Genomic DNA, 72,089 nt, shown 5'->3' on the forward strand with positions numbered 1-72,089 from the left:
GGTTCCAGCAGTTACGAAAGTGTAATTTTTCACTCCACACCTGTATATTACTCTTGGAGACTTTTTACTTTACATTCTTCTGGGCCTCCCTGTTGCTCGAACGAGTTATGAAATTCTTCTTCAGAAATTTTGCCCCGAGAACGGTCGTGCAGTTCATAAGTTCCTGCATAACCTAAAACTGCGCCAGATGAATGTTTGAGCCTTTATGGAAAACTTTCAATTTGCAAATACATTCGTATTTAATGTTTAGAGAGAGAGAGAGCTTCAAACTATGGACCAAGCAAACGATACTTGGACATTGGTAACGAGTGTTTTATTAGATAAATATCAATGAAGAATTTGATCTTTGCATGTGCGTATTACACTAGACCTGGAATTGAGGAGATTTTGTCGCTTTGGCTTCACCGTGTATGGGTTTTAATCTGTAAATTACTCTCAACTGATTTTTCCAACCAAGATGCAGAAAAATGCAATGAATTAGAAGGAAACACTTGTGACCCTAAAATGTAGAAAGGCTTTCCATTGACAGTGAAAGTAAGTTTCCTTATTGTTCGATGGAATTGGTAAGCCTTTCTTTATCCAAAAGCAAAACAACAATGTGATATGACACATCAACTTACTTTACTAGCATTACGATTTTTAGATTTTAGTTACATCTTTCCCACAAAACGTTTAGCAAAAAATGTTGAAAAAATTGATTTTCCTACGGCACAGCTCCAAAAACAGTCAATCACAATCACAAGTTCAAGTAAAGTGTAGTAAAGTAAAATGCCTATAGTTTATTTAACTGCAACATAACATGATGTCAATCATAGTATCATAGGCTTATATTTTCAGTAAACAATTTCCATAAAATAATTAAATATAATCGCATAAATTATGAAATTATTGAACTTTAACGCATGATAAAAGTTTTAATTCGAAAGTGATTTTTGAACAAAAATATTTGTGTTTTTTGATCATAATGCAGAGCATATGCAGAGATATTAAACTTTCACACTTTTTCGGATATATTTTTAAACAGAGACGGCTTACAAATAGTACATAAATGGAAACAGATTCACTGTTACTTCCAAATAATAATATGGTCCAAGACTTTCTTTTGCTTTATAATTTTTTTTACCAAATAGATACAGATCAGATATAGATGAATGCACATTTTAGCCAGAATTGCTTTCTCAAACACATTATTGTGTGATATTGTTAGAAAAAATTATCTACAACTGAACAAAGTGAGTCATTTGAACACTTCACTAATAGGCAAATTTCACTAGTTGTTTAAGAACCATTCTACAAAAAATTTAGACCTATAATTCATAACTAATTTTTTAACATTTGAAAATCTTTGTTTTGTTGAAATTTTGTTTAGAAACTCTAGTATTTTGTATTTTTAATATTTAGAAATATTACGAATCGATTTATCTATCATCATAAGTTCCCCAACAATTTATGTGCGTGTAGCGATAAAACAGTTTTGAAGTCAATTAAAATCCAAATAATGTCTGATCTGTTGATGGAATGCATTTTATACAAAATTATGTGAACGGAGGATATTCAAACAAAATATGTAATATGAATAAGTAAGATGTTCTACGTTTCTGAGAGCAGATTTATCCCAGGAACACATCACAACATCAAAGTACACCGTTTATAGCTCAAAAACGACGCATGCGCACCGTTGCGCTGCTCCGTCTAATGTTTTCTCGGAAGACATCAATGCCTTCAGACGACGAACTGTTTGAAATCTTCACTTCGACACTATAAGCACGGGTCACACGCCAGTAGCGGTAAACAAATTGTGATCTGCCACTTCCAATTAGCCAAAAAACCGTTGAACAACCTCGTACTAGGTATGTCACTGCCAGAACACGGGGTTTTCAAAATATACCCGTGAATTCTTCCAGTGCCATTACATGTACAAGGGCAATACTGCACGCATTAAGCAACCACATTCACTGGCGCTTTGGTCTTCCACACTACTGCTCTGCTCCAGTCTGCTCCACTCACAATCAAATATTCCACCAGACTGATCGATGGGTCCAATTTCACTGCCAGTTAATGTACCACATTACTTTCCACCTTCGGCCGCGACGAGCGCGAGGCCAATAATGATGATGGCGATGATGTTAGACACGATCTAGAATAACACAAAAGATTACCGAAGACATAATCTTGACTAGCGGATCGCTTCATCAATGGCTCACGCATCCCACCGTGGCCTGCTGGGGGTCTTTGTCGGCACCGTATGCTGATGAATCACGTACCGGATCATCACGCCGGGTGAGGAACTTCCAACTGTCAAGCACAAGAATGCCGATCAAACAACGCCATACAGGAACGTTGATCAACAAAATACTTTGCGATCCCACACACTAACTTCTGACTAACTGATCACTGACTGCGGTTCAAGTTTCGGAACTGGCCGGAACACGACGGTCCACGGCAGCGCGCAGACACGTGCCGTGCGCAGCGGTTGCCATCAATGCTACGACTGAAGTGAGAGTAGTCGATCGCGCAAGGTACCAACCGAGCCGCCGAATACGCGATCCTGTCAATCTTCTTTCGAGTCTCTTCTTTCGGGCTCGCCTCTCGCTCTCATTCTTTCTCCCGTGCTGCTCACTCATTCTCACTTCCTTCTTCGGTTGTCTCTCTCCCTTCGTTGCTTTCTTCTCCACTTGCGCGCACGAGTTTTCTTCGGTAATCTTCATTTTTCGTTTCCTTTTCCTGTATCTAACTCTGGTTCTTATAATTAATCAATCTCGATCGATCGAGCGAGCTTTCGGTTGGTTCTTCTTTTTTCCTTTCGTTCGTTCTTCTTCTTTCGTGCCGGTTTTTGTATCTTCATCTTCGCTGCCTGTTCCTGCTAGTCATCCATCCATCATCAAGAAGCGCATAAACTCCAGCCCAAGCCACGGTGAGATCGGAACCAGAAAAGGGCAGTGGCACACGCATCCGACGGGGCGAGCGAGCGCGCACCAGCGAGCGCTGTAGTAGGTATTTCAGTGAATTCGCCGAGAAGCATAAATCTTAGGCTTTTTGACTTATTTCAGCAGGTTGTGTGCGCGACGCGACGCGAGACGATCGTCGTTCTGTAAGTTGGACAATCCAAAGCGGACGGGATAGTTCGATTTACCGGAACCAGTGAGGGCTCAGGGGTTCCGCGTCCACGTTGTCCGTTAATTATTTCATTCGGTTCGGTGAATTCCAATCTAGGGAGTAGAAATAACTGACCACAGTGCCAACGCAACGTGGTTGTTTGAATAATCTAAGTTTGTTCTAACCATTTTCCAATGTTCCTTGGAATGATGGTACATATAGACTTAAAGGAAAGATTACACAATATTTGAACAATAATTTATTACCTTTTCACATTATAATATCACATTAAACAAATAAGTAGCAAGAAATATTTCCTTTAGCAACTAATTTAAAAGATTTTCTGTGTGAAAAAGGACACGAAATGATAATCCAAACCATTATAAAATCATGAGAGTACCACGAATATGTACCGGCATCGAGGGCCAGGTTAAAGATGTGCAGTTTTAAGTTCATGTTGTGCACAGAGTGGGACATAACGAGCTGTTTCAACAGATCGAAAGCGTTACAATTGCTCATTTTCAAACACATTTTTGAGAATATGAATCGAGCGGTAAATAAAATATTTCAAAATGTAAAGCGATTCCTTCACATGACAATACTTGACCACATGTTACAGTTGAAACTATCTGGTAATACAGAAGTACGATCGATGATGCATGATCCAGCTGACCAGCATTCTTGTTTTTACAAAGAGGTAAAATATAGTATCGAATCGTGGAATTTGAATGAATCAGAAGTAGCTTTTTTCTGATGCGCTGACGTTCAATTTTGAATTTCTTAAGCTATAATTCCCAACTTGCAGCCTAATTTTAAAAATAAGACTGTTATTACTAGTTGTAACCAAATAATTCTAATTACCTAAAGGAATTATGCATGTTTGAATTCTGCTCATGTATGAACCGTTCAAAATGTAGTTTTTAAACTTCGATTTGGAAGACAAAATTTCTTTCAGTAAAATATCATTTAAATAGTGGTTTAGTAACTAAGACAACATAACAGGAAATGGGAACGGAATGGGAATTTTACGGTAGTATATTGTTTGTGGGTTTTATATCATATTCTCTATAAAACACAGCCAATCAATACATTAGTTCTTTAGTTGCTTCGCAGTAGAAACGAAACTTCTTCAAAACCTGATTATATGAAATAATCCTAAGGACCACTCTATTGTTTTACCTCCCTTAACGAGGAAAAGCTATTGTTTTGCTATGAAACTTTTGCCTGGGGCATATGGGGGATAAAATCAGAAATCTATTCAATTTAAAACAAAGTAACGTGATTTTGTTAGTGGATGTTACATTTGTGGATTTATAAGTAAATTGTTCCATTCGAAAGTAATGAAGTATAACATCATTGTTGGTAATTTTTCCTCTGAAACAAACTAGTCGATTCGAACATTCCCAATGCTTATTTAATAAACCAATAGTTTGCATGTTTGTAGCTCGACTGACATATTACTAGTGGTTATAAAATCGAAGGTAGGCCACCAAGTTGATCTCGATGTATGATCCTGGCGTGACAAGCCAGTCGTCGTATGTTCGACTTCGAATCTCGGCTGGGAGATGCTGTTGGAATCAATAGGATCGTAGCTACTAGCCCTGCAATTGTCCTGTATTCTAACAGCTGGCTGTGAAGTCTGTCGTATAACAAACAGAAGTTCAAGTTTCGATAACGGAATGTAGTACCCAGGCTTTGCTTTGCTATGGAATCGAAGGAGCCGGCACCGGAGGAATTATTTTATGAACTAAAAGTTGACTTACAATAGGGTACCGTTCTGATTCAAACTTCGAACACTTACGCTATGTTGCAACTTTGTCCCAAGCAAAACGCTCGAAAGTATTATCAAGCCAGGCTAAAAGTAAATTTGGGCGCCCCTTGGGGCAGGAACTAGAACCATTTGACATTACATTATTTACATATTTATGAAGAACAACTGGTGCAGTACAGTACTTGTGGAGCAGTACAGAATAGAACTTGAACGACGTAAAAAATCTTGAACAAATACCTAGAAAATCCAGAGTGTTTTGGATCAAAGTTGGCGAAAGTGCTAAAAATGTCAAAATCAACAGTGTGTATTGTTCTAAAAGATTATAAGGAGAATCTAGGTGTGGAAAGGTGGCAAAGATCTTTTAAGAAAACCGGAACTAGTGACCGAAAGCTGATGGGGAAGATGTTGAGGTGTGTTAAGACCAATCCTGGCATCTCCATCCGAGATATAGCTAAAAGGTAAGATGCCAACTATCAAACCACACGGAATATCCTCGCTTGGGAAGGCTATAGGTCTTACAGTACCAGTAAACATCCGAATCGACACTTGAAGCAGAATTTGGTAGCCAAGTAGCGTGCTAGGCGTTTGTACAAGCAATTTTTGATGAAATTAAACGGATGTATTTTAACGGACGACGAAACCTACGTGAAAATGGATTTCAAGCAACTTCGCGATCAAAAATTTTACATTGCAACTGGGCGTGGCGATGTACCAGACAAGTATAAATTGGTGTTTGCTGATAAATTCACAAAGAAGGGCATTATCTGGCAAGGAATATGTAGCTGTGGCCTAAAGAGTGAGCCTTTAATCACTTCCTCAACACTGACATCATGTTTGTACACGGAAGGTTGTTTGAATGTTTGGAAGAATCATGCCTATTCAATCGAAACTTCAACTGTGCAGGGTATGATAAGTTGTATTAAGAAAAAGTTCGAGATTTTATCAATAAAATCTGTTGAATAAAAATACTGTAATCCAGTCATTTATGGATTATTCTACGACACTCCAGTTCCAAGTTGTAGTTTACTTTTAGTCAGGCTTTAAATAAAATGAAGCAACCTCCAGCAGAAATCACCTCTATTTTGCTTTAATCGTTTCACTATTGTTTACCAACTGCAAGTTTTACCATGGATTTGTGTCATGTAAACAACAAACATTATGCCAAATGACTATGCCAATCCGTAGTGTTTATGGAAGAGTCAATGAATCGGAGGCCTTCTGTAAAGCAATTACTACATCATAACTTCCTTTCCAATTTCCCAAGCGGTAAAGATGGGCGTGACCAGCAATAATGACTATCAGGTAATGTCCAACTTTGACCGGAACAGTGTTATACCCAAACACCATTTCTTAAGCAGTAAGAGTAGGAATTGCGGGAAATATACTATGCTTATGCTGTGCTACTATGGATGCTTTAAAAATTATAAAATTTTTAAATAATGATGTCCGATGTTCGAGAAAAAAGGAAAATTTCTCATAAATTTTTTGGTACGAAAGGAGACCTCTCAATTGAGTTGGTGTACTCCTTAGCAGATCAATCAGATCAGGAGAAATACAATTAGTGACCGCCTTTTTACCGCAAGTGTATTCTTTTGCATATGAAGAGTACCGCAAGGTAGCCGGCGATTGCTTTGCCGATCGGTTTCATTTCATCAATTAAGGTCCACCAAAGTGATGATAGTATATGTCTATGGATGTTTTCAATCTACTTTGTTGTCAAAACTAGGATCTCTCTAACATTTTATACAGTTCCCGATGCTCCATATCCGGTTTTCACATCGTGTGCTAGGTACACAACGGTAATTAATGTAAAATATTATACGTAATCTGCATGATTTTTAGAAATTCATGCTTTTAAGGCCGTGCGCCGAAGCGTGGATTTCTCTTATAAAGTGTCATTATTTATAGGCAAGCCAACTAGAGCAAATAACAATAGAAATATCAGCAACTTTTATAAGCATATCGAAGGAGCTCCAATGGGAAGTCTCTTTCATAAGCGAACTCTTTATGGCAAATACAGAACAAATTCAAGAAAACCTTTTACCAGATCTTCAGATATTGTAGTGCTATATTTTGATTAACTTATCTAAGGTAATAAATACTGTTCATTATTAAACAAGAACAGGAAAAACAAAACGGTGTATCTAGAAAATTGACTAACTTTTATTTTGAGTTTCTATGCAAACTCATGACTACCAAATAGTACGAATAAAAAAGCTCGTTAGCGTTTTGTTGTATACCTGCACGATTGTCTTTCTAAAAAATTTCCTAGCATCGTCTGTTTTTGTCCACAATAACAGACGAGATCTATTAAAAGATGAGTGCTGATTACAGTATGGTATTTTCGTTCCCCTTTAGTCATAAATGGGTTAAAAACGAAATTGTATGTGATCAAGTTTCACAGGAGTCCCTTTTCGAAAGTCCTAAGACTCTAATATTTGCTTCCAATCTAGATTCTTTCATACGGCCAATAGCTTGTTAGACCAGTGTCATAGTTAGTTTCCAACTAGCAAACGCACCTCAAAGCAAATCAGCGTTGCAATTTAGTAATATCGAATTGAGTTATATCTAACCTATAATGCCACAAATCTTTTAAGAAACCCACGCAACAACTTGTTTCAAGTGTACATTAAAGGTTCATCCAGATAATTAACAATTTTAAGTTCGACTCTCAAACCCCTGGGGAATTTAAATTCAAAACAATCGACACTAAAGTGATTGTTTCCCACGTGAAACCACACATTCCCCTAAACCCTGAACTTTTCCACCCAAACACCTCATCTCTGACATGATGAATCCTCGACAGTGATTTCATCGCCCGTACACGCAACGAACCTTGGCATTGTCCGAACCACACCGCTCACGTAGGTATCATTTCAGTTCAGAGCCATTTGTTCTTTGCCAGGTAAAGCATCGAAAATCAAATGAATCATAAAACGTACCTCAGCGGTCGGTTCCACTGCTGCCGGTCGAAACAGGTTCTTCATCTGACCATAAAGTAAACATATGCTAAATTAATTGAATCCCATTCCCAACTAACAGTACCCCGTACGCACCGGTTACAGTAACTGTTCGCCTCGAAAGAAAGATGAATTTGCATAAAAGTCACGCCCACCAGACATCTGTCACTTACTCTGATCCTCTCTTCCGTTCCGTGGTTGGTTGCACTTTGCCCGCTGTGCTGCTCTGCTCTGCGTTACGTTGCGGTTGTGTTGTCTGCTGAACTGAAGTTATTGATTAGCCCCGTTCACTCGATCAGCGTCGGTTCGATCCGATCCGGGAGCACTGGGCGACACAATCACGTCAGGATCCGTTTGTCCGTACACAGTGCTTGCAAGCAAACCGTCTAGTAGCGCGAGACTCACTGCGCGGATTATGACGCGATGTTACACCACCACATCACTCACCCGGAATCAATAATGACATTCCAAGTGGTGCTTCTGTCCTGTTAGCCGTGTACTACCGTTGTGCTACCGAACGAAACGAGCAGCCGCAGTCAGCCAGCCGCGCACGTACACGTCAACACCAACGTTCGCGTTCGCGTATTGCGCGAAAAGCAAAAATCGAGACAGTCGACGCGTCAATCACACACGCACGCGTGCGCGCGGGAGAGTGATCAATTAAAGCGATAAATAATCATTACTTCATTCGTGATTCGCGATGGGTTCCGAGGAGGCGGTAAAGCCGGAATTGTTCACCAACACCACACCGTACGATACTTGAGAGAGTGGTGCACACTTAGCACATGAAGAAGCGATGACTGGGCAGCTGATGATGACGAATTTTTTACTCGGCTGTTGCGCCACGCTGCTCGGAACAACAGCGTCAGGTCCCGTTTTGTTGATACACAGTAGGTACAGCAAAATGCCACAGAGGACAAAAAAAATACACACTCAGTTGTTCTGTTCTGACGACGGAGATACCTGCCAAACCACGTCTGTTCGGTTCGCGAGCACGATCGCGACTGATCGAATCGTAGCGGGGGAACTTCGGTGCTAACCTCCCGACACGATGGAATGATTCAGTTGGTTGTTTTTGCCTTTTGTACCATTTTCTGAACGGGTGTAAAGGTGTTTATAATGTTGTTGTTAGTGTTTGTTTGTTACATTTGTAATTGATGGAGAAAGGCTGATCGGAAGAGGAAAAGTGGCGACTGTGGAGCTCCAATGGGAAAGATGTGGGAGAGTGGGTTTTATGGCCGCAGCACCAGAGAACCAAACCAACCACCACACCACACCAGACGCGAGGCGGACGCGAGAGATAGCTGGCAGCAATGGATACAGATCAGTCCGCGGACGGACGTTCTGTGATGGTAAAAGTAGGTACGAAACGTGTTCGGTTAAACAACTGTCTCTGTTCCATTCGTTAATGATCGCGATTACAGTTACTTATCTGTTAATACGATGTTTCGAGGTGTAACATAACGAAGGTTTTACAATTGCTAAAGTTAAAACAAAAAATATACTAAAATATTTTGCAGTAAGCATTGTTGTACAAGCGTGTAAGCGTTAGTGTAAAAATGTGTATTAACTTGTAAAAATATTGAAACGAACAAAGAACCCATTCAGAAACCTCGAAGTGCATAAATTCATATTTATATCAAATCATTTTTATATATATATCTTTATTGCATATAATGAAATTTTAGTTAAAAATTACCCGCTTTTGAATTGTTTTCCCTTTTCACGGACTCTTGATGCCAAAGTTCTGATATTCCATATTCCTTCGACCGAACGATTTTGACCGTGTTAAACTAATTAAATAGTGCAGAATAAATTGTAAAAAGTTGAGTGAAAAGTGAAATGATTACACCGTGTATACTCTGCAAACTAAATAAAAATTAACATTAAATTCCGTGTACATTGATACAAAAACAAAATATTACTGTCTTCAAACGGAACTACTAAATAGCTCATTGCATTCTGTCATTGGTCTTTAAAATTGCAATAGCATACAAAGAATTGAGTGCTAAATTTGTCTTAATAAAGCAAAAAATTTATGGTAGGGATTTAAAAAAATCATTGACTGTGATTAAAGAAAAGAATTTTTAAAGTTACTAAATTGTTGAGCTAACAACTAAACCCAGAAATGTTGAGTAAACATCAAACTATACAAATTGCTGGGCTATGAAATTCCAACAGCGACACTCTCAATCTCAACATTACATTTTTTGCAAACGCTTTTAAGTGTAAATTAATAAATAAATTAGCGAAAACGACATAAAATATTTACAACTCACATGGCGGTCTGCTTTTACTATCATCGAAATTATTTTCAGAAAACGAAACTAAAAGCAAAGCAAAGACTGGGCGCTAATTCCGTTATCGAAATTTGACCTTCTGTTTTTATACGGCAGACTTCGCAACCAGCTGTTAGAATACCGGACAGTGCGGGGTCAGTGCAACGATCCTATTGACTCTAACAGCCTCTCCCAGCCGAGATTCGAACATACAACGACTGGCTTATTAGAGCAGCGTCTTACCTCGAGGCCAACTGGGAGTAATAAAAGTAATAATGTCCAATAATTCTGTCAAGTCTCGTCATGATTTGAATAACACAGTCTTCAGCGTCTTCGACTGATAATAGAACTTTTACGATCAACTGCCGTCTTTTTGTTTTGGTTTATTTGTTTATTGACACGCACTTCCTGGGAGACTGAGCAGAGTTGCTAGCATCAGGTTTCGCTTCTTTTATAACCAATCACGAAGCGTAGAATGACATGAATATTTTACGGTGGAACTGACTACATTATAATATGGTAAAGTTTTACTATGAAATATCAGACTACGGGGACATTACAGACATAACATTATTGGCATATTTTCGACGCTCTGGTCGTTGATTTAATGGCCAAAATATCTGGTCCAATTCATACTTAGTTATTTAGGTTGGCATCACCGCATATCCATGCTCGTTACGTAGCTTATGTGTAATTAAATGAAGAAGGGTAATGAGGGGCCTGAGAATAAACCCATGCTAAAGTCCCTTTGACCTCGAATAGACTGATTCTACTAAGATTCGAACCAACGGCCACACGCTTGTCACGCCGGGGATTCATGGTACTTGTAAATTCAACCAAATAGTGGTACAAGACAATGGCCGCACTATGGTTCCCAAGAATAAAATTCAGTCCAATACCTCGTAGGTATGGCTGATTGGGAAATACTGGTCGGGTTTGAAGAGTAAACCGAAGAAGAAGAGTGGAGCTGCAAGTAACGAGTTGGAATTTAAGCGAAGATAAAATTTGGCGATGCGAAATAAAAGGGGAAACCGCTGGTGCAAAACATATTGAACCGAATTCGGAGAAAAAAGCACGAGCAGTGGGTTATATAAGAATTAAGATTGCTTAATAGTAATGATCTTACAATGCACTATGGGCAAAACGAGAGAAAAAACGCAAATAAGATATGGCCAGCAGGCTTATGAAATATAGGTGATCTTATGTAAAATTTTCCGGAGAATCGCGTGGTGCCCACCCCTTTCCTATTTGTCATCGGGAAGTGCCCTTTTTTGCACATTTTCCCCTATTTTTAACATTTTTAACCCTTATTGGATTATTCCAAGCAAGGTTTTGAGAAAACAAACCGCAAAAATCTACTAATTTTGTGTAAAAAAGTTCGCAGAATCGAATAGGGTTTAACTCATTTATTTTAGAGCACATTAATTTTTTTGATTGAATTCCCGTTTGGTATGATCGCACAGTGGCGCCAGTCAGAACAAAACTGAGACATAACTAATAAAATTGATAAAGTGGCATGGAATTTACGTATTTTGTATATAACTGTGAATCAAATTAACTACTAAATCTTAAAGTTTTCAAATATTTAAAAAAATCAATAATTAGGGTGTCTCTAAAATAATTTTCTAAGAAAAGTTTTATAACTACTTGAACTATTATTTTTATTTTGTGTTTTTTTTTGCATTGGGATAATTAGAAGAAATAGTAATGACCTTGTAACACATTTAAAAATAAATTTTCAATCTCAAAAATAGTACTTTCTCCAGCCAATAACCATGTTTATTCACTAAAATTTGAATATCAAAGTGTCACTTCTGCTCTGCTTACCTTTGCTGCCAAATACTCAAATATTTATTTTAAAAATATCTATAATAGTATTGCTAGAAGTAATTACAAAGCGGAGTTGCCTAAACACATGGTTATATAAAATTCAATATTTTTAGTCTTTGCGCAAATCTGCGTAAAATGCGGATATGATTTTTGGAAAGTAGACGAAATTCTACATAAAATATGAAGAAATGACGGTTACCTTCCGTTCCCAAAAAAAGATGCTCAACTTTGAAAATGCGAAGTCACCTGTCTGTTACTATTTTGAAATTTGAAGTAAGTATATTTTAGAGTGTACTTGATTTTCGTCAATCTGCAAAATAAGGTGCTAATCTATAACCATTTCAATACCAAATCACGTTTTCTTTGTATGCAAATACCTAACAGGATACGATTAAAAGCAGTTTTTCGAAACTTGCGTTGAATGAAAAATATGGGAAGTTGTCACACAAACCTCAGATTCAAAAAATTCTCCAAAAAGCTGTATCATTCCCAGTGCGCTGAAATTTTGGAATATAGTTATTTAGTCTGTCTACTTTCATAGAAAAATAATACTTCATGAAAAACTTCAACTCCATTTTGGGTGTTTTGTCCCAGTATTTTCCACTGTGGATCGGTTCGACAACAGAAGTCAACCAAAAAAAATAATGTGCTCTAAACTAAATGAGATAAGCCCTATTAGATTCTGGGGACTTTTTTACTCAAAATTATTAGGTTTTTAACTTTTGTTTTCTCAAAGCCTTGTTTGGAACAGTCCAATAAGGGTGAAAAATATTAAAAATAGGGGAAAATGAGCAAAATGGAGCACTTCCCGATGATAAACAGGAAAGGGGTTGGCACCACGCGATTCTCCGGAAAATTTTACTTAGGAACACGTATATTTTATTAACCTGCAGGTCGTATCTTGATTGGATCCGTTTTTTCTCTCATTTTTGCCCATAGTGCAATGGGTGCAGGTTATCCAACGAAAATTAAGTTCCCTGACTTTTCCAGGTGTATTTAAAAAAAATGCACTTTCAATTTCAAAAGAACGAAAACACATGTCTTCTTTTATTTCCAAAGCGAGGAAGTGTCTGTGCGAAGAGAAATTTAGATATAGGAAAGTTAACCTATAGTGGAACCTTTACTATAATGGACCTTGGGTACAAGTTCGGCGTTTATTAACTCGTACTTCCTATTTCTGAGGATATCTGACATGAAACAGAAAGTACTAAGCATAACACACATTCTAGTTTATTAAATTTTAGCTGCAGTTATGCCTTAAAATCGTTATTTTCAGCAAGTGAGTATTATACGGTTAACAAGGCAAAAAATGTTGCCATTAGGCAACCCTCTCCTTGCAAAATACACTAGAATTCCTATAACGGACTCGGTCGTTACCCTATTGTAAACCACAAGGTCCATAAAAGGAAAACGGACATTCAAATTCGTTACATTCGGACATTCAAATATTTTACGGAATAAACTGCTACCCCACTCCTATATTAGGTAGTCTAATACCTAGTTTTTATTCTTCCAGTTCTATCATTCCACACACGCACCACACACTCGCTTCGGTGACAACTGACAAGTGCAAACAACCTGCTTCGCGACTTTTGTTGCAGCAGTTTTATATGTTCAGCCCTTTTTGCCCGAAGTAGGACTGTACATCCAGCGACATGAGAGCGAAGTCGCGTTTACATCAGAAATTTTAGTGCTGATTTGCACTACCAGAAACGTCAAAAATTTATCGGCCCTATATTAGCATTACCTCAGCACTAAAACCTTTGGCGGAACAAGCGCTTATTTCTAGGGTGGGGGGGCTATAACCCCTGGCATTTTTTCGACCATTTTATTTAGTCGGCCAGCTCCGTTTTTAAGGGAGGCTAAATCTCTCCTCCTGGTTCCGTCAATGACTAAAACTGTTCGAAAGGTGACGATGAGGATAACGACAACACGAACGTCAGACTGCCATAGATGCAAGATATACAAACATTTGTGCAGGCATAAACTTGGGACCCCATCATTTTGGCCGGAGTACTTTCTTTTTGCGGTCTAATTTTTGCTGTAATTCTCATAGTACTTCATAAACTTTAATCTTTAATCTTTAGGAACATTAGTAGAACCAGAACTCACAGGAACCGAAATAATTGGTGGGTTCCAAATTTTGGTATGCATAAATGTCTGTATATCTGGCATCTATGGTAACTGCAAACCATAGTCATATAATGCATGCATTCAACATTGCCTAAAAAGTATGACGGATTTGAAAAAGATTAGTTTACTTAAATAAGGAACAATATCAATTATTCCGTAAACATCTCTTCGGAAATCTCATAGTTCTTATTCCAGTTGCTTCTCTGATTTGCCAACGTCTACTCGCAACGCATACTCTGCCTACAGCAAGATGGCCGTTGGGCACAGTTAATAAAGACACTGGGACTCAATCCGCACTAAAATGTCCGATATATGATTAATTAGTTTCAGAATGCTGATATGGGGCTAATAGAAACTTTTGCGCAGTGTGAGTTACCTGAGTATAATGTCGTGCCTCGAGACCACAAGGGACTCCAAAAGAAGTAAAATATATAAAACCCTTATATAGAATAAACTGCAAAACTGTACTGTAACCTACAATACCATTGAAATAAGTATACCCCAGTAATGATTCAACAATAAAAATGGCACTCAAATAGCAAATATGAGCAAATAGCAACCCACAACAAATTGCATCACGGAAAAAATGCTATAGAAAATTACTTGGTAGACCAATCCTTCTTTTGCAATATTTATTTCATTCAACTTCAATGCCTTAACCGTATGCTCGCACCTTACGGTTAACTCCTCTCATAAGGTTTTGTACAACATCGGTCTGTAGCTTCCTCTGTACGGAAACCCACCTTTTTTCATGTCTTTCTGATTTGACCTCCTTGGGATGCTTCTGTAGTGCCTACTTCATAATAGCCCAGTATTTTTTGATGGATCACAGTTTCGGTGCGTTGGGGAAGCGGGGGGCATTACCTTGGGTACGAAAGTGATCCCGTCGGTTTCGTACCACTAAAGAAATCCTTTGAATAGTGGCACGAAGCTAGATCTGGCCAGAATATCGCAGTGACCTAGTGTTGCTTCAATAGAGGAGGAGGCAGACGACTCCTTGAGATAGATCTGCTCGTTAACAGTCCCGTTAGTTATTAACGGCGCACTCCGCTTGCCACATGCCACATGGTGTTTTGCGATTAGACCAAGTTGTGAACCGACGTCCATGCTGTTGCAAGAGTTCCAGTGTCTTTGTTGACTGTGCCACACGGCCATTTCACTGTAGGCTGAATACTGTCCTATATGAGTTGCAAGCAGACATATAGGCAAATTATCGAAGCAACTAGAATAAGAACAATCAGACTTCCGGAGAGATGTTTACGGAATTATCGATGTCCTTATTATTATTGATCCTTATTTCAATAAATTAATATTTTTCAAATCTGTCATAATTTTTAGGCAACGTTGAGTGTATGTAATATATGACTGTGGTTTGCAGTTATCAACACATCCATTTCCATTTAGTCTGACGTTTGTCTTGTCATTATTTCTTTTAAACAGTTTTGGTGCTGAAGTAATGCCAGTATTTACATTTATTTAATTCATCTGACCATGGATTTTTCTACATGAATAAAACTTGAGTTAAATAAGATTAAAACTACGTAACTTACGCCCGATCAATTGCGTTGGTTCACCAAAATTGAACAGTCCTTATGCATTCTGTAATTGGCTCGTTCTAACCGGTAATAGTGTGAAACTGTGTTTGCAGTAATCCCGTTGAGCGCACTGGGCGTTGTATAGCTTGGAAATTGAGCATAGAATAGCGTTGGAGAGTAAACTTCGCCGTTCATAATTTTGGCTACAAATAATGCCTGTTGCATTTTGCGTCTGCATTCTAGTGTATCAAGTTCAAGTAAACATCATCTATCTTCTTAAGGAGGCAAGTTAGCCGGATCGTTCCATGGAAGATGTCGTAAAGCAAATCGGATGAATCATCTTTGCACACGTTCCTCCGTATCCGTATGTTCCATGGTAGCTGCTTAGGGAACCATCACCAAACTAAAATTCTCCAACAGTGGGCGAACTAGGGCGCAATACAGTGATTTTAGACAGTGGGAATCCTCAAAATTTCGTCCAATCTTAAAAATAAATCCAAGCTACCAAGATGCGTTAGAGATAATTCGCTTACGATGTAAGTTCAATGTCAGTTTTGGGTCCAGTAAGACGCCAAGACCACTAACTCGGTCCACTTTACGTAAGTCAATATCATAAATAGTGTAGCTGAAGCAAGTCGGGTTTTTAATGCTGTAAAAACTCATCATTTGACTCGCATTTGACAATGCTCACAATGAGCCGGTTCAGTTTGCATTAGTCACCAAATAAATCGAGCAACTCTTGCAGACTGCGGCAGTTTTCTATGTTTTGCATTGGAGCAAACGATTTTGCATTGGAGCAAACAGTAAAGTGACATCGTTAATGAAGGATAAAAAAGCAAAGGTCCTATGTTCCCCCTACCTTGAGGAACTCCAGACAGTGAACACCGATGAAACACTGAATCCGAGTTTTATACGCATAGTGCAAGCCAGCACTAACATTTCTGATTTATGTCTAATCAGCATTAGAATGCTGAAATGATGCCAATACAGAGCCAATAGATTTTAGAATGCTGATATGTTACTAATACAATGTTTTACGTTGTTCTAGATAGCTGAGTAGCATAAGCCTTGTAATAGTCTTGAAATCTAACAACTAGCTGCGAAAACTGTCGAACAAAATACAGAAGGTCAAGTTCTGAATAATTTTTATTTTGGTTCTAAATACTGGAATCATTACAGCTGTATCTGCCTGTAATTGATGTACGTTTAAAGATTATTAAATGACATTCCATGTACAAATGCAGGTAGTGGTAAATGTCACGACGTACAATTTTTTTTATTGAATACTGATTCAGCGTTTCATGCGTAGTAGAGTGTTCAGAATGTCTGATCAGTACAAAAAAACGCAGGTCTCGGAATGTATGATTGAGCATTTTAATATTTGAATGTTTAAAAGCAGGTACAGGGATACCTCGATATAAGACAATTTATAATTTTTAAAAGTTGTCTTATATCTAAATTGTCTTATATCGAAACATGGTTTTTTCAAAAAAAAAAAAATTGCATTAGCGGTCGCCAGTTTTGCTCTGTGTTATGTGTTTACGGTTTTTGAACTATTTATTATTGTTTGAACTATTAATTTTTTACTATTTTTTGGGTTATTTTGAAATAATGAACATCTTCATGGCACCGATTTCAGAATGGAAAATCAGCTCTGGTATCGTTATCAGCTATGTCAAAGGGATTTGTTTCGATATAAGACAAAATTGTCTTATATCGAATTGTCTTATATCGAGGTTGTTTTATAACGAGGCTGTCTTATATCGAGGTATACCTGTACCTACCTGGTTATACCATTTTAGCATTATGTTTTTCAGTAACAAAGTTAACAAATGGCTTTATAATATAGAATGAGATTATTAACATATTAACATTAATGAAGTTTCATTCATTGCACTGAGATGACTTCAATTTTAACTGGAACTGCCGTCTAGTTTCATTTCATTTGAAATGATTAATTTATTATTGGACATCCGTTTACATAAACGTAAATAGGTATACTTGTCCAAAGTTCAATCTGTTACAAATTTATTATACCGGCAATTATCTACTGCAATTTGCAACGATTCCATGCGGTTCCCATCGCATCACTGCTGTAAACGTGATGCTGCTAAAACCCGGCTCTGACTGTGGGGCAGGCGATCGCGGAGTACCGCGGAGTACACAATTGTCACTGTAAATTTACGAGCTCGCTCGGATGAGCCGCTAGTTAGCCCGTTTGAATGTGCTTAAAGTAGCGATAAAAATCGCTCGCTCGGCAAAGCTAAATTATTCATCGACACGAAATTATGCAAATATAGACTTACCCAAAACAAAAAAAAAACAACAAAAGTGCTGGCGGGCAGTCCCCTCATTTCGGTTCGGCCGGTGCCGGTGCCAAAATTTGGTGAAACCTATAGTGACGAAATGAGCGACTTTTGCATTGTTTATGCCGCCTGGTTTTCAATGGGCCGGAAATTGATTACCCGAAAGGGGCTGGCAGGTGAACTTTAGTACCCGACTGGTGTAGCTGAACGGTGCGTGTAACGCGATCGGCACAGTTAGAAGTGTGTGAAATGTTTTTTATGCTCGATGGGTAAAAAATTTTGTAGAGGGGAGATATATGTTTGAATCTATGGCAGACCTATATAACACTGGTTACTACGAGGAACGTCAATTAAAGAAGGTTATAAAAATATTTAAACTTGCCGGTAAGAACTTCAAAACGATGTTTTGAAAATACAAAATTTAAATTTTGTTTTGTGATGTGGTCAGACTTGGATATTTTTTTCGATTTTGTTGACTAGTGATCATCAAAAACATGGGAGACCCACACGAAACAGAATATTCTACCTCCAATGTAAAACTCACAAACAGACAACTGATAAAAGTTCATGCTTTCTCGCAATCTAGCTAATTTACGGCGTTCGAATGTTTGCCAACAAAACACCTAAATCATTAGATCGCCAGAATCGTGATGCAAGTGAGACGTTTTTTTTTTTGCATGAAATACGATCGCTAAACTCTAGCGGCGACCGTTGGCTGGCTGCGCTGGGTGCCTACGTTTCCCAGACGGTACCCCTCACCGTAGTTTGTGACCTTCAACTCCAACCTCGCCCACCGCCGCCCATCCGCTTTCGAGCAGCGCAGCAGAGTGAAACGACCACATCATCTCGGATTGGCGGAAAACGTGGCTCAGGTATTATGTTTCAATCAATTGCGCTGACAGCCAGTCCACAACGACGGTCTCGACTGTGTCTAACCCATCCTTTTTTTGATGAAGAAAGCATGATTTAGATGCAGCTCAGCAGCAGCGGCGGCCGCACTGAGATGTTGCGCCGTTTTTTTTGCGAACTCTCGGGGGAAAGTTTAAATTCGTGACATGGTTCTTTGGCCTTTTTGCTGCCATTAGCAGCGAGTGCAAAATAACGAGCTTTACGGTACAAATGTTTCGAAAGAATGAACAGTACTAGGAAGAAGATCATCAAAAGGGACGAGGAATCGTTTGCTGGCAACATTGTTTGGAAGGGATGTGCTTTGTCATCCGGGCGCCATTGTTTAAATTGATGATTGACTTGAATATTTAGATGTTTATCAATGTATTTTCATTCTATCAATGATTTCTACTTCATCTGCTTTGTATTCCTATTTCCCGTTTCCAATCTCTGTTTGTTGTCAAGTTTGAAACACTTTCTCTAACATTACCAATATCAGTTACAAAAAATTTGAATTTTTTACCATTCTAGTTTCCAAAATTATGCTACAAAGCACTACCAAACTCAACCATTACCTAACCAGCCGAGTTTTCAACAGAACTAGTTACCACTGAATCGAAATCCTTCTGTACAACTTTTAATGTCCTTTAGAAAATTAAATGCATTTTGTACTATCCATTGGTAGCTGTTTGCGTATTTTTCGTTTTGTATAGACATTAAGGCCTACCTGGTTCTACCTAGTTTAACGGCTTGGTTCGGAGACATATTCTTATTTGACTTGAAAGTTTTCCTATTCATACATTCATTGCTAAAAATGTTCGTATTCCAATCGGCAATCGACCATGCGTCCCCATTGTATTATCGAAACTATTTTTTTTAAATTGAAAAATTACACCTCCCTGAATTGGTTGGTGTACGGTTGGATGATGGATACCATTTAATGCCTGATTCAGAATATAATAGACCTCTTAGAGGTCTTTAGCCTCTTATTCAGCAACTCTTATCTCTACCACCTCGTGGTACCAACTGGAATACAAGCAACACTAGCAAAGATTAGGTAAGCAACCCCGCTGAAAAATAAGGTTGTATACGGACAGGGAAGGAGGTACTCGTGGGAACTGCGAATGCCGAGTGTCAGAACGAGAAGTAGTCTTGCCAGCCAGGAACGTCTGACGGCTCTACATTCCTCAATCTACAGAGCGCATGCATTCCAGGTGAGGAACGATTCATAACAGCGTCTGATCCGGAACCTGGGGCTAAATTAAGAAACGTGTTGTCTCGGCAATAAAGCTAAAATGGTAACATACATAAATTATGATCACTACGAACATTCAAGCAAAACGGATCGGAATATTCTGGATCGAGTTAGGCGATGAAACAAGGACGATTAATGGAACCTCGGTAATTGGAAGTGCAGATCGCTGAATTTCGGAGGTTGCGACCGGGTGCTGCTCGAACATCTTGGACTCCGCGTGATAGATTGAAAAGCGGCCAACAAGAGTTGCTTCCCGAAGCCTAGTGATCCGAGGCAGTAAATGTGCTCTTTAAACTGTCAACCGTATACCAGATACGCTAAACCGTCCTCCTAGGCTGAACATTTGGCATCTAGATAACCCACAATTAACAGAAAACAACACGTGAATCCTGAATGAGGCACTACCTTCGTCCGAGGAGTTAGGTGCTTCAGCCCTCGAAGACGGTATTATGCAAAATACGCTTGACCTTTGGAGAGACCGCTACCGCGGTACTAGGAAAGGCATCCCGGAGTGTACAAATTTATTAGTTATGTGGGAAATGTCAACAAGCGGTAGAAAAAATAACTGCTTGGAAAAATTATCTCAGCATTACCACGAGGAAGAAATTTGCCTACATAGAGGGGGGACAGAAATCGTGAAGAATTAGAACAGCTATTACCTGCTGGACCAATCTCGTAAGGGCTACACACCGAAACCTGACATGTGGTGTTTAGGGACGGTGGGAATATGAATGCAAACGAGCGCTAGGTGGTCGACATATAGATGCAGCTGTTCCATGAACACTTCAATGGCGCAGTTGCCAAAGAAAATGGAACGGAAGTTGACCTAGGAATGGAGATAATAATATCCCAGCACATGACCTCCACGAAATCAAACGAGAAACGAGGTTAGGAAACGCCTATCAGCAGAGCTCTACAAACCTGTCCGAGAAACACTGGCAACTGTGCTCTGGGTTATTTCTAAATCCTGTTGTGCCGGCTGTCAGCGATTGCATAAAGTTTTGTAGGGAATTATCAGCCGGACTTCATGTGAGCTTTCACTACTGTGCACAGTGGTCCAAACAGCGAAATACGTGATCGTGTGATATTGTGCCGAAACGTGAATTTTTTTCGCATGTAGTGTCTTTAGGAACATTTCTTGGTATAACAAGCCCCTTCTTGTGAGAGAAATCTTTGGGTGATCAATTCTCTTAAGAGAGAGATACGAAATTTATTTTCTCGTATATTCGAGATACAGGTTTAGTGCTTTCGGCAAAGTTGTAGTAAATATTAATACAAACAACTTTGTCAACGACGCCATACTTGTATCTCCTCATGGAAATTATCTATGATGCGTTATTCGTGGACAAACCCTTTAAAACAGTTTTTAAACCGTGACTTATTTTGGTCAACTTTTACGTGTTCATAGTGTTCTAGAAAGTTGTTTATCTTGCTAAAATCAACGTTTTTGTAGAACATTATCATACGTTATTTTCTGAAGTTTCGGAGATTTTGAGCTTTTTTGGTGAAAAATAGTACTTCTTTGAGCTTAAATATTTCCCAAGGTGGCAAATGGATCAAACAACTCCTACTTAAAATTTCAACAAAAAACCTGTAAAAGCAAAAGCAGTTCCAATTGTCTGTATCTGTTTGTATCCCCAAAATCCATCTCAGTCATGTTTACAGAACAATTAAAAAGTACTTCGGATGCAATAAACGCCATTTTGTTTACGTTGATAATCTCTTTCTAACAAGTTATGTTATCAGCCATTTTTTCGCCTATTTTCGAGTTGAAAATGATTGTAGACTTAAAAGTATTTGACGCAATTAATAAGAGAGAAGCTCTCAAATAACTAACTTGTGCCTATTTTTTTCAATACCTTCGATTGGTGTATTTTCAAAAGATCACACTCTTAATGGGCAGATACCGAATGGCCGAAACACAAATGGTCGAATCACGAATGGCCGAATTATAACAACTATCAATTTCTCTGATGCTTGTTTTGAGGAGGTGCGCGAGAGTTCTACACGCTTAAAAAATTTGACCCACTTTCACAAAAAGTGGAACAGCTCAAAACAAGCGTTTTTTCACACACTATTTTGAGTAACTCATACTCTTCTGATGAGTTCAACGCAGAAGCTCATTAATGAGCAATATTCACTCAAAAATGAGTGCCATTTCACCCTAAACTGAGTAGTACCCTCACAAATTACGAGTAAATTTAACTCAGTCATGAGGTCGGCCTAAACTACTTAGAATTGAGAAAATGCCAAATTACTCATATTTTTGGGCTGTCCCACTTTTTGTCAAAGTGAGTCGATTTTTACTCATTTTTCAGTTGAAACTTACTCATTTCTGAGTTAAATTTTTCGCATACAAATCATTTGAATATTGCGTACAGTTCATATACAACAGTTCATTAAGTGATTCTACGTTTCCGGGTCACTGAGAGAACTCGATCATGTTCTCAACATTCACAGAGGGAGAGAGGAGAAATAACTCTAGTTACCGTGGCATCACTTCGCAAAGTGCTGGATCTAAACTGCTAGTAGTAGATAACTGATGCAAACAGTCAAATCGTCCATTTCGACTGATCAGCACGGTTTCTTTCCTGCGAGATCTATTTCTACAAACACACTACACGTATCACTGCATTGTAAGTATGCGATGCGCGACGTTAAGCATACGGACGATAAGCATACGGACATTAGGCATAATGGACGTAAGGCATAACGGACGCTAGGCGTAATGGAAGTTTGGCATAATTTACAAAATTTCGCTTTCCTACGAATACGCACTTGAGTCAATCATAGCTGCGTCACAATGCAATGGGAACCGGGGCCGCCCATTTAACATGAATTTAAGAGTAACATGAATTCATTTGGCATAATGCTGCTTGGCATAACGTCGTTGGCATAAAATATTAGCATAAATATAAAAGACAATTTGCCAGAAAAACATTTGGCATAACGACCTTTTAGTTTCGGTGAAAATTTTTTATCACTTTTTAGGGAGAGACGGGTGAGGGTTGCCGATGACCGGCCGTCGGAAATGCCGGTCATTGCGAGGACAACCCCTCTGCAGAAATCATATCTGTCTAGGCTTATTCGCTTTCCTAGATCTACGCATTTGGTCAGTTTTCCCTAGCCCTTGGATCGACTCATCGAGTTGGTACTGAATGGCCGAAATTTTTGGCGAAACTCAGTCAAGTAGGGGCTCGGCCTTTCGTGGTTCCGCCAAATAGGGGTTCGACCTTTCATGATACGGCCAAATACAATTTTGGTTTTCTGTGACAGCTGTCGGAATTCGGTCATTTGGATTTCGACTATTTGTGATTCGGCCATTTTGATTCAGCCATTAGATCTACTACACCATTTGTTTTTTCGTCCAGTTGATCTTCGGCCATTCGTAAAACGGCCATTTGTGTTTCGGTCATTCGTATGTAATCTGATTCATCCTATATGCAATGTATTTTTAAACTGAGTCGATTACACCGCTTACAAGTCAACGGTAGATTACCTAGAGTCCTGCCATATATTATGCGTTCCGCACATCCATTCCATATCGTTCATTATGTCTATCGTTCATTATGCCTATTGTCCTTTATACCTATCGTCCGTTATGCCTAACGCCGTATGCGTAACGTCCATATGCTTAATGGGGTACACTCGTAAGCATGAGAGAAGGTGTTCAAGTAAGCACTATCTTTACGGATCTGAAATCAGGCTTTGGCTGATTCAATCCTAAAATTTTATTCGCCTAATCGATCGTTTGAATGCACTAAAACAGAGCGGTTTGGCGCTCTGTAGAGAAGAGAGCGTCGTATCTCGCCTGCCGTCGTTTCTGTGTGAAACTTTGATCCTACGAATTGAATACTTTTGACAACCTTTCTGGTATGCCACAAGGGTGTAATCTCGGACCGCTGCTTTTCTACATATACAGCAACGATGTTCCTGAAATGCAGATGACCAGGAAAATTTGTTGCGGATGATGCCCAATGAGGATTGCAAGCAGCCCTTAAGGATAGTCGACTTGTTTGCTGATTGGTGTTCTTCATATCGCATAAAAAATGTGCCGTAATTTCCTTCACTCGTAAAAAGCATCCAATGCATTGGCAGTACAAGATTGAGGATGAAGTAATCGGAAAAGTCTCAGCTTTTAACAGGAAATTTGTAGTCATTAACTTTTCGTCGGAGAGCCCAATTTCGTAAGCAGTTTTTGGGCCCAACAAAGGGTTCTGTTTATAGAAATGTATTCACTGTATTCTTCTTATGAACCCCAATATGAACACAGCGAATATATTTTCATGAACCGATTTTTTGTTTTAATCAAAAAAACCTGCTTTTCAAGTTTGCCGAATCGATGACGACTAATTTCACCTTAAGGACCTTTTAATTTTGCTTGATACACAATTGTAGTTTAGGGAGCACTACTGTTACATCACGGCGAAGGCCAATCACAATCTTGGATTCATCTACCGGATTTCTGAGGATTTCAACGATCCGTACTGTCTGAGGGTAGTACTACTCGCACTATATTATTATTCAAATGTTAGTATTATAGAACTATTTTTAATGTTAGTTTGAACTTAAATAATCTGTGGCAATTTATGTAGGTCAAAGTCATTCATGTAGGCCAAGAGTGGGATGAATCATAAATAAATAATAATCATAATTAGGGCAAACGTAGGTTTTCCATGGGTTACAGTGATTGTGTATTTGTTGAATCTGTCAAAAACATACGCCTGCCTGTCCAAATTGGGTGCATTCTGTCCACAGGCTTAGGCATTCTGCCCCACGTAATGATTTTGACTCTTTTAAAAATCTTTACCAGTTTACTTACAGGTAGCTATAGAAAATAGTCACATTGTATGAAAAAACAAAAGTAGTGCTTTAGTTTGCTTAGCGAATTTATGCATTTTTCTTAAATAAAGAAACATAGCTATCCTTTTATAATCGTGTTAGTGTAATTTTCTTTATTCATCGCACTGTATTTGTTACATTTTTTCTTCCGTTCTGAACCTTGCACAAAATGTTTTGCACTCATGAAAATACAATTGCAGGTAAATACCATCACCACCACCACCGCTTCGCGACGACCGACCGCGGACAGCTGCCCTTCCACATGGACCTGCCTGCTTGTACATTTGTCAAACCGATCCGATGATGGATGATGATCCTTTGCTCAGTTTGATCCACCACCAGCAGCAGCAGCAGCAACAGCAGCCGCAGAGCCATCATCACCACCTTCACTACCACCACAAGAGAAAGAGCGTGCCTGAACAAGATTCCTTCTGCGGAAACCGGTTTCCGCAAACGCCCGGTCGGTTCCAACCAAGCAAACGGGAAGAAGCGGCCCCACGTTCCCGATGGAACTGCTGCCTCGGTGCCATCCGGTTGACTTTAGTTTATATATATTTAATTGTTCAAATTGACTCTTTACGACCGGCCAAACCACCGGTCCCTGTCTGGGGACCGGTCCTCCGCTCCGAGTTCTCGGTACTTGTCGTCTCTGTTCGTGTGGTTCTGAAAATACTTCAGCATTTTTTTGTTTCATATTTGGTCCGCTTTTGCTACATGAAACGTTACAATATCGCGCGAACCAAGCAACAAGGCCATGTAGCAAGCCATCATGTCACCATGTTAGTCTGTAGAACATGGACAACTTAGGCTGGAACCTGCCTCCGTTTGCAGATGCATGATTTCCCACCAGTCAGCCACTAGTTTTGTTTTTATTTGAATTGTAAGTCGCTACTTTGAATCATTTCGGTAGATTCTAGAAAGTTGAATATAAATTCTACTAGAACTAGAAATGTAATTTCTCAAAAAAAATATATTGTAATTTTTTTCTCAGACAATTATACCTCCATTGCCAGTTTGGAAGAGCATCACTTTACGAGAAAGTCAGCTGCCACCAACAGGCTCTGGCTGTACGACCAGCCCTACCTGCGGCACGATATCAAACATTACTTGCACCCGCATTTCCAAAGCCGGAGCGCAGAACCGAACCGAAAGTAGAAGCAGACGGCGTGTGTGTAAAAACAAACGACAGTCAAAGCAGCCGAGTGTTTATGTAAACAAAATTAGCATAATATATCTTCGTATCCACTACTGGAGCCCGTGCACCAGATTAGGCTAGGTTTGCGGCGGTGTGAAAAGGTTTCAACAGGAAGCGAAGGTGGAACGAAGCGGTGTGAATAAGTGTTACCATTGATCACCTCTTTCGCACGCTAAATACACCGTCTGTTTTGAAGTGCCGGATCGGATTTCAATTTGACTTCTACGATCCGGAGTGATAAATAAAGTAGAAGGTTGCTCTTGCTCATGCATTTCTAGCTACAGTCAGATGAGATTTTTCTTCTGTTTTGAAAGCGTGAAGTAGGTCTGAAACGAACACGATAAATGTCTAATCTATCATAATTCCACCTTTTCTCGTTCAGGACAGGACAAATGAGCGGTTCTGACGCGACCAGACGGCCGACTTCCTTAAAAGGAAACCACGCGTGCGCAACCAGTTTAAGGTTTTCCACCTTTCAATATGGCCGGTGCACGAAAAGCAGAAACCATCTTGTTACGAGTTGATGTTTTGTGCGTTTTCTAGCCGCAAATGATAGTACGTATCGCACACCTGATTCATGCCTTTATTGCAATCACCAAGCACCATATGGTTGGGAGAGTTTAATAGCATTTTATGGTACATGCCATGCGTTGTGGAATAACAACAACAGCACATCATATCAAGTACCTAATAATTTGAGTTTTATTACACTCCTATAATGGTATTTATGACCAATTTTGTTTACAAAATCCATTATAAGAGTGTAATTAAACCCTCATTGTAACTCGACTATGAACAGGGTAAAAACAAAACCGTTGACTAACCTCAACTGTATTCACCAGCCCATTCAATCAATTTTAAGCTAACTGGACATAGATTGGCCTTGCATTCTCCCATAAAAAGGACACAATTACCAACGAACAACTAGGGTACGGGAGGGTATTCCCATCACGCTACTAATTTCGGCATACATTACCTTTTTTGGCTACACTTTCCCAAATAAAAACTTTGCCGCTATATAACAATACTGAAACGAATGTAGCACTCATAGGCTTTAATGTGTTAACTATTTTCATAAAAATGTAAGTAATTTGCTTAATTTTATTTAATAAACATCAAAACCACTGTTTCTCCACTAGCACTAGGCTGAAAAAACCAGTAGCAATCGTTAGCCATTAGCAGCATATTGTTTGTATTGTAATTCCAGCATATGGTGCGTTATTTACACTACTGTCAATATATGTGCTGACATATCTGGTATTTGAGTGAAAACTAGCGCTAATGTATATGAACGATTCAATGATACACTAGCGCCAGCAGCAAGCAAGCAGCAAAACTAATTATCTTCAATGAGCCCGGAATGTAGGCAATAGCGAGAAGTTATCCATCGGTCTCTCTTTTCTTGTCTCTTTTCATCTGTTTTTGAAAAGCGTTTAATAGCTGTGCTGGCTATTTCGGCCTGTCGGATTTAAAAAACACAGACACCACTATAGAAAATGGGCTCAATTTAGCCGCAGCGACTTCATCATTTCTCGCGACTATAAATCAAATTCAGTAGCGTTTTATTAAGACCAAAATACACGCCGATATTCAGTAAATATTATTCTATCAACTGGTATAAAAATCTTGTCTCGAATAAATATAGTTTCAACGTGCTACCGCTTAATGGGCTGGAAATACTCACCCGTACCCTACTTCCAAGATAAAAACTATGTTTCTGAGGATAACTATCGCTACCTTATCAGCATCTTTGGCGCGAGCAGCACGTTCCTCACAATCATATGGAAGATTTGCGCCTTGAATAGTGAGGCAGCACATTTGTAATGCAGCATGGCAAAACCAGCTCATAATGTGAAATCAAACGTAGGGTAAATTAACCATTAGTAGACTCTTTAGTGCTTAAGTTGTCTTTTTCCATGAATTATTTTAAACTGGTAACGCTAAACACCCAACCGATGACACTTACAATACGAATAACTTTCGATTAAGCTTAGAAAAATATCAATTTATGTTCCAAATCTCTATATTTTATATATTTTTTAAAACAAATGGGAATGTCCGTTTTTCTTTCATGGACCCTTTGCGGTTTACAATAGGATAACGACCGGCTCCATTATAAACCTATTCAGTGTATTTTGTATGGAGAGGGTCGACTAATGGCGACATATTTTGCGTTGTTAACCGAATAATGGACCCTCACTTGTTGAAAATATCGATTTTAGGGCATTAAAAATTAAATGTAGCTAAATCTTTATAAACTGAAATGTGTGGTGTGTTTAGTACTTTCTGTTTCATGTCATATATCCTCGGAAATAAGAAGTTCAGGCTAATAAACGCCGGAACTGTACCCGAGGTCCATCATAGGTAAAGGGTCCACTAAAGGATGACTTACCCTATAATGCTTATCGGAATATTTTGCCATAAATTTGGCAACGGGTGATGGACGAAAATTGGAGTCTCGGTACTTGAAACTGTATAAAAGCGAAGCTAAACAAAGCTTTGGTGGTATGCGTGTTTGGACTTTCTGTTTTTTTCGACAGACTTTGCAACTTACAGTGCAGGACTACTTATCGGAGCATCATGCTAATTGGCGTCACCTGCAAAGTACTCTCCCAAATTCTATTCTGACGCCTGTCACTGCTAACCAGGCAGTACGGTAGGCAGTAAGGTGGCAATCCAGCGCAAGAGGACAGGTATCCGCTATTGCGCAATTGTCACGCTCGACGTGAGAAATGCGTTCAATAGCGCTAGTTGGTACTCCACATCCAATTCGCTTCAGAACGTCCGGTGTCGCTGTACAGGATTCTGGAAAATTATTTCCATCATAGCAGCAACACGGAGGAGTGTCAGAAGTGCGTCTTAATCACCGCAGGAGTTCCGCAAGGTTCCATACTGGGTCCGATGTTGTGGAACGTCATGTATGACGAGGTGGTGAAGCTAAAGTTCCCGGTAGGGGTTGTGATTGTCGGCTTTGCGGACGATATCACCTTGGAACTCTACGGTGATTCTTTCAGGGAGGTTGATTTGACGCTGGAGCTTATCGCATCATAAAACGGAGGTTATCATGGTGAAGCAAGCAAAAACAGTGCAGCAAGCAAACGCAGTCCTTAAAACTCCTGGGAGGCATGGTCGACGACAAGCTCAAGTTCGGGGGCCTCGTCGACTATGCCTGCAAGAAGGCCTCCACAGCTATTTCGGCATTGTCTCGTATGATGTCTGATTCGCTCTTCGGTATGTGGCAGCAAGCGAAGGTTTTTAGCCAACGTGGTCCTGTCCCTAGTCAGGTATGGCCTGTCCTTTGTGGCCATCGGTATTAGGATCCAAAAGCTATTTAGGTAAGCTAGAAAGTACCTATCGTCTCATGTGCTTGAGAATGGCTAGTGCGTATCTCACAGTTTCATATAACGCAATCTGCGTCTTAGCGGGTATGATGCCTATTGGCATCTTCATCAGTGAGGACGTAGAGTGCTTTAACCAACGTGGAACTAGAGGCATAGGGAGTACCATAAGATCGGCCTCGATGACCACAAGGCAGCGGGCATGGTATGATTTCACAAAGGGCCGGTGGATACACCGACTTATTTCGGTAGTATCCGGTGGGTCGACAGGCGCCACGGCGAAGTAAACTTCCACCTGATACAGATTCTATCAGGGCATGGTTGTTTTAGACAGTATCTGCACAAGTTCGGGCATGCGGAGTCCCCCGCGTTTCCCGAATGCGTGGATGTAGAAGAAACTGCAGAATATATTTTCTTTATATGCCCTCGTTTCGTGGGCGCGAGAGGGCAGTGAGCGGACAGGACACTATTCCGGATAACTTAGTCCAAAGGATGTGTTTTAGCTCGGACGTCTGGGGAGCGGTCAATGCGGCTGCTACCCAGATTGTACTTGAGCTACAAAACCACTGGAGAGTCGATCAACGGCGAGTAAATAGCCTAACTACCATAATAGTCCAGTAGTCATCTAAGAGGGTGCGTTAAGCACAATAGCCCCTCCCTGAAGTAATACCGATAAGGTGGTGCCAGGGGGGATTGAGGTTGGAGACTCGAGTAGGGTTTTAGCGGGTCTTGATCCTCACGCCCCATTAGGGGGGTCGGGATACCTAACCCCACTCCCTGAGTTGTCTTCTCAGGTGTCTGATAGTACCGTATCTTCTAAGGTGCCGAGCAGATTTCCCTACTCGTTAAAAATAAGGCAGTACGCGAACTAGTATCTACCAGGTTTGCTTCACGGAATTCTTCTCTATCCAACAAATTTTTTAGTTCACACATCACATCATCGTTGACTCTAAAGCAGCGTATGATAAAATGAATCAAGAATAGCTAAGGGGCCATCCAGATACCACGTGGACAGAAAAATACCAATTTTCATTCCCTCGAATAATTGGAACACCTCCATTTTAAAGAAAAATACCCGTTTTTGTCAAACCCTTTTATTTTCATTTATTTATATATTTGTTTATTTCATCAACCGATGTAGACTAGTATAATATATGGGTCATTCCACGGGAAATTTACAGTCAAATTTTTTTTTTCTCTTCGGAATATTTTTTTTACGTTCTTTGTTAAAAAAAAATCGACACGTATTTTTGTATTTCGATGTTACTGTTGGAATTCGCAAGATATGATTTTTTAAAGTATTGTAATCCGAAAAAATCACTATTTTTTAAATACTGATTGTAAACATAGTTTGTAATATCAAAAAATGACTTTCTATCAGATGTGTTCACTATTCCACAAGCTTTCAAAATTGGTATACCATACCTCCTCTTGATTGTTTTTCAATAGTTAAATAGTGCATTTTTATAAACAATTGCAATTTTTTCAAAGTTGGAACTTTTTTTTCTCGATTTTTTTTATTTTAAAATATTTGTTCATCTTTCTCGAAGAAGCATGCAAAATTTGGAAATGGAGAAATGAAAGCTCTGGAAGTTATGAGTTTTTATGTCTCAGCGCGTGTGTCAATGTGAAGCGAGCGGTTATGCTCAATCGATATTCTAACCCACGGGCAGCTTCATAACGAGGCCGCCTTTGATGCTATTGAGTGTAACGTGTCGTTGAAGCACGCGTGTTCGTCCGCTCGTTTGCATTAACGTGCGCGCTTCGATATAAAAATTCATAACTTCTAGAGTTTTCATTTCTCCATTTCCAAATTTTGCATGCTTCTTTGAGAAAGATGAACAAATATTTTAAAGTAAAAGAAATCGAGAAAAAAAAGTTCCAACTTTGAAAAAATTGCAATTGTTTATAACAATGCACTATTTAACTATTGAAAAACAATCAAGAGGAGGTATGGTATACCAATTTTGAAAGCTTGTGGAATGGTGAACACATCTGGTAGAAAGTCATTTTTTGATATTACAAACTATGTTTACAATCAGTATTTAAAAAATAGTGATTTTTTCGGATTACAATACTTTAAAAAATCATATCTTGCGAATTCCAACAGTAACATCGAAATACAAAAATACGTGTCGATTTTTTTTAACAAAGAACGTAAAAAAAATATTCCGAAGAGAAAAAAAATTTTGACTGTAAATTTCCCGTGGAATGACCCATATACAATTTTCTCATATAAAAGTCTTATAATTAATTGAAGGTTAAAAAGTGTACTTATTCTTTTGTATCGTTCGCTACGCGTTGCGATTACGTGTTGACTAAAAGTGATGTTTAAGTCTATGGCCATCATACGATTTAATGGACCGAATTTTGCATAATTTGTGCGATAATGGCTTATGGCAAATAAATTTCGATTACGAAGTTGCCGAGTAGGTGTATAAAAGTTCAGTTTTGATAAAAGTGTTGCTGAGTCAATATGCTGCGAAAGGATATCGTTTACAAATAAGACCATTGCATATTTACGACGCTCTTTTAATGATTTTATATTTATAAGCATGCAGCGTGCTTCGTATGATGGAAGAGGAAATGAGGATTTCTTTTGACTATATTTCCGGAAATTAAAAAGACACTATTTTCACATTTTCAATCCCGAGATATAGCGTATAAAAGTAAGAAACCTGCCATTTTTTGTGTAAAACAAATAGCAAAATTACCTTTTTAGATACCGTCATCCGGGGCGAGATTGTGCCAAAAAAGCATATGTTTTTGTTCTTTAGCTCAGTATACACACAATTTAGAACCTAATTTGATTTTAAACCTGTCAATATGTACTAAATTGTTCAATTAACAACTACCGTAGAGATGGTTTAGTTACAATGAAACCTAATTTTGCTGAAAGTGCATGAACTTTGGCACAATCTCACACCTTCTAGGGGATGACATTGTGCCAAAAACTTAAAGTTAAGCTAAAAACCTAAACAGTGAACGTTAACATGTTTATAAACAATACACATAAATATCAGTATAAAGTAGTTCATATGGGGCCGTCCATGAACTAAGTGGACTATCAGGGGCAGGGGGTCGGCCCAAAACAACGCATCATATAAAAAGTATGAACGAAAATAACCCGGGGAGGTCTGAAATAACTAAAAATGAGTTCGTAGTCAATGGACAGCCTTTATATAGCCAGTGGAGTCTCTAGGGTTAACAAGATATATAGAGGGGAGATATATACAGGGGTGTATCCTAAGGGGGCATACCTATTTGATCATTTAACAAAAGTAACCATCTCAACGTCACCCAGCTGCGACCGATTGAAAGTTTCTGGGCGAATCTCATACAGAGAATCTACTACAATAATTTCGTGGTTAAACCGGAGTTGATCGCTAAAGTCACAAAAGAGCTGAAAAATATACCGACATCCATCTTTTCATCCACTATGGCGAAGGTTTCGCTTCAGTGACGTGGTCGAAGAACTTTTAGAGAAGCTTTAATAAAAGTAGTATTTAAGAAATAAAGATCCATTAAATTATCTTCTTCGCCATAGGAAATTAGTTCATGTTTTTATGTTTACGTTAGTCCAAAATCGAGCGCCAAAGAGACAACTTCTTTATATATCGTAAGTCCCTCTAGTATTCTCTAGTTTACTAGGAAAGGTAAGTGATTTAGTAAAAAAAACTCTAAAAGTAACCCCATCCCGGTAAAGAAAATGTTCAAATATTCGCCTCTATTCTACTAACCGATCGGGCCCGGATCCGATCAGAAATTTAGCTTCGATCGTATGCTATGTATGTATGTATGTATCGTATGTACACAACGTATGCTAAAGGGTGTCCACGATAAAGTTGTAACACACAAAATTCATTCGCCAAGCTCTAGTTTTTATCCAATTGCTATCAAACTTTCAGAGCATCAAATGAAACAAGTAAACTTAGTTTTAGTTTTGCATATTTACCCATATTTTCTTTAATTCTTCAACTGTTTTGACTACTTTAGGATGTTTCACAAGATTCTGTTATATATATTCTAGCTCAGTATTTTGATTGGCCGCTGCACCGGTCTATTTGACGGGTTATGATCTTTCGGCACGAAATCGACATTACATGCCTTATGTGACTCCACCACGGCCTTTGCGTAATGGCATGAAATTAAATCCTACCAGGAGATCGTAGGACAGTTGTGAGACTACGTAATACAGTTCGCATTTTGGCTTTCTGCATGAAACTTTTTCTCAGATTCAGTTTTTTTGCTATCACTAGAACGAAGGAGTTTGGCTTCCCGTAGAAAGGCCCCAACTTCACGGATGTGATCCTTATCCAGATACGGACGCCTTTTTTCTCCGCGTATTTAGCTTCATGATGAGGTGTACTCCTAGGCCGTTTTCATCCAAATTCCTGATCGAATCCACATTTGCAAGATTGATGAATTAAAAGTCGAAGTTACCGAAAAAGTTCCACATTTAACATGCAATCTGCGGATTGAAAATAGACGCCTTGGTAATTTGAGGAACCAGGAACAGGGATTTTTAGTTCCAAAGGTTTGTTCTCAGATAAGCTTACAGCCTTCTCTGACCCGACTTGCCTATCTGTCACAAACAGTGGTACAACGACAATGGCCTCACTGTGGTCAGTATTGCGAAGCCCACACTCGTGTGGGCTATTTCTTTCACACACGTGTACTCATTCTAACGAACAGGCTGGCATAATCATCCTTCACGGACTCTCGCTCTTATTTTTTCATGCACTGTGATGAGTTTTTGCGAGTGTGTATATAGCTGATGGTCGTCGCTCTCATTCGTAATTGCAGCCCGACTTGCTGATACCGATTACTCGCGAGGGCTCGTTCTCCCGCCCGTGAGTAGAATCGACGGTGAAGATAAAGAAGAAAGAAAAAGTAATGCAAAATCTGTATCCCAGTCCACCGCGGACCCTCACGAGTTTTTAATTTTCACGAGTTATTTGATTCACGCGTATGCTATGTAGAAAGACAATATGAGGCAGTGCATTCGCGAGTGTGTAGGTAGCAGAATGTCTGCATACAACAATGCCAGCTGCATGTCTTGCGCTTGCGTGAAGGGCATTAGTGCGTTGAATGCTATGCTTTCCCATACTCTCTCGCGTGTGAGTAGGCTCCATTGGCTTTTCGCTCGATTTGCAATATTGACTGTGGCCACCAAGGTTTGGAATCCGGTCAATACCCGCGGCTAATGCTGATTGAGGAATACTAGTCGATTGTGAAGGACAATCTGAACAAGAATGTTAGAACAGCACGCAATAAGAAGGAGTATGAAAGAAATGGAATTTGGCTGCATACAAGGGAAAACAGCTGGAACAGAAGATGATGGGCCTTATTCAGGGAAAAGCAATTGAGCAATAAGCTATGGTAAGAAGTTAGGCTGTTAGCATTAATATAAGCAGTCAACTATCCGTTTATTAGTATTTTTACTGCACGTTGCTGTAAATTAGCTTTTCGACTGTTGTAAATTAGCATCAAAAATTCTATTTAAATTCTTCTTGTCAGTGATTAGCTGCAAACTGCTAAGATTGTCAGCAGTATAAAAGTGTTAGCAGTAAAGTAGCCGTATATTTCGATAAAGTAGCTTTAGGTAGCACAGTCAGGTGATTTAAATACCCTTTGGTTTGCGTTTGAGTTGCTTCGACAATGCTTACCCAGTGAATGAACTTTGAATGTAAACTCTTTAAAAATCTTTGTCTTACATAAAACACGTCTTACGTCGAAATCGAATTCTCCGAGAAAACGACATTATATGAATATAATACACGCATGCGGAGTGTATCAGAGAGTACTGATAATTTTATGTAACATTGAATCATACAGAATTTATCATGGACATTTACACAATGATCCGACAAAAGGTCGAATTGCCCAGCAAAACAGCGTCAGACGGTTAAGAAGCTGCTGCTTCGAAGTGGCGGCTCGATTTGAAAGTCTATTGGAATTATTTACATTTCACTCGATAAAATAAAATTATATATTTATTTTCTCATTCAATTTCCGCCAACATAAACTAGATTCTTTGTTTATTTGCGCACACACCACGCTCTTTCTCTCTCACTCTCTGTCGCTTGGTCTTTCATACACTCGATCTCTCGAGGGCACCCTTGACTGCTTGCGAACCTATGCCCGTCCCTGCACGTTTGGCCAACCAGCAAGGAAGCGTCAGCCGACGGACGCCTCCCCTTTCTCCTCCAACGTGCTGTATGCAGATTCGTGATCATATCCGAACCTTGCACAATATCTGAATGCACACACAAAATAAAGCCGCTCGCGGATCGGTGAACCTTCACTTCCCCATAGGTCCCCCCTTCCGCGCTACATTCAATGATCCTGGCGGATAAAAAAGACGTTTCCCTTCAGGGTTATTTTTCTTTCGATGGTAATTACCCTGGAGCAGTTGCACGTCACGATCGCGCCTAGGATATCGCCACGGTTGAAGCCTATCCCCGAAGGGCAAACCATGAAACGATGATGACGACGACGACGACAACGACTATTTCGACGAATGGCAACGATGGACCAGTTTTTGTTTCTATCCGACACGATCGCGAACTTTAGTATTTTCCGGGGATTCAATCCCTTCGCATCTGCCCTACCGATTTGTCTGTGCACTGCTTTGCTGCTCTCAGGTTCTGCAGCCATAGGCGAGTGGGAATTTGTTCTTTGTTTTGTGTACGACGGAAATTGGCTCTCGCAGCGCACTACGTGATCCATTTTCCGGCATCGTAGGCAATTTTCAACTCATCAAGCACGCTGCGGGCTGGGAAGACAACGCGCGAAGTCATCGGATGTCATTGTCAGTCCGGCGAGGCCCGTCACCTTCGGGGGATGTGATTGAAAAAACCGTGGCAAAAAAGTATTCCCGATTTGTCGCTAGGACCACCCGTGCTGTGCATAGTGAATCGATCGCAACCATCAGCCAGCGCAGCGCCTAAGAGTGACGTTTAACGTCTACAACAGCGCGATTCACACGCCCGGAACAAGTCAGGCCAGTACCTTGCAATTATCTTTCCCTACACTACGCTGGAAGTGGTGAATAATTTTTACTGTCTGTTTCTTTGTCTCGTATGTGTCGTAACTAGCTGCCCAGATATGCACTGTTACATTTAAAACAAACTTGTTTGAATTGACCATAAAATAATTTCATGGAATAAAAATCAGTTGGAATATAATGAGCATTATAAGATACTGCCACATGCATTGCGAAAATAGTCGCGTTAAGTTTAAAAATGATGATTATGAAATTTTGTACCGTGACATAGTTCTTGACTATTAAATGAACGAAAATAATAGAACTGACAAATTTTCTCAGAAATCTCTAAATCAAGTACCGTAGAACAAAATTTTTTACTGAAAATGTAGGCAACTCAACAATCCAGGTAACATATAATCTGGAAAAAGTTTTCCACAAAATGTTTCACGATGGTGGAAAAAACTAGTTCTAATCATACTAAATTTACGAATACACAAATATTAGTCTCTCTGACACCTCAACAGTCGCGATTTTAAGCTTTGTGAGCTTTTATTCGAATAAGATTTGTCAATTACAAACTACTAGGATAATGTTTGTTTTGAACCGTACAACTAATAATATACGGAGGGTCAAGCATGTTAAACATTTCAAACTATTCATGTAGGTTGATGATTTCATAATCGGAATCCTTCAATTCAATAACATCGCAATAAAGCAAATCTCCTTTCTCTATTTGCGAAATCGGCAACCGCATCAAGTGCCCGCAAAATCGGGACAAACAGCCATCAAATTAGCTGAACGGTAACGAACATGTCGATTCGCTCTGATAAGCAGTGCCTTAATTGAAGCTAATAAAGTGAGTGAGCTTTCAGTTCAATTAAAAGGAATGGCTTATTTCGTCCAGCCAGCCAGCCAGCCAGCCAAGAGCAAGTATACGTAGAGGACTTGCATACGAGTGAATGAGTGAATGAGCTCACGGTTGGAGAAAGATCTTCGCCCGTCGATTGTGTCTGCGCCGAAGAGAAATGGCTTTCGAAATTAATTTTGACGTTTTAATTACCAAAGCAATTACGTGGCCTTTCGAACTGACCAACCAGCGATTTCTTTCACGTGCCACGGTGGATTTGCGATGAAAAAACGAATCAGTTCGACGTGAGATCTCTATCAGCTTGTCCTGCTGACAACACAATAGCTAGGGTACAGTACTGTCAGATGTAAAAATAAAGTTTCCCACTTGACGTATGGCTCTCCTCGACATAATATTTTAACCCAAGCCGAGGGGCAGAGGGTTTAAACACCCATTCCGATGAAGCGTTAAGTGACCTTTTCCCGAAGCTTAAACGTATGTTGCTCAGCATGCAGCATGCATTCACTTTTGGCTAGGAGAATAATAAAAAACTAACCGATTGTGACATTTATGTCAGTGATAAAATACAGCATATATTTAAAATATAAATAAATTCTAGCGTGTTTACACTTGAGAAGGTGAATGACAGGCACTTAAGTGCGTCGACTTTGCATGTGCTTTTGTACAGTGGGTGGAAGTTTGCTGTTAATGAGCTTATGCAATAATATGTACACATGTGCAGTATTCAAATTTAGTTTTGAGCAGAATAATTAAGAATTAAATTATGTATGTTTCTTTAATAAACTCTAGGATTAAGCTAATTTTACCATTTAGCGCAGCGAAAAGCCCATTTGGGTAGACTATGAAATCTCTTCTTTTTTTATCTACAAGTTACAAAAATCTTCATGAAGCTCTAATAGTAAAGTAAGATTAATGGCTAATCTAGACTAGTTAAACTTGAAGACATTGAACGATTGCCGGCACATTCTAAGAATATATTGATGAGATGATGGGAATGAAATTTTGACGACGTTTATCCAGATTTAAACATCAAAAGGACAATGATTCAATGACTTCTAAATATCAGGAACGAAAGTGAGTCAGACGACATCGAGAGGAAATGATAGAGAATTTAGCTCTAGCTAACTTTTCAGGTAATTAGGAAGATTCGAAGCAATGGTAGCGAAAGCTTTATTTTTTAAATCAAGGGCTCTCCTCTTTAACTTGTGACTCACCAGGAATCTTGCAGCCCAAAGACTCTAATCGCTATTTTCTAGTGAAACCGCATTTGTTAGAATTTCGAGCCATACTGATTATATTACAATTAAGGCAACAACACTATCTAACTGAGTTTGTAGAAATGCAGCGTGTGCAGAATCTTCTATGATTTAAAATAATTTATGACTACCGCCGTTAGACAATTTTAGGGACTCCAGCATCAAATTAAAATAGTATAGGTCGGAAATATAAAATGTTCCAGATGGCTACCTTGTGGGACTTCTCATCTTCTTTGAGCTATACCGGCTAATTCTGACATCCTGAATTGACCGTTGTGCAACGTTGTACTACTCATGGGTATAATATACCTAGAGAATCTAGGCTATCGATCTAGATCGTCTAACATTTTTGGATCTCCCGCATACCTTTTTCAGGCAAGTTCCAGTACAGTTCGCTTGATTCCTTCGTACAGCTGCAAAGAACCTGCTATCAGCAAAGGTCACATTAAATTGGTGCTTCCTTTTATGGCTGCTGCTGTCGTGAACACCCAGAACGCATTGCCCACGATACCAAAGTCCGAAGTCTATGAGCCACTCGACGAAGTCAAATATCCTAATAGTTATTGTCTACATATTCGTCAAGTTTCTGATAGTTCTTTTCAACAGAGTTGTCCCGGTCCCGGTCTTGCGGCCATGGTTGGTGATAGGATCCCCCGGTAACATCTCTCAGGTAAACACTTAACAGGTTGAACTTAACATAACTTAACCTTCTGATTTATCGAACCTTTCCAGCTCATCTCAATTTGGTTCTCCTCGACGATCATCACCCATAGGTCAGACGGGACGTATTGAAGTCAGAATTATGGAAACCCTCGAGTTCCTGCCAGCGACCAATAGACCTGTTGCTTTTTCCGCTTTCCGCTTGGGATCTCCACGTAAAAGAAGTACTATTTCGGAACATACCAGGGATGCGGATGGTATTAGAGCGTACTACCAGAGTGTGCGAGGGTAAAGGACTAAATCTAACGACCTGTTTCTTGCATCTAATGATGTAAGCATGATGGTATTGATGACTGGATCGATTCCCTTCAGCATTTTCAGATCGCCTTCAACGTGTAACGATATCATTGTCGTTGGTCAATTTAAATAAAGTGACCTATTGATACAACTAAAATCCTAAATGTACGGATGAAGCTTTAGATTCAACAAATTAACCAACCTAATCCCTCTCTCACTCGCTTTAGGCTACAGAAGGTACAAGTCATAAAACGCTAGATAAATATGATGATCACTTTGCTCTGCAAGCGTTTTTTAGCCAAATTGTGGCCCTTAGAAATGGTTCGTAGAACGATTTGCGTTGGATTAAAGTTTCAAGTTTAATCGTGGTGCCTCGTGCATGTCGTAGAGCTAAATACTGTGGTGAGTTTCTGCGAAACTAGCTGAATTTAACTAGGTTCGACCTCCACAGCAGATTTCGTTGCACTATCGTCCGCACTGTCATGACGACGCAGCCGGCTATGCGATCTCGGAATACTGAATCTCTCCAAATAGTGCCTGCCACTTGTGGCTCATACGCCTGTGTCATTTTCTGCTTTCCGGTTTACCCACCATGAATGCCCCGCCATGCCTTATGGATTTTCATTCAAATACGACAAGTGAACTTATATTCTAAGCAAAAATACAGTCGCCAAACCGTAAAGGACGGTTGACGCACTAGACCAATAATTACTCTCCGTGAAAGGCGCACATTATAGAAAGGACTCGCGAGTGTCCGTGAAACAAGTACGTTGTAGTACATCACTTGCTCCAGGTTATCTTTGATGAGTCGCGTCAGTTTGTCCGGAAAACCATTCACGTGTATTATCTGGCAAAGCTCTTCACGCTCGACTGTACCGTATGCTGCCCCGAAATCCACGAAAATATGATGCGTGAGCACGTTCTACTCCCGACATTTCTTGTGGGAGGATTTGTCGAAATGTGAATATTTGATTCGTAGTACCACGAACCCCTAGATCTAGTAGAGCACTTTGTAGGCGGTGGTGATCAGACTATTGGCGTGGTAATTACAGCAATCAAGTCCTTTTTGTAGATGGGACACATCACGCCTTCCTTCTGACGGAAAGAAAAAATGACACAACGAATTTCCTCAAATTCCGTCTGCCGAACCTATTACTAGCAGACATAGGCTGGCACCTCGCATGAACCTCGATACACTACCCTTACTAACACACCAGGACTTCTGCTTTTAGAATCCAGAGGATTCTTATTTCATAGTGGTGGTGATTCCCTTACCGAGTTATAGGTATCCCAGGGATTCAAATCTTGGATTCTCATATAAGAATTCTGGTTTTATAAGCAATGCGTTCTGTGCCAATCCTCTACAGAATTCCCACACACGATTCCAATGCGAGAAATCACAGAGACTCTGTGCGAATCTTTTTGGTTCGTCCGGGTAGGTAGCTGTGCCTCAAGGAGTTTCCCACTACGGAAAATAATTCGACGAACTGAAATACTTGATCAAAGAAATATTAGACATTTCTTCTTTGGTTTAGTAGAAAGTTTTATTTACTTGAAATAGAACCTTCTAACGGATAATACCGTTTGTAGATGATCGTCGGTTTTAGAGCCTCATAGCCAAATGCGAAATTTGTTTTGAAATGGCAAAATGCAAAATGAATTCAGAACATATTTCTTGACCATTTTTCCCCCGTGTTGGGGACTTACCACCGCGACCATTATTCGGATCTATTGTGGTGTGTCCTCTTTTAATTTATGCCATGTCGTATCAGTGAGCTACCAAAGTTTGATGAACCACTTCAACTACTGTCGGCATTTATCTCAATCAGGTCGCATGTCGTATAAACTTTATCACCTGATTAGTAGCAGCATTCCAAATGTAGTAGGGCGGAGTCAGCCCCTTATCAAGCTATCTACGTCGTTTCTGATATAGTGCAACACAGTCGTACAACAAATGTTCAGAGCTTTCAACCTCATGATTACAAAAGCGACAGTTAGCTTCATTAAGTTTACCGATGATTTTGAGGTGATACTTACAAAGACTCAATGTGCTCAAATTGGATTTTGTAAGGTTTAATAGTTTTTGTGATTGAAGAGCATTTGGCTCTATAAAACGTTTTGATTGCCGGGCATTCGAGGTAATATTCCAGTTAGACTGTACCTTTAGTTTTTCCCATTTCCTAAATTTCATTTTAAGGGCACATGAAGATAGTCCAAAAAAGGGTTCGGGTCCTTTGAACTGCATGGATGACCCCTTCTTTGGCAATTGATCAGCAGTTTCGTTCCCTTTGATTCCACAGTGAACAGGGACCCAATAGAGGTTGACCATATTGTGACAGGAAAGTTTTTCCAACAGTTTCATGCATTCCCACATCAGTTTAGAAGTGTGTCTAGCGGAAGGATTGCAATGGAGACACGTTCAAACCAACAACGAACAAACCCTGCAGATAGGCTCTCACGAGAAATTCTAACTGATAATTTGATAGACGATACATTGTGGTGGCATGAGTCAAACGGGTGCACGACGTTAAGCATACGGGCGATAGACATACGGACATTAGGCTTAATGAACGTTAGGCATAATAGGTGATAGGCGTGATGGGTGACCGCATTAGGCATAATCGACGTAAGGCATACATACGATAGGCACAATGGACGTTAGGTATAATTGACTGTAGGTATAATGAACGTTTGGCATAATGGACGGTTGGAATAATGGGCGATAGCTTAACCCCTCTAAGGTCTACATCATTTTCAGCACCCGAAAATTTAATAAAATGGCCGTAACTTTTTTTATCTTTCAATATTTTTTCACCAAATTCGGGAATTTTCCCGAAAATCTTTTCTATTTTCATAATATCTATAAATCATGGCCACATGTTACATGGTTCCGGAGATATTCTGGTGTTCCTTGGAGGACCGTGACATCACTTTTTTAGATAATGTTGCTAAATATTTGAAATTTGTTTGAAACATGTTGATTTTCTTTTACAGTTCATCGACTGTGGTCACATTAGTTACATTGCTGCAGTTACTAGGGGACACTATGAATCCGGAACCGGTTCCCATAGAGGGACATTTCAGCATCAGTAAAATATGTCATGTCGCATATCAAAAAACATCAGCACTCGACAAAATAGCGATTAGTGGTCATCTCATGTCTCTCAGAGGCCAAATGGCCGATTTCCTGTCCTGGACAAGTTGCTTCGAAATCCGTACCTGCATGTATCAGGTGATGTTTTTTGATATACGACATGAAATATTTTACTGATGCTGAAATGTCCCTCCATGGGAACCGGTTCCGGATTCATAGTGTCCTCTTGATCCGCATGTCGCGCACCGTGGTTTGTAACTGCAACAATGTAACTAATGTGACCACAGTCGATGATCTGTAAAAGAAAATCAATATGTTTCAAACAAATTTCAAATATTTTACAACATTATCTAAAAAAGTGATGTCACGGTCCTCCAAGGAACACCGGAATAACTCAGGAACCATGCGACATGTGGCCATGATTTGTAGATATTATGAAAATAGAAAAGATTTTCTGCAAAATTCCCAAATTTGGTGAAAAAATATTGAAATATAAAAAAGTTACGGCCATTTTAGTAAATTTTCGGGTGCTAAATATGATTTAGACCTTAGAGGGGTTAATAGACGTTAAGCTTCGCTTTCCTATGAACTCGACTCGACCAGAGGTTGGCATGACCCTCTCAGAATTTAATGATACTTTGAGCGTGTAAAGAATTCATGTAAATAAACAACTTTGCAAACTTAGTTTTTCCAAAAATTGATTTAGACTAACTTTTGGAAAGAGCTTAATTTTTTTTCTCTTTAAATGCCCATTTTCAATATATGAAAGACTTGTAGGCCATATATACTTTCAAAAAAAATTCCATCAATTTCCGAGATGGGCTTTTTTGGAACATCAAATTTTAGTTTTTAAAATGCTTTTTTTCTCAGTGTGGAAATGATTTTTATTTTTTTTCAGTATTTTTTTGATGAAAATTCAGAAGATTTCCTAAAAGTCACTCATAGATCCTTTTTTGTAGGTCCTATTTCGAGAAAAAAAATTAAGCCCTTTCCAAAAGTTCTAGACCAATTTTTGGAAAACTAAGTATGCAAAGTTGTTTATTTACATGAACTCCTTACACACAAAAAGTTTCATTGAAATCTGAGAGGGCGCTGCCAACCCCGTTGACGAGTTGGCGTGAAATCCGTCATATTCGACTCAGTCATCACTGCGTCTCAATACAATGAGAACGGCATAACGTTGTTTGCCATAAAAATATTGACATAAGGATAAGGTACCATTTGACAGAAAAATATTTGAATAAAATACCGTGAAAATTATTTTCTAGCTTTTCATCGATGATTAAAGTCGAGACAACTACAGGCCGCGAGTGTTCGTCGGCGACCCGTCGTCGGATCTTAGTCCCGCAGAAATCACCTCTATTTAGGTACGTGCCCTCTATTTAGGTACATTTAGGGGTTATCCCTTAGTTGGATCCGAACGAGCAGTAGTGAGTAAAAACAGTATAGTACCCAAAATTAGAGCAGAGTGAAGGCCGTGAATATTTTCTTTGACATCCGGCTACTGTGATTCGGTCATTAGATCTACGCCATTTGTTATTTAATTCGTGGGTAATCTGGCTCACCCTAAGTATATGCAATGCATTTTTAATCTGAGTCAATTGGACCGCTTGCAAGTAGGCAGGTAACGGTAGGTTGCCTAACGTCCGTTCCCAAGTAACACACAAAACAAGTTAGAAAATAATATTCGTGGAAATTAGTCGCTTAAGCGTACTATAAACGTACTTTGAAAACATATGTCGTTATTATTAAGGTTTTGAGATGTTTTGGGATAACATGAATTTATTTGACAGCTCATATCTAATGTATAATGTTTGTTTTGTCAACATGTCAACACGAAGTTTTTATTACGTCACCATTACTAAATTTAAACTACTGGAAGAACAAGTTGTAGCTTATGCTATAATAACGTTTTAAATTGGTATGAAATAACCTGATACATACTTCTTTCAATTCTTGTTTCATTAGACTTAAGTTTTTTGCGCTTTTCAGGTAATAGAGAAGTTCTGATATATGTAATATTATACTATTCGATAACAAGCTGTGTTGCTTGGGTTATGCCTATCGTCCATTACGTCTATCGTCCATTACGCCTAACCGAGGCCTTTGACCAATGGGCAGTGAATGAAATCAGTGTACTTGAATCAAATATTTTTGACAGACTTTCGTATCTAGCTAGACTTAGAAAAACAGTAGTATTCCGTTATCGCTTTTATCTATCCTCATAATTCCAGTGGCTGTCAATTCGTCATCGAAAGTACTCGTGCGTTTTGCCCAGGTAGTTGCATTTACTATAGTTCAGCGGTTCTAGAATCGCCACGGATCAATCTTTGGTCCTAAAGAGAAATGCTCTAGTTTACCATTAAAGGGCTTAGATGTAATACTGAATCAGTTTAGGATTTTAAGTTCATACGAGGGGTTATAAGGGAAGAACTCTCCGTGTCGTACACGTTACCCAATCATACATACAGCTGATCATAATATTATTTGGCTGCTATTGACGTCTATACACCTTTAAACATTTCATGCGAGACCAACATAGCAACTAACAACGTTGGGTCGCCGTATTCCTCGAAAGATTGTAGAGCAATACATTATCTCTTCACCGGGCAATCTGCGTATGTCATCTCAACCAATGGAGCCCCTGTCGTCTTTCTCGAGCCATTCTAAGCCTGAAAGAGAGGATTGTTAATCATCTCGAGAAACGCATTTGATTTCGATTTATCTCAGCAGGCTCCTCGCACTTAGGTGGATTGTGGGAAACCGGTATCAAATCCTTCAAACAGCAAAAGATACGCCTTGGGTATATAACCGTTTTTAAGACATTACTCTTCTTTATCGACAGACTGCATCCAGTTGTCGGAGTACAGAATAATTACAGGCCGAAAATATATCGTTCACTTTATGATCAATTTATTTAGGTTGGCATTACTACATATACAGGGGTTAGACAAAATGATCGGGACAGGCAAAATTTTGACGAAATTCAAACGGTCAGAGCTTCTACCAAATAAGACATTTTTAGACGAAATCAATTGCGATAATGAAAATGGCAGAAACTTGGTTGTTTCTCGATGGATTTTCGCTCTCTTTTCACCAATCGACTGGAAATGGAGTCTAGTTCTGAGATAAAATATGAATACTATTAAATTTTCATGACAGAAAAAGATACAAGCGATGAAAAAAATCAGTTTTTGACATACCCCCTTTGAATTTCTTCAAAGTTTGCTTGTCCCGATCGTGTCAACAAACGACTGCCGTAGATTCGCGATTGTAATCGAAACGAATTGAGGTTTTTCTTGTCAACTCAAGTGAACACTTTAGGTAAAATCATTTTAATATCTTCTAAATCACTACTCACGCGATAAGTCAAAGTTTTATTTGCATGAAATTAGTGTTCGAAAGTGCTTGGAAGAGTAGAAAAAATAATTAATAAATCGACGGCGAAAAAATGAAAATACAGTGGTGAATTTTAGTTGCGAACAAATCTCAGTATTTGACGTAATTTATGATACAAACAATTATACAACCTAAAGAATACAATGTTCAGTGCGTCTTCAAAATCTTACTTCGAGCATCTTAGTAGAAACAATTTTTATTTCTTGTGATGATTTCCTGAGGCTATGGGAGTAAGCGGAAAAGGGAAGGGAAGAGAGATATTGGATCCAGCCGTAAATGTACTCTGTCGACCTTGACCGATCCATCCTGGTCAAAAGTGTGACTACAAAAAAATGTTCCTAACAAAGCATCCTGCTAGTATTACGTTGTTTGGATTGTTGGCCTTGGATGCCAAACAGCGGAGCTGATGATGATTCCAGAAGGATATTAAGTGAATACAGTGGTGTACAGGAGCACTGCCCATGGATGCATAGTTGACGTAAAAACCAAAATGACCAAAATATACTTTTTCGGTCCTACGCACTCTTAACTATGTTGTTCATATGCCCAATACTCAAACAACATATGTTTGTTCGAAAATATTCGAGAAATTTAGGAAAATTGAGCTACTCTGCTATTGGTTTCACGTAATGCTAATGGTTGACGTAATTCCCTGCATAATCAATCAGCATAGCAACCTATTTGTTTTTGTAGCTTTACGCCAAGTTATGTGAATAATCGTTCAAAAAAACAGTCTGTTTATTCGCATAAACTGGCGTTCGCATTTTTTTAAACACAATAAATGATAAATGAATCATAAAACCCCATCAGTCCTGTTTTGAATAATAAACTCTACTAAATTGACTGATTATTCGATTGAAAAAGTTTTTAGCAAAGATTATATGGCTTTAAACGTTTTTCACGATAAAAATGCGTTTTCTCAACAATCATGGTGCTGGTCGTTACGTCGACTATGCATCCATGGGCAGAGCATTCTATACAAATATTTTCTTCTGTGAGTTACAGAGCAATACGAACTACAAACCTGAGCTGTTTTTGTTATTTCAACAAAACGCAGCCGCTCTTCAAACCACAACGCAAGCGGCTGCAGTAACATCTACCGTTCTGGGCAATAGGTAGTGGCCACCATGCAACTCTAACCTTAGTCCACTTACTTAGTATGACGCATTATGGATGTCAAGGACTGTTCCAAGCGCCGATAGACGAAGGAAACGGTAGTAGAAAGTGATGAAACATAGGCTCTTCTTCTTCTTCAGCTGCCGAGAGCCGGGGTGGCTCTAGCCGTATCAAGAATTCCTCTCCATTGTACTCGGTCCTGGGCTACTCGTCGCCAATCCGTTGCGCGTCTCGACACCCGCAAGTCGGCTTCAACCTGGTCGAGTCATCTAGCACGTTAGACCCCTCTATTCTTGATGCCGGTGGGGTTCTTAAAGAGAACGGATTTCATTGCACAGTTGCCCGGCATCCTTGCGACGTGGCCAGCCCACCGTAATCTTCCAATTTTCGAATGAAACATTAGTGTTCATAGTAACTCAACGCGTTGCAAAACGAAAGGGATATGAACGAAAAATTTGGTTAGGGAGAGTCATTGTAGCAACGCTTATTAAGTTTGTATAAAGTTCCTCTTTACTCAAGCTGGGATGATCCAAGGATCGATGAGATAAAGCTTTGAATGGTAGTGATAAGACTTGTCGTGAGTGTAGGAAGCATGTCTAGACTAATATCATTATTTGATTTGAAACGCTTAAGATTATTTCTGCATACGCCAATCATTTCTCAACCAATTGTTGCGCTAATCTCTGACTCCCGGAGAGAGGCTTTCTAGTATAATTTAGCTCCAAAAAAATCTCCCAGGCGCCCAGACCTGTAGACTCTTCCAGGTTAGTCGTGAAAATAACGCAATCGTTTAATGTTTCATCCAATAAAGAGGCTATTTCAATGTTCTTCATACAGAAATAGAATACTGGTAACGATTAGGATCGTCTACCTGAGTCGAAAAGGCTTAAAATTATATGACTGCTTCATTGATTATTGTATGCAATCAAAAGCACTGGTATAGGCCAAATAGTTTCTGAGAAATGTATTTTTTACCTATTCTCATACCAGGTCAGAAATTGCAATCTGCAGGTATTATGTTTTGCCAATCTAAATTGCTGAATAAATCAAGAAAACAGTGACGGTCATGTTTGCTTCAGGTTAAAAAAAACTAAAACCGAATGCAATGCGGTAACTTGAACTGATGTAAACGTTGTTGATAATCACATTTCAACCATGACCAGTAATTTTGAGTCTTTCTCATATGAACACAATTTATCGATTTCGAAATGATCTTATTATACGAAACAACCAGCATCAGAAAGTGTACTTTTTAACCGTACTCCGAAGACCCACTAATATACTTTTTTGTGGAGAAAAAGCGAAATAACTATACCTAGACCTACCTATCAAAAGTTTATCATTTTCCTTCATTCGATATTCAAAATCACACGGACCTCTTTCGGTTCAATTCGAGCGTTCGAACCTAGTTCACAGATGTCTAGAAGTTAATTTCTTCATACAGCTTCGATTTCATCGCCTCGGTGCCGGTCGGTGCTGAGGTTAAACATAACTTTGTGTCCAAGATTCACATTTGTGAATCAATCCGAGCAAAAGACCTCAGAGCCCGGGCAGCATGATTATCTCAATTTGCCACGGTTCAGCCGGATTAAACGGAGCTGATTTCGACCGGCGTAACTTCACAGATAATTAGTAATTACGTATGGGCAAAGCAGTAGACACATATAGGAACCGGGAACATGGGCTTCGAACTGCTTCGATTAGCGTATTTACAGCAGAGCCCAGTAGCACTTTTCGAACCCACGCCAGCCCGAGCAGAGTGTCCAAAACGATCGCGCGCATACATACTGTCTATATCGGAGCCAATCGAAGCATGAAATTGAAAGCATTTTTTTTCGTTATGCTACACTCTTCCTCGCGCTCAGGGATGTCTATAAAAAGGCCACTCAGGCTGGTGGAATATAAAAGCAGAAAGTATACACACAAGGTGTATAATTATGATCCTTTTTAGCTACACCTGAACGCATGGAGAACGAAACGGAAAAATATCATTCCCAAACTGAAGCGCTCTTCTACTCCAGGATGATGACTTTGAATTTTGATTGAAATTCTTGCACGTCCGCGCAGAGTTCAGGAACCACGTTGTCCACATGAACTGCAAGTACACTGTTCGGTGAACTCAAGGTTGACTGCGGACCGAAGCGACTGAGCGGCTTGCGAGGTAACGGTGACGAGTGGTGCTGGGAACTTCATCCGGTTTATTTATGCTCACCGAACAATCATCCCGTCCTGTGACGAACCATTCTGTACGAATTGCTAATCTGATTTCTCACACTTTATTGCTGTACATATCTTGGCTCCACGGCACCATGGCAGATAGCTGCCGCCATGAGGTCGTTAACTGAGGCGCAACACAAGATTATCTCTGCTTGTGGACCGCAGGAAAGAACGGTTTTGTTCCTGCCTCGTCCAGGGTCATCCGGCAATGTAGCATAATATGCTTTATAGGTTACGTTACTTTTTGTGTGAACATTCAACATCCATTCAATCCAATAACAATAACAAAAACGAAATATTTTAAATTTTTACTTCATCAATTATGGCTTCTGAAATAAATGCACTTATTTAAAATTTCTGAAAACTTTCAGCTCAGTTTGCAATCTACAAATTTAAACCACATTTTTAAACACAATAATGAAAACCCTTTCCAATGCTCTCGAACCAGTCTCTCCACCTCTCCGCTAGTGTAGGCCCTCTTTTACTTCCAAGAGTACTCTTTTCCTAAGGCAAACTTTGCGTTCCCATTCAAGTCTTAGCTAGTTTATTTTTGCAACCCACTTTTAATTGCTTTCATGAGCTTCAGCGCACGCAAACACAATTTTCTCCTGCTATTACTGGCTGGCTGGCTGGTTGGCTAGCTGCAAACCGACATGAACTCTAGCCAAACGGGAAGACCGCCACCGCCGAGTCCGAATTGAATGAGACCCTCATTCAGACCGCTACCTGCCTAGCTAGCCGTGCGAAAGTAGCCATTTACAGAATGAAGCGTCTCTTGACTTGTCGCCATGTAGCACTTCTGTAGCATAACTATATATCGTGCGCTTCATACACAGGAGGAGAATTTGCACTGCTCCGTGAATCTCGATTACTCAATTAGGAAGTTTGGAGGGCGGCCAGCTAAACGGCAGCCTCCTACCCAGAGGCGCGCCTCGAAATGGGAGCAATACTCTCTTTCGCCCGTTTATCCCCGACCGATACGCCGGGAAGGGAAAGGGAAGAGTGCTGCTGATCGACCGCAGTCAGTGGCCGTGGGAAAGTATTGCCTTTTGGAGATTTTAGAGTCCATCGGAATCTGAGCCCGAGTCGGACGATGGATGGTGGATTGAACTGTGGGGACCAGGAAGTAAGCAGCAGAAAGGAAAAAAACACGAAAGAACTGACGCAGGCACAGTGAAGATATGATCCGCCTCGTTTTGGGTCACCGATGATCAGTGTGAGAAGTCGTAAAAGTATTGTCAATGAAGCTAATTTTACAAAACTTGCTGGCTTTATCTATAGCCTAAGTGGTTTTGTTAAACAATTGATCGAGTAACTTATCAGATTTTTATTCGAGTTTTAATTAGGATTATTATCTTTTTATAAATTCTTTACCACGTGGTTTGAATACATTTTCAATATCCCTACATATTATCATCTTTCGCTTGTTCGATAGCTGTCGACGGCATACTAATCATAAATCTTTCTGCAACAGGTGAATCATACAGCAACGGATGATCTTTTCCCTTCAAAAAGGGATCCGCAGCTGTCGATCGAATGTCTAGAAATATTTGGTTATGTTCGATACTTCGTCGATATTTGGTTAACAAAACAAAATACAAAAAACTTCTGCACTGTGTAAATCCCTTTTAGATGTATACAGCAAAAAGGAATACATTCTATTAAGGAGGCATTTATATTAAAAATTTATGGATATGACTGGGCGTACAAGTTGTGCAAGTAGTGTAGTAATGCATACGTTTCTATAACCTTTATGTACTAGTTTTGTGCAATTTCATACAAATTTCGGTGTTGCATTCCTTGTGCTGTGTGGACGATTCGAGTATTAACGAATGTTAGCAATTTTATGTCCAAATTGTTGAAATACCAACCGTAATCTTTTACGCGGAGGTTTTGATTAAGGTGAAATTAGTGATCATTGAGATACCATCATTTTACATTTGTATTATTTCGCGAATAGAAGAGAAACTGTAAGCGACAAATAATCAAACGCATTGTGTGTGTACATGCTGCTTGACGAGCAATGTTATTAAAACACAGGAGTGTTTTATAACATACGATGAACATTTCAGCTAAAGTCACGCGAGAGCTTAACACAAAATTCGTTGGCATTCTTTACCCAACGTAATGTTGCCATATCTTCTGTTAGATTTATTTATCACAGGACGAAAAAGCAACAATTTTAGTATTTTGTATGGCATCACTGGCTAAAGGGCCAAACCAAGGGACTGGCAACCCTATCCCAACTCAATGTGTTTGACAGTAGCCAACATCTATTGCCGGCGTGGGTATTATTTGCAAAAATCTGGCAAAGATTTGAAAATACTACCCGTCTGCCAGCATACCGGCTTTGCAGAGTGAAACGAACAGAACGTATTGCGGTGCATGCTGTTTCATTTACGCAAATGGTTAGATGTTGACTCCAAAAACATGGCTGCCTAACAGGACCGTGGGCCAAACAGAATGCTGCGTCAACGCGTCAGCGTTATTCTGACAGTTTTCCCATGGGCTTACTATCAAATTGACGCTGACGGATGCGTTGACGCAGCATTATGTTTGGGCCTTTACTACGAGCAAGAGGTGAAAGAAAGAATACGAAAATCCTCCAGTCACATGAAATAGACTCTAAAAAATCGGAAACATCTGGCTTGCAGTTGGCATTCATTTCGTCTTATATTTAAGAATAAAGTAAATAAAACTTACTATAAAATTTAGTTTTTCAGATAAAACGGCTTATATGAGTAAAAACCGCTGAAGCACAAATTTTAAGTGAAAAGTTAGGTGGATGAAAACTGCGCAAGTTTTTACGCCAGTTGTACTTTATAGATTTTTTCATAGTGCATGCAGAGTGTCTCTTGCATGCGAGAATGAGTAATTCTCGCTGAAACGGGGCCACTACTGACACGAGGTCTTCAAATATTGGAACTTTTGCTCTTAATTGGTTGAAAATGGTTAAAAAATAAGAATTACATTTTTGATACCTCGAAATAGTGGACCCTTCGTTCGCCAAGGGGCCTAACAGGTTAAAAAAAATTGAATTTTGAGCAAACCTTGAGATCTATATCATGTGATATTTCATAAATTTGCCATGAAAACTAACAAATGGCCCGGTTCTGTAAAGAAAAATAACAAGGCTTTCAAATGGAGTTAAAAATTTTTTGGCGGCCATCTTGGATTTGGTCGCCATATGGCATTTTTTCTCAGCTTTCCGATGGTGGTCTTAAAACTAAAATCGGTTGGGGGGATCATGGTGAAAACGGCGATTTTTTGATAAAATCCACCATGGCGGCCAAATCCAGAACGACCGTCGATTTTTTTTCACTTCGTAGCTCAAGGATGAGTAAATATTTGTAAGTGCCCTTTAATTTACTTTATCAATACCTTCTTTTTTATCATATTTAAGTGATTTAAACATGTATCTAAACACAAAAGATCTGTAAACGGCCTTAGATTTTGCAACTTCAGAGCCACATATGATAATTTAAAATATTAAAAATTTGTTCATATGAAATGTGAAATGTGCGTATGTGCGTAATATATCTTGATATCTTTACCACAGAATTCTGACCATGCGCTCAACAGTTATCATCTTTCAAAATTCAGAATTCTGAATAATTACGAAAGTAATTATTGCGCGAATACACTGAAGTCGCTTTTTACGCAGTTCGTTTTTTACGTTTTAGATGTTGACTCCAAAAACATGGCTGCCTAACAGGACCGTGGGCCAAACAGAATGCTGCGTCAACGCGTCAGCGTTATTCTGACAGTTTTCCCATGGGCTTACTATCAAATTGACGCTGACGGATGCGTTGACGCAGCATTATGTTTGGGCCTTTACTACGAGCAAGAGGTGAAAGAAAGAATACGAAAATCCTCCAGTCACATGAAATAGACTCTAAAAAATCGGAAACATCTGGCTTGCAGTTGGCATTCATTTCGTCTTATATTTAAGAATAAAGTAAATAAAACTTACTATAAAATTTAGTTTTTCAGATAAAACGGCTTATATGAGTAAAAACCGCTGAAGCACAAATTTTAAGTGAAAAGTTAGGTGGATGAAAACTGCGCAAGTTTTTACGCCAGTTGTACTTTATAGATTTTTTCATAGTGCATGCAGAGTGTCTCTTGCATGCGAGAATGAGTAATTCTCGCTGAAACGGGGCCACTACTGACACGAGGTCTTCAAATATTGGAACTTTTGCTCTTAATTGGTTGAAAATGGTTAAAAAATAAGAATTACATTTTTGATACCTCGAAATAGTGGACCCTTCGTTCGCCAAGGGGCCTAACAGGTTAAAAAAAATTGAATTTTGAGCAAACCTTGAGATCTATATCATGTGATATTTCATAAATTTGCCATGAAAACTAACAAATGGCCCGGTTCTGTAAAGAAAAATAACAAGGCTTTCAAATGGAGTTAAAAATTTTTTGGCGGCCATCTTGGATTTGGTCGCCATATGGCATTTTTTCTCAGCTTTCCGATGGTGGTCTTAAAACTAAAATCGGTTGGGGGGATCATGGTGAAAACGGCGATTTTTTGATAAAATCCACCATGGCGGCCAAATCCAGAACGACCGTCGATTTTTTTTCACTTCGTAGCTCAAGGATGAGTAAATATTTGTAAGTGCCCTTTAATTTACTTTATCAATACCTTCTTTTTTATCATATTTAAGTGATTTAAACATGTATCTAAACACAAAAGATCTGTAAACGGCCTTAGATTTTGCAACTTCAGAGCCACATATGATAATTTAAAATATTAAAAATTTGTTCATATGAAATGTGAAATGTGCGTATGTGCGTAATATATCTTGATACCTTTACCACAGAATTCTGACCATGCGCTCAACAGTTATCATCTTTCAAAATTCAGAATTCTGAATAATTACGAAAGTAATTATTGCGCGAATACACTGAAGTCGCTTTTTACGCAGTTCGTTTTTTACGCGAATTTCGGAATTCACGCGGTTTTTAATTTACGCGGAACGTATCCTTCGCGTAAAAAGCGACTTCAGTGTATTTCCTTTTTCACATTTTTCAAAAAAGGATATCTAGCACAAAAAGATTGACCTAAACATTTTTCTATGAGTGATTTAAATGCTTGATGCTCAATTATGTAATATATCTGAAATGGAAACATAGCTGGGTAGAGCATTTGATATAAGAAACGAAACAGAGAAATTAGGCCTTTCCTAAGTTGGCACTTCTTCAGATAATTATTTTTGCATGAAAATTAAAACTTGAGTTTCTTATACAAAAGAAGTATTTTCATGAAAAAATAGTCATTAGCTTGATCACATCGTTTTTACGATGTTGTCCGTTAGAGGGTTAAGGAAACGAGACGAGATAAAAGAAATAGTGCAAAAGCAGCGCCATAAGCATGCTTGAGGTTGGTAAATAGGATCGTTTTTCAGCGCTTGTCTTTTTCGATAGTCGGTCCTGCATGCGAAAAATTTGTTTGAAATTTGTATAAATTCATTCAACTCAGTAACATTTTCAATCCTACACGTCGCTGTTTAAACCAACTGCTTTTCTTTGCTTTTCTGTTTTTCTTGTACCATTGCGAGTAACGTTTCAAGGACGTTTGAAGGACGTTTATACCCATGGCTTTGCTTGCTTCAATGCTTGCTCTACTTTACCCACTCGTTCCTCGCTGGCAGTATCCCAACCCATTTTGTAACCGTCCCTGGCGAGGACTCATTGCGTTCCTCTGACCAGTACACTTAACTATAAGACGGACGTTTGCACTGTCAAGAAGCTTCATCCGGGGTAAAATAGATTTCAGCATGAAGGAAGGGTAAATGAAGGGTTTGAGAATAAACCCATACTACAATCACTTGACATCGAACGGTCTGATTCTACTAAGATACGAACCCACGACCACTCGTTTGTCAAAGCAGATTCGGTAACCTTGCGACCACAGAGCCCCCTAGTTAAGACAAATAGTCAGGAGTAAAGTTAAAAGTCAAAAATCAAATTTTAAAAGCTGAAAGTCGAAAATAGCAAGTCAAAATGTCAATCGATAGATAAAATACAAAATTCAAAGGCCAAGACAAAATTCGAAAGTCAAAGTGAAGATCAGAAGTTATGTGAAAAGTTGAAATAATAGTCATAAGTCTTGCTCTGGCTTCAAATCGTTGTGTTGAAATTGAACGCGAAACTAGACATTAAGTTGGACTTGAAATTAGACTTTAGCTCTATTTAGCTCTATTTAGAATTAGAATTTGGAATTACCTCTACTAGAAAGTTCAGCGCACTTGCTCTGCTCCTGTGGAGTAAGACGCAAGACTTCCAGGTTCAGCTTCTTCGAAAGCTGCCTATTAACTCCATACTCAGTATGGACACTTCATCCCAAGAAGGTAGTTGGTTTTATTAACCATGTAATACCTAATTGGGACACAATCTTACAACCCAGCTCAACTCCATCAATGGGTATGAGCAATCTGTAAACTGTGTACAGCAACCGGGGCCAGCTACAAAAGACAATCTTCGTGACTGTCGCAGTCGCATTTTTGTACCCAGTGCCCTTCTGGCATTCAAAAAAAATTGCTCTATTTGATCATGGCTTTCGATGTAAACTGGAAATTGATCTTAAAAGCGGATTTTAATTTAGATTTCAAATTGAACTTAAATTAACTTTAAAATTGAATTTGAAAACAGACTTCAAATCTTACTTGGAAAGCCCGCAGAGATATAGCGCCCTACACGCTTTTTAACCTTCAAGAATTGAAATTGGGCTTGGATTGGAGTTGAATTAAGCCTGAAAGCGGAGTTAAAATTGGACATACAATTCTACATGAAATTGAACTTAAATTAAAACTTCAATAAGACACCATTCGAACCGTTGCTTTTCAAGAGATGGCGCTTTTACAGTGGTAGTAAAATCAAAATTGCTCACTTATCTATGTTTACCTACCTGAAAAACGATCACTAATCATATTTTATTTGTGGTACAGTTACTCTGTTATACTTAATTTTCATGACCTCTGCCTAATTTTGATAAAAACAAACATTTCCTATACCTCTCTATAGCCTCTTACTACCAGTCACCCGAGAGCCCTGAAAAGCTAAAGCCCTATAAATTTACATTTATAGGGCTTTATGAAAAGCCTGGCCGAGAGCGAGTAGTTGATATGTTTGCGACATTTCAATTCGAAAAAATTAAATTTCGCAACATGAACGCAATAAATAAAAACAATGTTTACCAACTATTTATTGGTTCAGGTGTCAAACGCTATATTGCGATTAGCGATAAACACAAAAGAAACTGAGATGCATGAGAGAGTAAGGTTGTTGTGTTCAGTAAATTTATTGTCGCGCAAAATTCAGCTGCTACGGAAATGTACAATATACGTTACGAAGTAACGGCATCTGTTGTATTCAACAGGGAAATATTGATAGTTTCAAGCATACTCTCACGCATGGCGCATGATGAAACACTTGCGCCAACTTCTGTTATTTATTGTCAGAAACTAGAGGCGGTGTCCTATTGGACTTGATCTCAATGATAAATTCTTCAAGCTTCTGGGTTACACCTTAAGAAATTTGTTTGTTATGAAATAGAGTTTATAGAGAAGGTGGGCACATGTCTTAGCCTAGACACGCCAGTGTTCTTCTATAATCACAGACGCGGTTGCAAGAAAGAAGGAAGTACACGAGACAGAAAACGTGCGGGCAGAAGGAAAAAGAATTAGACAAAACGTAGGCTTTATTTTTAAGAACGTTACCAGTTACATTTAATGAAGAATTACTGGAACTTTCTGGACGATTTACTTGAAATTTTCTGAAGACTTGCTTGAACTTTTATCTGTTGAGTTATTTGAAATTTTGTTACTTCGATTCTTACAAAGACCGAAGACAGTACGGGTCAAAGAACTCTTTTGATTATAAAAATAAGCCCAAGTTCTTTATAAGCGCTGCAGTCAATGTCGTTATACGCGTACGAAAAGTTAGTGCGTTATTTGAGACAACATCAATATCACGAATATGGTACATGCGTTGAATCAAATGTTCCACCATGCCGTAGCTTTTTTACTATAGTAGGAGATGGTGAACTTTGAGATACTGACAGTGAGCACCAATATTCAAATCTATCAACTAGCCGTTGCGATTAGCATAAAGCATAAAGCGTTAGCATAAAGAGACCGACAGTTAGATGTCATGAGTACTGACTATTTATTTACAAAACAAAAAATGTGCGGCCCAAGATCACCCCCCTGGGGTACGCAGAATTAATTTGCACTTCTTTACTCACGCAAGCGGAATGACACAAAATCAAGGAGATTCGTAGAAACTGAAAGTTTTGGCAAAACCCATGTCTGAGAAGATGTAGTGTTGATAGCCAGTGAACAAAGTGTCGTTGAAATTAAATAAAAGAAAACTTTATCCAAATTAAATTCTACTATTTATATTTATTCGCGATAGATTTAATTTGGAAAAAGTTTTCTTTTATTTCTATTAAGGCCCTCCAAAAAACCTTCAGCGAAAGTGTCGTTCCCGATTATCTCGAGCACTTTAGAGCTGGAGCATAACGATGTAAGGCCACTACAATAGTCTTTATGATCGTCTTTTGTGGCAGGCACCGATTGCTGTACATAGTTTACGTACCCGCTCGTACCCATTGATTGAATTTACAGATTTCAAGTATAATCGTGTATCACAATTCGGTACTACATGGTTTTTAAAACGTATGACCTTTTTGAGATTTAGGCTTCATACATGGAATAAACCCGGTCAATGGAGTAATAAGGAAACTTCCTAAGAAGTTATGCCTAGATAAAGCAATAGCCCTGCAATTTCAGAGCAGCTAAGCTTAATTTATAGGTTAACATTTATAAAGTTACAAAGTTACAGCAGTAGTGGGATAATACCATGTCGTTATTCTTTAAATGACAACGAACGTGATAGTGTCTGGTTAGGAGTCCCGTGATTGTGCATTGTTCACAACGACAGTAATTTTTAGCTGCTATGCAATTTGGGTAGATAAACTGTTTAGTTTGTCTACAATCTTGTGTTTGATTCCAACGAGATGATATTTATGGCTTTTCCCACATCAGTAGTTCACCTTTTATGGCGGATATGCAGGTGCCCAGACACGGCTCTGGACCAGTAAATTGCTCAGCCGAACCTTGTCTCGCTTGGTTTTCAACAAGTTTATTGCCTTCGATTCCGCAGTGACCGAGCACTCAATAATCTAAAACTTAGTTTTTGCGGTAGAGCTCCCTCAATGCTGTCCTGTACTCCCAAACCAAAGGGTGCTGGTTAGTGATGATGATCAACACACCCCCGCTACAAGATTTTCTACTGTTTTGCTGGTTACGAGCACGTCTGAAGTCGGCAAAAAGTGCCTCCGACTAGCTGTTGAAAGTGAATCTTCTCGTCTAGCCAGGTTTCCGTTACAACAATTATATCGGCATTCGAATCCGTTACAGCAATAGAAATATCAGCCATTTTGATCGAAAGTCCACGTACGTTCTAATAGTAAATCGGGAGCGGATGGGAGGAGTTCAGCTACGAATTACGTAGGGTATGTTGCTGCTTCGTCGTAATTGCCTATTCCCGTCCAATCCAACACGAATTGTTAAAAATGTTAGCATTTTTGTGACACACAATGCAAAACTAGTTATTCCCTAATATTTTAGTTTGTTGTCTATCATACGCGAACAGTCAAAGTGAGCTGAGATATGTTTAAATGCTTTTTATCAGAAGTCCTACCAGCAAAATTTCCTACGTTTTTTCGTGCGACGAAGAAGAAAACTAAAACGATTACGTCATTCATAAATGAAAATAACTCACGCAAGGCATTATCGTTATTCTACAGTCAGGAAAACTTGCATGACCTGCAGAAATTTTGCAGAATTACATTTGCCATGCCGTCCTACACAAATACATGCGCGTTAGCCTCGTAAACATTGTTGCGATTTTTAGTTCGGACGATGAAAAATTTTGATGGACGGATTTTAAAACGGTACGACGAATTTAAGAAATAAAGTCAGTTGCGTAATTTCAATAGAATGCTTTTATAATCGCTTTTTAGTGAATTCAAAATGCACGGATCGGAAGGTAAATGTGTTTGAGTCAAATCAGCACAAGAACTTTTGGGGTATTCATTAAATCCATCTAACAAATGATGAAAATTAGAATGGCTTTACTTGCTACGACGGAAAAAAGAAATAAACCCTACAAAGCTGGAGACGGCGATTGCGTCATCGGAAGAAATCTTATAGAAAATATTCCAGCTTTTTGGTTGATTTGGTAAAATAAACAGTATTTCTCCTATCTCCCATTTAGGCAACATTTTTTCTGAATCTTAGTAATAACTATATTTTTACCCACAAAGTCGGTTTTGCAGATTTTGCTTTCCTGGTTTCCTGGTCAAATTTCTGTCTAGTTTTCGTTAATTAGAAGACACTTTAATAGCCTTCCTTAACATTCAACTTCTGTGAAATTCTCGGGTAAAATTGAAATCAGACAAGAGTGGGCTTCTGAACTTAAGACTTCTAAGTTAGGAGTAAATGTTTCTAATACTAAATCTATTACAAGATTCGGTAACGTTTGAGCTGTAACCCTGGTGAGTCTACCTATACCTGCAAATTAAGAACCAAGTTTGAAAAACAAACTCTAAATTAAAAACTGCCTTAGTCTCAAAATTGATTCTTGAATTCTGCGTTGGTTTTTTATCACTTGGTCAAAACTTCGTACTCAACACGTGGTGACTGGGATGAACCCATACAATTCATACATGTTTACCAGATCCAACACATATTCTTTGAGTATAAATATTACGCCACGAAAACGAAACCATGAATGAGGGCGAAGCAGCTGAAACAGGTAGGCTGCGGTTGTCCTTCCGATTTCCGCCCGAAATGAAAACGACCAACAGCGCAAAGCGACACGGTGTGACACATCCCCTACGATCGTGCAGAAGGGTCGTTGATACCGCGTGTGTCCTTGTTAAAAATCAGACGCTGCACATCCTGCATTGAACTAAGGTAAGCACCCTTCCGGAAAAGTCCAGCACCTTGTCGAACGAAAGCTCTCACACAGTCTTTAAAACAGACCCTTTACGGCGGCGGTCTCCTGCGCGCCATAACAAGCTGGTTAAGGTTATGCAACATATGCGTGCCGTCTTGCACCAGCAGCAACAGCAGCAGTGAGGAACCGGTGTCTCTCGAAGGTTCCTGCAGCTTGCCGCTCAGGTCAAGTCCGTTTTTCCATTTCTCAAAAAGGATGTTCATAATTATTATTGACTGCTGGTAGTCGTCGCCATCCTCGCGCAAGCTGACAGATAAAGGGAATGTTTTTTTTCGCTCTTGCATATGTATGTTGTATACACATGCGGTAGAGAACTTACTTTTTTCTCCCTGTTATGTTATTTATTTGGCCTTTGACGTGCGGCACATTGCCCGCCTCGCCCGTTGCTTGGCCTAAGGCAGAGCAGTTTTTTTTATTATTATTTTACTGTTTCTGATCCTTTATGAGCAGGTAAGTGTCGGATGACTGTAACCGCTGCGGGGCGACCTAATTAAGGAGCAAGGACCCAGACGCGCCAAAACACCATTCACCTTTTGGCGGTTGATTGGATGGACAGCAATTGCGAAGGCATAAAAGTCGTTTCAAGTGGATTGACTAATCTCCCACCGATCTTCTTGGCTACACTATTATCCCGGTATGGTCAATTGCCACTGGCGCGGCGGCTTGATGCTACGATACGAATAAAGATGTCTTTCGTGATTACTCGTACCGAACAATTTGCACGCTTTCAAGTGAACTATTTTTATTATCAAATTAACACAATTACGATACGTATGGAATGGAACGAATCCCGAATTCGCGTTCGGCGACCTTCAGCAAATTATGACACTTTTCAACTGCTTTCCCTCGCGTATCATGGGATCGAGAAAACCTATCACTCACAATAAATTTCATCTGCGAACATAAATCTTTCCGGCGAAATTCGGCAGCCTCATTCCACATCAAACGGGGAACTTCGAGAGACATTTATGATCGCAGAGATTGCTTCCACCTTGAAACCTTGGAACTGCAGTCAAGTGGTCCCTGGGCCCTGGCGGTAACGCATTCTCTGCGGCAGTGGACGAATGTAATTTTAATGATCCCATCATTTGGGACCGTGCGAAACACTTCTTCGATGCCGAAGCCCGAAACCACACTTTGTTTTATTGCTGCGTATATCGCCGCCGAACTGATAGGTTGTCCGGGAATGGACGACGCGCCGCACGGATATGATGAGATGCACACACACGGCACAATGCTTTCACTACCCGGTTGCTGCCGGGGTGCTTGCTTAAGTGATAATAAAAGCGAACCTTGTAAATTTCCCCGAACGAAGGAGTAAACTTGTGAAAGATTTATCATGATACTTGGGTTTGAGGCATACGGCGAATATTAAGGTGGATTTTTATTTGTCTTGTAGCCGCATGTAAACAAATTGGGTCAGGATAATTATTTGCGCTTTTTTTCAATCAACTTCAGTGGGACGGCATTGAGAAATAAACAAAAATTACCTTAGGTTTCGGGGGTATTGACGAATTTTATTACAATGTTGAGTGGTTTGGAAACATTTCACAGTAATCATGTTATTGCCCGAAAAGATCACTTTACCAGATGAATGATAGGTTTAGGTTACAGGCCAAAATAGCTTATGCGCCAAAGTTAAGTTTCTTTATTTCTTTATTTTCTAGATCAGATATTATCATGGGTTTTTCGAAACCAACTTTGATTTTTTTCCACAAAACACCTTAAACTATAGGAACATTACCATACTGAAAACCCCGTCAAATTCGGTCGTAAACTGGCGAAATCAAAAGCAATCCGAAATAGTAAAAAAAATGAAAGCTTCTACAAAGTAGCCTGTAGTAAATCATCATGCATTAAAGGTTACAACAATGATTACATAATAACTTGATAGTGCAGCTAAACTCTACTTAAACCCGTCACCAGTAAAATCGCCGGGGTGAATACCACCCGAATGGGGTCATAAAAGTACAACCCATTGCAATAGAATCGCGCACAAAGCTGCACATGCAACCGATATCGGCATTAGGCATTAGGAGTACCTAGATACCGGTGGTGAACAAGTAACTTTTTGTCCGCATCTTTTCGATGCCATCTAGTCCCGTGCAATCACACTTTGCAATGATGAACGGCAACGATCCGATGGAGGTCGACCTATTCACACCCTTTACCCGAGGCCGTTGAGAATCAATTTGCTGCTTACAAGTTGCTCGCATTCAGTACCTACGATATTATTCTCTCTAGTCGCTGCTCGCTGGACTGACTGGATCGTCATCTGAGTGATGAGAAGTGCTCCATTTTCATCGTAAATGTATGATAAATTACCGCGATTCCCTTGTGCTGAACGCAGGAAGACTTGAGACGATTGAGGTACTGAAATATTTATAGGCGACGAACCTTCTCTTTTAGTTGCAAGCCATCGTCGGTGAATGGCACCTAGCAACTAAACCGTTCACTTTTTAGCTAAGTAAAAGAATATTCTAACACATTCAGTAAATGAATTTACCGATTGTTGGGTGAAATTCCTCTGCATCAGAATGAAACCAAATACCCTGGACGAAAATTACTCTGACCTAAGCCGGCCTAAGTGAAGATCACCTTACCGAATCAGAAATCGGTTCATAATGTACCATTTCCTGTGCCCGAAGAGCCCGCCAATCCGCCGACCGATCACGTTAGGCTGCTTGATAAAAGAAAGGTTGATCAGGCAGGCAGGCAGGCAGGTCGTCGCTTTGACTATCACAAATTGCCCATCCTGGCCCTGACGTTGTTGGTTCGTTGGTTGGCAGAATGCGACGTGCTAAGTTTGGTGTGCTCGCTGAAGTCACTTTTTTTAAAGTTCACACACCACCCTTTAGTTCTGAGCTGGCTGGTTGGCTGGCCGGCTGACGGATGTGGTTCAAGAGGGCGAGACAGAACAAAAAAGAACCAAACCGGTTCCATCGCTGCTGACGGCAGTTGTGCCGAGCCGCTCGTTCGCTCGTTCGCTCGCTCGATGAGAAGCTCTTTTTATTGTTTTTATTCGCTGGTGGCGTACATGTCACATGTGTACTGCGGCGTCCTAAAATAACCCGAGTACGCGTCGGACTGTTTTCCTCCCATCAAAAAGTGCGACAACAATTACGAGTTATTACCTGAAATCAGAGAGACAACCATTCACTCAAATTATACGCACCGTTTCAAGGACAACTGGAAAACTATTCCCACTAGAGTACCATTCGTATAGAGCAGAACCGGTGTGGTGGGGCCCAGCGAAAACCTATCCATGCACAATAAAACCGAATGAACACGGAACACACAGTTAGAGTTAGTGTCAATTAAAACTTAATGCTTCGGTTTCTGAGGCAAAAAAAAAACTGTATACGAATTTTAATTTCAATTTATCCACATTATCCAAATGATACAATCTCATTTGGTAGATAGCAATTACAAGTACGTGTATTAATGGTACTTCAATAAGCTCTTTGAAAACTATTTAACTAAAGGATAGGAAGCTGAAACCAACCTAGATAATAGAAGTATTTCAGAAACTCAAACTTCTAGAGATTTAGCGCAAAGTTGTGTTAGTGAAGAACAACATGGCTACCGCCTATTACAAGCTACCATAAGAGCTCTACAGAATTACTAGAGAAACAGTCGAGCATATTTATTATGAAGTTGAATTGACTTTTCAGTAACAACACCTTAAAAAAACTACAAAAGCTACAACTACATATGGAGTTTACCTCTACCTGTATTTCGCAAATAGAGAATAAGAAGCAAGTGGACGCAATCTACACGGACTTGAAGGCAGCTTTTGATCGGATTGACTATTCAATATTATAACGTAAACTTTTTCGACTCGGTGCATCCCAACAACTAGTGCAATAGCTCAGCTCGTACTTGCGTGAAGCTTCACTCATGTATTTATGCGCAATTTACCAATGCCTCAGGTGTTCCGCAAGGTAGTAATATGGGACCATTACTTTTTTCACTATTTTTCAACGACGTCACGTTGCTATTGGACATCCGATGCAGACTTGTGTACGCTGATGACTTGAAACTGTTTGTACCTGTTGGAAAAACTGATGATTGTCGCCACCTGCAAGAACTACTTGATGCATTTGTTGATTGGTGTAAACGAAACTTGTTCACACTAAGTGTGGCAAAATGTGAGGTTATAAATTTTTACCGCATTAAAAGTTCGATTCTATTCAACTACTAGATTAAGGGGTCTGAGCTACGCAGAGTACACCACGTTAGCGACTTTGGTGTGTTCTTGATACTAAGCTGACATTCGACCTACACCATGAATCGATTATTTTGAAGGCAATGCGTCAACTCGGATTTGGAAAATTGAACGAAGTTTCATAGATCCGCATTGCCTCAAATCGTTGTATTGTGCTTTGGTTCGGCCACTGCTTGAAAACTGTAGTATTGTATGGTGTCCTCAGCAGTTAAAATGGAACCTGCGCATTGAACGAGTACAAAGGAAATTCATTCGGCTTGCTCTGCGACATCTACCATGGCGTCATCCTAAGAGCCTCCCCCTCCGAAAAACGCAGCAGGCAGTATTCGTGGCCAAAGTCATCAACGGTGAAATCGATTCCCCCAGATTTATCTCTATTGGACTTTCTTGCTTCGCAACGGACTCTACGTTCCACCGGCTTACTGCAAACTCTGATGTAAAGAATCCGTTACTACATGTGTTAGAACATTTTCGAAAGTGAAAGAGTTGTTTAATTTCGATGAGCCATCGCATAAATTTGTACAAAGGTTAAGCCAAGGTTTTATAGAAATCATTCATGTAGACTCTAGTCAGATGAAGTAATAATAAATAAATAAACAGAAATGTTGAAAATAATCTTATTCTTAATTTTGTCTGTTAATTGTAGAATAACGCAAGTTGAGAACGCAGCTTAGCACCATGTATTTACGTAGGGTATGTTACTGCTTCGGCGTAATTGCCGTCCTAACCAACACAAATTATTAAAAATATCAGCGATTTTTATGACACCCCGAGCAGAAGCGAAGAGCAAAATAATATCAAAATGTGTTATTGGAAATCGAATAACTCATATCAAAATTTGGTCTTGTCTTGACTGACATAGTTGGTAAAATAACAAAAAATAATATCAAAATTTTACTCCTTTACGGCCAAAAGAATAACTACTTGTGTTATTTGAATAACAAAGCAATAACATGACTGTATTCAGAGTTTAGAATAACATATTTTTGTATTATTAAGGTATTGAATAACAAATGCAGTAGTATATGAGATATTAAAAAATCATTTTATAAAATAGGTATAATCTAAAATCTCTTTAATCAATTTAAAAAAAATTGTATGAAATATATCGAATGTCATTTTAAGGCCAAAATAAGATATGATAACAAAATTAGTTATTAAACTCATCTTACAACCACTGTTTTAAATATCTACTCAATAACAAAACGTGTTATCAATGTATCTCCATATCTATTCAATAACAAAATATACCATTATAACACAGTTTGATATTATTTTTATAGTATTTTGCTATTCGCTCCTGCTCGGGACACAACGCATAATTAGTTATTCCCTAATATTTTAGTTTGTAGACTATCATACGCGATCAATCAAAGTGAGCTGAGATTTATTTAAATGCCATTTTCATGAAAAAAAAATTCCTAGCAGCCAAATTTCCTACGTTTTTTCGTGCGACGAAGAAGAAAATGTTGACTAATCGTTTCAATTTCCGTCATTCATAAATGAAAATAACTCACGCTACGCACTGTCGTTATTCTGCACCCGGGAAAACTAGCCTGACCTGCAAAAATTTTGCAGAATAACATTTGTCATGCCGTCCTACACAAATACATGCGCGCTAGCTTCGTAAAGATTGTTGTGATTGTTAATTCGGACGAAGGAAAGTTTTGATGGACGGATTTTAAAACGGTGCGACGTATTTAAGATATAAAGTTAGTTGCGTAATTTGAATAAAATGATTAAATGATAATGAATGTAAGTGTGTTTGAGTCAAATCAGCAGCAGAACTTCTGGAGTATTCATTAAATCCACCTAAAAAATGATGAAAATTGGAGTGGCTTTCCTTACTACGACGGGAATTAGAAATAAACCCCACCTAAGTTGAAATAAGAAAAAATGTCCACTTGGCAAACAGCAGAGAGAGTAGAGATAAAATCAATGTCCACCTTTGTTCACGGAGGAAAAGGGGGAGGGGTGAAATCAGAGTGTGCCTTCAGCTGGATGCGTGGAACTAGCAAATCATTCAATTTTTTTGTTGATCATTGATGGTGCTCACTGGCATATCCAGACAAAAAAAACAGAAGGTCCGACACCGACCTTTCGAAAGCTTTATTTTGCTCTGGAAAAATCAAGTAATCAAGGGATATACCCCAATTGGCATACGGACGTTAAGCATAATGTTCAACAGGCATAATGGACGTTAGACACAATGGGCGATAGGCTAGATGTGCGGAAAGCATAACGTACGGTATGCATAATGGACATTAGGCAATCTGCCGTTAGCATGCAAGAGGTCCAATCCGCTCAATTTAAGAAAACAACATATAGATAGTGTATGTTTACCTGTGAATGGCCAAAATACAAATGACCGAAACTCAATTGGATGAAATAACAAATGGCACAATAGATCTAATGGCCAAATCACAAATGGCCGAAACAGCCTTGGCGAATCACAAGTGGTCGAACCACTAATAGCCGCAACACACATGGTCGAATCACGAATGACCGAATGTTATAGAAAATATTCACGGCCTTCGATCTGCTTAAATATTGGGTATATACTGTCCCTACTCGCTGCCGAAGGTTTGGACTCAACTATGGGGTCGGGTAATCCCTACTAATCAGTAAACCTAGGAAAAATGCATGCACCTAAATAGAGGTAATTTCTGCGGGGAAGGCGACGGCGGGTCGCAAGCGAAAACTCGTGGCCTGCGGCCGTCTCGACATGCATCATCTAAGAAACGTTAGTTGCTGACACGGTAAAAAGGTCTTCTTCTTCTTCTTCTCCTTTGGACTGTGGGCGTCTTTCAAAGGCGTAACCCTTTTTTATCGATAGGCTGGCTATTACAGGGCAATTACGGGGCTAGTGCAACGATTGTTTTGACTCTATCTAGCAATACCGCCCAAACGGGATTAGAACTTACGAAGACTGGCTTATAAGATTAGCATCGTACCTCGCAACCAACTCCCAAGTAGCACACATTTGTCATTTCTGGTTGCTGCAACCTATTTATGACTGAAATTAGTTATGAATCGGTCACCACAACTAGTTTATAACAACTGTGCTAGTAGGGCTGGGCAGGTTACGGTAAATAGGTATCGCACATTATAACGAGGGTGACTCATTTGCGCTTAAGAAATAGAAAAAAGTATCAACCATGCCATCTATACTCTACTGTTTATTTTACTGAAACTACGGAATGTTTTTTCGCTTCAATATTTGATTTTTTTACCGCACTAAAATATCCTTTAATTATTTTAAATGTGGCTTAACCAGGTTAACATTGACGTTAAAAACATTATTTTTTATCAATATTTTTCGAGAAAATAATTTTTGGCGAGATTCTGCCAAGTAGGGGTTCAACATTTCATGTTTCGACCAAATACAATTTCGGACTTTTGTGACAGTCGTTAAAACTTAGCCGTTGGATTTCGGCTGTTTGTTGTTCGACCATTCAGTACCAGCCCAGCCCGGTGAGTCGATGCAAGGGCTAGGGAAAACTAACAAGAGTCGGTAGACTGAGGAAAGTATATACGTAAGCCTAGACAGGTATGATTTCTGCGGGAGGCTGTCCCCGGCAGTGGTCGGCACCTTCGATAGCGGGTCGCCGGCAACACTCACGGTCTTGCCCTGAATCATTTGTGTAAACACTTATGAAGTTATGCCAAAAGGTTATTTTAAAAGTTTTTCTACCAAATGGTCCATTATGTTTATGCCAATGTTTTTGTGGCAAATGACGCTACGCCAAACAGCATTGTGCCAAAAGAAATTACGTTCAATGAACAGATCCATTAGCAATTATTAGCTCAACTGCATATTCATAGGAAAGCGAAGTATTGTAAATTATGCCTATCGTCTATTATGCCTAACGTCCATTATACCTAACGCCATGCACCCATAATAAAGTAACATGGTCGATTTATTTTTATGAAATCTTCCCAATTTCCGAGCAGAAGATTTTTTTACCCCCCCAAAAGGAAAAAATTACAAAAATGACAAAGAACCTTTTTCGTTTTACTGATACTGACTTTTTCGCGGTCAAACGTAAACTCTACTTTGATTAAAGCAGAGGAGCGTTTGGTGCGAAAAATGTTAGACTAAATACTGGGCAAGTCTCAGATCTAGTTTTGTCCCTACCAGTCCCTAACGGCTTATTTCAAGGATTTGAGATGAGGAGAAGCTACTGGAGGAGTGGATGAAAGGTGTGGTTTGTCCCATCTACAAAAAGGACGATTTTCTAGATTACTGTAATTACCGTGGTATTATGCTAATCAACGCCATCTAGAAGGTGCTATATTAGATTTTGTTGCATCGTCTATCCCCAGTAGCAAGAGAATTCGTAGGACAGTATCGGACGGGCTTTATGGGGGCCCGTGCTACTACGGATCAAATTTTTACTCTCCAACAAATCCTCCAGAAATATCGGGAGTACAACGTGCTCACGCATCATATATTCGAGGATTTCAGGGCAGCATAAGATATAGTTGAACGCGAACAGAAATGGCAGCTAATGCAAGAGAACTGTTTTCTGGACAAACTGACGCGACAAATCAAAGCTACCCTGGAACGAATGATGCGCTACGTGCGCATGTCGGGAGCACTCTCGAGTCCTTTCGAATCGCACAAAGGGTTGATGGTCCTGTATTGAAGATGTGATCCGGCGAACGGGCATCGAAACGAAAGGAACGATCTTCAGCAAGCGTAGCCAACTTCTAGCCTTCGCAGATAACCACGACATCATTACCAAAAACCATGGGACGGCGGAGGCAATCTACGCCAGACTAAAAACGAAGGCTAGAAACATTGGGCTACAAATCAATGTCTCGTAAACCAAATATATGCTACGAAGAGACTCCAAAGAAAGCAACTTTTGCCTCCCACGGACAGTGACTAAATGCGGCGATGGAGTGGAAGTGGTTGATGAGTCCGTATATTTTGGATCTTTGGTTACCGCCGACAATAATACGAGTAAGCAGATGCATCGACGCATTCAAACTGGAAGTCGAGCCTACTTTTCCCTCCACAAGACGCTTCGATCAAGGAGCTTAAGCCGCCGCACAAAACTGACGATGTACAAAACGCTAATCAAACTGGTGGTCCTCTACGGACTTGCGACAGTGACTTTGCTTACGAAGAGGGGCGTAATTGTATGAACCACGAGTTTCAGGCCCTACTTGGTGAGATTTTCATCGTACACCTGGCGAAAGCTGGGAGATTACGGTGGGCCGGCAACGTCGCAAGGATGCCGGACGACTGTGCAGTGAAATCCGTTCTAACCCTCCGGCACCAGGAATAGCGGGGTCCAACATGCTAGATGGCTCGACCAGGTTGAAGCCGACTTGCCTGTCGAAACGCGCATCAAATTGACGACGAGTAGCCCTGGACCGAGTACAGTGGAGAGGAATTTTTGATACGGCAAGAACCGTCCCGGCTCTCGACTGGTAGAAATTTGAGAACTTGACCCATATTGTGCTCAACAGTGGACATGAAATTAAACTTGGAATTGAGCTTGAAATTGTACTTCATTATATTATTTAACTTTTATTTAATTAGAATTCTAAATAGAACTGAAAGTTTTATTTGAAATTGAACTAACTGTAATTAGAAGTTGGATTTGAATTTGGACTCAAAAAAACGCCATGTCTTGAATTTAAACTCCTTCAATACTTGACCCTTCCTCATCGGCAGAATTTGCAGCTAGCCGTTAGACTACAAAACAATTACGGGGCTAGTGCAACGATCCTACTGACTCTAGCTGCAGCTCTCAGTCGTGATTCGAACATACAACGACTAGCTTGTTGTGCATCGACCTCGAAGTTGAAGGTTGGGAGGTTGAAGTTGGACTTTAAATTATACTTGAACTTGGACTTCAAATTATAGGGGAGACAGCTGCAGGTAGACTTAATCAGAATGTTTTAATTGAGGGGGTGAGAAGGAAAGGGGTGTAAGTGCACTATCTGAGCAATTCCAGCTCAACTAACGAAACGATTTGTCTCGAATATTTTTTATTGAAATGAAATGTTAAGAGTAACTTTTCGAAAGGGCGTATTTATAAATGGGATTTTTTTTTAAATATCGTAACTCGGAAACCACCTCTTTGTTAAAAATGACGTAAACGGAAAAGTTATAGGATATTACACTCAAAAAAATCGGCACGTCAAGTTTACGTGAAAACATAGGTAATTCTCATCCATCACGCTTTTCATGTAACATTTACGTGAATTGTTGGTAACTCGCACTCATACTAAACAGTTTACGTGCGATCCCGGTAAGTTTTATAAATTTTTCCATTAACTAGTACATGAAGTTCACGTAAGTTGCTGTACAGAAGTTTACATGATTTTTCACGTGGATGCGACGTGTCGATTTTTTTGAGTGTAAGTATATTTTCGGAAAAAATACACTGAAAGAAAAAACTTTTCAAAATCAAGACAAAAATCATTAAACTTGAATTATCAAAACATGTCCCCTCAGATTTATCTCATTTTTATTAAAAATAGCTTAAAACATGTTCTAAAATGTCTTTCGATTTTTTTTAAATCTGATAAATTTTTCAAAAATACCCAAATTTGACTTTTTTTGTAAAACCAGAACAAAATCAAATGCTACGCATTATCATTTTATGTCATTTTAACTTTTTTTAGGCCCAGCCGTTCTCAAGTTATGCCATTATTTATATTTTATAATCCTTCCGATGTGTTTTTGTCCTTCCGATGTGAGGCAACTGATGGGGGGGGGGGCAATGTGATTTTTCTAATCAAGCAAAACAATTTTACATACTATCGGCCAGGCTGCTATTACTCTAACAACTTTCCCTAAGAAAGTAATATCTGAGGTTACATGGATTATAAGCTATAGCAAATAAAACGAGCTCGCATATACACTAGCGCCGCACGTTGAGAATATTCTGAACTATTTTCAGTGCCATCTCCGAGATGACAGTCATTTGAACAACCTTCCCGAAGATTGCAACTTTCTAAATAGTCAGTAGCGTAAGATACAGACTATACAAGAATATTACATATGCACTAGCACCACGTAGCGAGAAAATCCTGAACTGCTACCGCCTGCCCGCTTACCTACCTTTCATTGAAGATGATGGCAATATGATTCCAAGATATGCACTTGCACCTTTTTCACTCTAAGTAGTAATTCCTTATATTCGCTTGGAATGAAAGGGATACAAGTGCATAACTTGGAAGGAAAGGGGTGTAAGTGCAAATAACATTTTCAAAAATTTCTTATAAAATCCGAAAATCAAAGTGCTTTTCCAAGATTTCAATAGATTTTAATGAAGAAATGTTAACACAACCATAGTGCGTCATTAGTTTTGTATTATTTGACCTGACGAATTTTCTAGATGATGTTAACTTTGGAGCTGATTTTCTCGAAATTCACTTTTTGTCACTTACACCCCTTTCCTTCTGACCATTATGAGTATTACACATCATTGGAAAGGTATTTCTATTGTCTATACAGAAAAAAATGCAAAATACAGTC

Source organism: Sabethes cyaneus, chromosome 3, assembly GCF_943734655.1.
Source record: "Sabethes cyaneus chromosome 3, idSabCyanKW18_F2, whole genome shotgun sequence".
In the NCBI taxonomy this organism is placed as follows: domain Eukaryota; kingdom Metazoa; phylum Arthropoda; class Insecta; order Diptera; family Culicidae; genus Sabethes; species Sabethes cyaneus.